Source organism: Arachis hypogaea, chromosome 13 (assembly GCF_003086295.3).
Source record: "Arachis hypogaea cultivar Tifrunner chromosome 13, arahy.Tifrunner.gnm2.J5K5, whole genome shotgun sequence".
Lineage (NCBI taxonomy): Eukaryota > Viridiplantae > Streptophyta > Magnoliopsida > Fabales > Fabaceae > Arachis > Arachis hypogaea.
In genome coordinates this window covers 54,870,583-54,942,671 of record NC_092048.1, presented here as the reverse complement: position 1 = coordinate 54,942,671, position 72,089 = coordinate 54,870,583, and the positions used below count along the sequence as shown (strand labels likewise).

General features: G+C 39.3%; 2 protein-coding genes and 1 non-coding gene across 8 annotated transcripts in view; 2 read left to right on the top strand and 1 right to left on the bottom strand.

Moving 5' to 3' along the window:
- LOC112738382 (uncharacterized) overlaps positions 1-234 on the bottom strand; it is a 3,789-nt gene extending 3,555 nt beyond the window's left edge. The window contains exon 1 of one of the 6 annotated variants that reach the window (XM_029291616.2): positions 1-234. This exon is cut by the window's left edge and continues 48 nt beyond it. The gene's annotated coding sequence lies outside the window, so the exon portion shown is untranslated. The other 5 variants (XM_025788816.3, XM_072211979.1, XM_025788815.3 and 2 more) reach the window with 5 other exon arrangements.
- A 27,595-nt stretch (positions 235-27,829) lies between these two features.
- On the top strand, positions 27,830-28,751 carry LOC140177610 (uncharacterized). Its single transcript, XM_072210743.1, has 3 exons — positions 27,830-28,028; positions 28,147-28,418; positions 28,617-28,751. The coding sequence occupies exons 1-3, from the start codon at positions 27,830-27,832 to the stop codon at positions 28,749-28,751; spliced, it is 606 nt and encodes a 201-aa protein (XP_072066844.1).
- Positions 28,752-60,337: 31,586 nt separating this feature from the next.
- On the top strand, positions 60,338-60,445 carry LOC112738801 (small nucleolar RNA R71). The gene has a single exon (XR_003169753.1). It is a non-coding gene; the product is annotated as a small nucleolar RNA R71 (small nucleolar RNA).
- The last annotated feature ends 11,644 nt before the right edge of the window (positions 60,446-72,089 follow it).

Genomic DNA, 72,089 nt, shown 5'->3' with positions numbered 1-72,089 from the left:
CCATGAAGCCTCAAAAGTGCGTGGTGCAGGGGAACCTAGCTTTCAAAACAAGATAGAGACGATATAATAAGTTACGAAGAAAATGACGGTTCTTTCGTCTATCTTGATCCTAAACCAAACACATAGAATTAGAGTTTGACGAACAACGTTTATGTTCGAACTTTACACGTTGATCAATTATCGCCAAAGAAATAAAAGAAGTTTATGTGTTTTTGTTATTTGCTTTTGTTTTTGGTAGAACTCCCTTAAACGTCGCTCTCGGAGAGTTTTTTCTTCTTTAATTTCCTTTCTTTTTGCTTTTGTTATCTTCCTTTAACAAACAAAAACAAAAGCTTTATAGATAAGTAGAGCCCTTTCATATTTTTATTTTTGGCTACATTATTTTTTTTATATGGAAGTAATTAAGTCAATAAAAAAAGAAACATTTTTTATCTATATTTTTATCCAATCATATATATTCTTTTAAATGATTATTTAAAAAAGAATGTAAAGGAAAACAATTACTTTTAATCAATTTATCATCAAAATAATGTAAAATATGAATTAGAACTCTCTGAGAAGTTGAGAACACGTGGACATGGTCCCCAAATGTTTTCTGACTCTATGTCATGTATGCGGATGCTTAACCCTATTTGTGGAATCAACTATCTCTCAAATAAAGAAGGTGCAAGATATCTAAACGAGAGTCATGTTGTGAATAGAGATAAAATTAATCGGTTTCACTATGTAGACAATAGAGATGGTGAACAATATGAATAATGGACTGAAATTTCGGCTCGTTAAAGGTAAAAAAAAAAAAAAATCACTTCACTCCCAATTATCCAAAAACACCATATTTTCACTTCAGAAATTTTACTCATCCACATTTAACTTTATTTACCGCCGTAGCAGGTCTCCTCCCAAACACTCTCAGCGTGGTCGCTTTTTCCTCACCAGTCACCCTCGATAGTGTCGCTGCCTCCCTCACCAGCCAGCCCCAACACCATCGCTGCGTCCATCACAAGCCAACCTCAGTGCCGTCGCTGCTTCCCTCAGCAGCCACCCTCACCGGCATCACTCACTCCCTCGCCAGACACTCTCACCAGCGCCGAATTTGTTCTCCTTCTTTTACACGCAAATTGATCTGAAAAGTATAAGAAACTTTGCAAAAATAATAGGAACAGTTTGCTACGTGAATGGAGCATTAACCATGGCTCTGGTGAAAGGACATAAGCTCTTAAACATAGACTACTTTTCTCATCATAATACTGCCAAACACATTCTCACTGTTGTTGATGACACGTGGCTTCTTGGCTGCCTATTACTCTTAGCAAGTAGTGTTTTCTGGTCTTCTTGGATTACTATGTAGGTAATTAAATCTCTAATAGTTATTAATTACTGTACATGAATGAAAATGGGATTTATTGTAGCTTGAAACCAACACAAACAAATAGGTACCAATTTCTTCAAGCTGTCCAGACCATTTGTTATCAACTTTTTGGATGTGTTTATTTGCGGCGGTTCAATTAGCCATATTTGCACTAGTCTATGAACATGATCTAAAACCATGGAGTTTGCATTCTGGCACAGAATTTTCATGCTGTCTATATGCAATAAGTCACACCCTAACATTCATAGACCTTACTAATATATGGAGGATGTTCATTTTGCCATGTATGCAGTTGTGATGACTGCGCATCATGTTATGTTCTTCTATACTTTTTCAAATAAAAAAATTAGTTTATAATGTCCAATTATTGAGTATTTGTTGTGCTTAAGTTGTATATTGCTTTGATCTTTTGATTTGATGAACTTTGTAGAAAATGATGGAAAAAGAAGTAAAAAGCACAAAACAAGCTCATAAGAAGAAAAGAGCTTAAAGGGTGAAGCAGAGAAGATAAGAAACAGGAGAGAGCGCCTTTGGCGCTACGCTCTGCCCAGAAGCGTTTTGCAGCACTAAGAGAATGCCTTTGGCGCTATGCTTTTCCCAAAAGCGTCCCTCACATTAGGAGAGCGCCTTTGGCGCTATGTTGTCCCCAAAAGCGCTACACAATAGTAAAAAGAGCGCCTTTGGTGCTACGGTTGTTCCAAGAGCGCCTGCGATAGTGAAGCTGGAAAATTCGCCAGTGACGCGTACTCGTGGGTGACGCGTACATGTGAAGGTGATAATTTTGAAAGACCACGCGTAAGCATGGACGAGGCGTACGCGTGGAAGAGCGCCTTTGACACTAACGCTACGCCTTTGACGCCAACGCTGAAGATGACGCGCACGCGTGGGTGACGCGTACGCGTGGGTGCACGAGCGCTACGCTTTCCTCAAAAACGCTACGCCAGCCTAGGAGCATCATTCTAGTTCAATTAATCTCATTCCAAGTCCACTCTAACTTCAGGCAACCAAGCCCACAGTCGTCAACCAATCAAGGCCACGAGAATCATCTAGAATAGTTAATTTTCATTTAATTGTAATTTGTTTTGAATTTCATTTCAGTTTGTAATTTAGCTAGCTTATAAATAGGTTTTAGTTTCATAGGAGAAGGAAGGACTCTTGGCTGGAAACACATTTTAGAGGGGTCTTCGGACCTTCTCTCCACATTTCTCTTCTCTTCCATTTTCTTTCTCACTTTGTAAATATTTTAGTTATGAATCACTAACTCTTTCCATTGGGAAAGAGAGCTCTATTGCTATTTGATGGATTAAATTGTTTTTATTCTTCTCATTCTCTTCATCTCTCTTTGATTTACTAGAAGGAATTTCGTTCTTCATGCTTAGCATTCAATTATCTTGGAAAAGAGATTGAATGTATTTGGGTTTTATGTGAACCTTGGAAGAGGAATCATAAAACCATGCTTGAAAATCCTTCTCACACTTGAGTCGATTTGGGTATGGATGGGATATTGTGACATTTAATCTATCTATTATTTGGGTCTAGGAAAGTGTGTGATATAATCAGGGACCAAGCTTCATCTCTCCTCATGAGCAATTAGATCAAGGAATTGGCTATTGATCAAGATTGGAGAGATTGAGTTACCAAATAATTGGGACTCAATCACTCATGATTGCCAAGAGGTCAATGAGTTGCATGATTGAAGATGAGATGAATCAATTAATCCGGAGAATGCAATATCTCTTTATCCTAATGTTTATTTTATCTTTTCTTTCTTGTTATTTATTTTATGGTTATTTACATTTTCTACACTTTACATTTCTAGCACTTTACTTTCTTGTACTTTATATTTATGCCATTTACTTTCTTGCACTTTATTGCTTTCTTTTACTTTCATGCAATTTATAATTATTGTTGTTCATCACTTCAATATGCTTGTCTAACTAGAATAATCAATTAGCTATTGTTGGCTTAATCTGTTAATCCTCGTGGGATCGACCTCACTCTTTGTGAGTTATTACTTGACGATAATTCGGTATACTTGCCGAAGGAATTTTTGTAGTGATACATCAATTCCATAATCAAGTTGGTTCTTTTATATGAGATGTGCCTGTTTATTTGATTTAGTACCATTGCTCTGTTACTTGAATTGCTGGCTTCGGCATGCACATGCTCCGCATGTTTATTTTGTTATGTGTTTTGGAATTGGTTTAGTTTAATGATGCTTGAATAGAAATTGAGTTTGATTTGAGTCATTTAAATCGGATGCACGGATAATATTTTTGTCAATGAGTTGGTTGTTACTAAAGCACTAAGGAGGATGTTCATTTTACCTTGTATGTGAATGTTCATTTTATCTTGTATGTGGATGTTTGTCTGGGTTATGTCATTGGTCTTTTTTCCTGAATTCCTATGTGGTTTGGGAGTTAATTAAACAATTATTTAAAATTTAGTTTAATTGTGTGAGAAATAAAGTCTATCCAAAGCAGAGAACAATGAAGAAAGAAGAAGAAAATGAATGTTAACTATTATTATCTCTCTTCTACAGTAAATTGAAGAGTCTTATTTATACATGAACTCTAGAAGCTACTAACTCTAGTTTCAAAAGTAACTAATGTGGTTAATTATTTTTCCTTTATATATGCTATTATCCCCCCCCCCCACAAACTCATGGTGGTTTGAATGCCAACCTGAGTTTGCTTTTAAACTTGTCAAAGCTGGCTAATGACAGAGGCTTTGTTAACACATCTGCCACTTCTAAGAGAGCTTATCATTGGAGTCATACTTGGTTTGGATTCATTCATGCCAGCACGTGTTAGAAGGTTATGTATATATTTAGTTTGGTTCAAAGAAATTAAGGAAGAGGAATGTGTTATAACTTCTATACCTAAGAAAAAGTTGAGCTCACCTAAATCTTTCAATAAAAAGGTAGAATGAAATTTGCTAAGAACAATTTTTATTTCATATTCGTTATCTCCAGTGACAAGCATATCATCAACATAAATAAGAACATAAATAGTAGAAATAGAAGTATATCTAGTAAACAGGGAAGGATAAGATTTTGTTACTGTAAAGCCAAAAGATTGAAGGGTGGAAGTAATTGTTTAGTACCAAGCCATTGGGGCTTGTTTATGGCCATAGATGGATTTATTTAATTTGCATACAAGTTTAGGATTAGAGTGACAGAAACCTGGAGGTTGGGATATAAACACAGTTTCATGAAGAGTTCCATTTAGAAATGCATTGTGAAAATCATATTGTTGAATTTTCCAAGCAATGGTTAAAATCATCCTAATTGTAACTAGTTTTATAACAGGTGAAAAATTTTGATCAAAATCAATTCTAGCAATTTGAAGAAAACCTTTTGCAACCAACCTAGCTTTATGTCTTATGATCTCACATTTTGCATTCTTTTTAACAGCAAATATCCACTTACAACCAACTACTTTTTCATTTTCAGGTAATTCAACTAAGGACCATGTATCATGATATAATAGTACTTTATATTCTGTGAGCATAGCATCTCTCCATAAGCGATTGTGGAGAGCACTTTGAATACTTTTAGGCAATAAATCAAAATTAGAAGAGACTGATAATTTTGCTACCTGAAGAGCTTTTGGAGTTCTATTACCTGTCTTGGACCTTGTCTGCATTGGATGGATATTTTCTGAAAGAGTGGTTGTAGATGGGGGTTTGAGGAAAAAGGCAAATCAATGTGAGTAGAAGTAATCGATATGAGATCTTGGGTAGAAGTTGCTGTCCCATTAGCCTGTGAAGCTGTTTGTATTGGATGTATTTGTTCATGTTCCTCACTATGATGTGTATCACCAGAATTGATGTTGGGCATTGAAGATGAAGGATCAACAGAAGAGGGATGAATGGATGCAATCTGAGGTAAAAAATCTAAAGCAGTAGCATTGCTAGTGCAAGTTTCATTAATAGTAGTAGAAAAAAAAGAGTGAGATGGAAATTGATGTTCATGAAACACTACATCTCTAAAGACAATTATTTTTCCACTTTTAGTGAGACACCTATATCCTTTTTTATTCAAAGCATAACCTAAAAATAAACAGGGTTCAGATCTGTATTCCAATTTATGAGCAGTGTATGGTCTCGTGTGAGGAAAACATAAACATCCAAAGATTTTCAAGAAAGTATAATCAGGTTTATGATGATATAATAGTTCAAAAGGTGATTTATAACCTGTAACAGATGAAGGCATGCGATTTATCAAATATACCGAGGTTGCAAAAGCCTCATTCCATAGAGTTAAAGGAAGTGTAGCAGTAGATAATAAAGCTAAAGCAGTTTCGACTATATGCCTATTTTTTCTTTCTGCTAATCCATTCTGTTGAGGGGTATGGGGACAAGTGAATCTATGAATAATTCCTTCTTGTTGTAAAAATTCAATAAATGTATGAGATAGATATTCCCTAGCATTATCAGTTTGAAGTGCTTTAATAGAGTATCCTAACTGTTTTTTCATCTGGGTTTTGTACGATTTAAAAACACTAAAGACTTGTGACTTGTTTGTTAAAAAATATATTGTAGTGTGTCTTGAATACACATCAATGAATGAAGCATAATATCTAACACCTGTATGAGCAGTGATTGGGGATGGCCCCCAAATATCAGAAACAATTAATGATAAAGGGCAATCATAAGTAGTATTAGATGGAGAGTAAGGTAACCTATGAGATTTTGCTAAGCAGCAATGTTCACATACACTAGAATCAGAAGCATTTTTATTATTCAGAGGTAACGAACAATTAGTTACAATAGACTTTACAAGTGGTAAGGCTAGATGACCAAATCTTTTGTGGTAAACATCCAATGTCAAGGTTTGAGCAACAAAAATTTGAGTATTAAATTGTCTAAAGTCTGATTTAGGAAGAGTCACTTTTTCAAAACGATACATTCCATTAATTGCTGTGCCTTGGAGAAGCACTTCTTTGGTAGCCTGAGATTTCACAAAACAAACATCAGGCCAAAACGAAAAATACACATTGTTATCTCTAGCAGATTTGGATACACTAACAAGGTTATGTGCAATTGAGGGAACATGCAGTAAATCATACAAATAATATCTTTTATCTGTTAGTTTATGATGCAAATATGAATTACCAATATGCTGAATTTTAATACCTGAACCATTACCAATATAAACTTGATCTTGTCCATGATATTCTTGTGCTTGTTGTAGGTTTGACGGATCAGGAGTACAGTGATGAGAAGCGCCAGAATCAGCATACCAAGATGGATCAGCAATTGTAGCAGGTGTAGCAAGCATTGCTTTGGGATTATGGAATGAGGGAGGTGGAGGGAGTGCATTGTGCATCGAAGAGGTGGGTGAATTTTGTTGTGCATGTTGAAATTGTTGGTCAAATCTAAAATAACAGTAACTAGCAATATGCCCCAACTTGCCACAAATTTGACATTGTGGCCGATTTGAGTTCCAAGAACCTCTTCCTCTACGATTTGTTCTTCCTCCACGCCATCTTCGACCATAAGTGCCTCTATTAGGTGTAGGCGGTGTGTTTCTTGCATAGGCAGAATCAAAATTAGTCTGAGTAGAAGGTTGGGATTGAGTAAAATTGACCTGTACCATTGAGGGTTCTGGTTTCTTGAACCTCTCCACAATATCTTCTTGAGCCATCAAGAGAGCTTCAAGGTCTGGAATGGAATAGGGTGGATCTTTGGCAGTGACATATGTCAAGAATGACTGATAATCTTCATTTAATCCATCTAAAATGACATTGGTGTATTCTGCATCAGTTAGAGGAGCTCCAACAGTGGCGAGTGCATCCACCACTTTTTTTATTTGAAGAAGATAATCTGATGCTGGACCAGTCTTCTTGATCGATTTCAATTGCAGTTGAAGTTGCCTAATATGAGCTTTTGTTTGTGATGCAAAGTGGGTGTGAAGTTGGCTCCAAATGTCATGTGCAAAAATACAACCAAGAACTCGATGTTTGAACGAGGGATCCAGGGATGAGTAAATCCAGGAAGAGACATTGTAGTCATCAAGCCTCCATTCTTTATATGTCTTTGTTTCATTTTGTGCCTTTTCATCAGCAGCTGATGCGTATCTTGTTGGAATCTTCTATTGGTCCAGATGATCTTGAAGTTCTTGACCTGAAATTGTAAGAATAGCTGAATGGCGCCAGGTGAGAAAATTATCATCGTTGAGTTTTTCTGGTAAAGGAACAGAAAGGGGCTTTAGAATTGACACAGAGGATGATGCTTGAGTAGTAGCAGCAGCAGATGATGGATTATTGTTGATAATTTCTGACTCCATGGATCTTGGGTACTATATGATACCATGTGAGAAATAAAGTCTATCCAAAGCAGAGAACAATGAAGAAAGAATAAGAAAATGAATGTTAACTATTACTATCTCTCTTCTACAGTAAATTGAAGAGTCTTATTTATACATGAACTCTAGAAGCTACTAACTCTAGTTTCAAAAGTAACTAATGTGGTTAATTATTTTTCCTTTATATATGCTATTAAATTGTGCTTGAATTTACCTAATTAAATTTGGTACAATAGTATGAATTCAGTATATTTTTCTAATTATAATGTGTGATTATTCTATTACTCATTGGATGTTTGATTTCAAATTATACTGTAAGTTTCGCTTGTACGAAACCTAACTCATTGTCGGTTCTTAATAGCACCAAGCACGAAGACCATGATTCAGCGAGCTGAAGGATTACCTACAAAAAAGACTAGCAAGGGAGAAAAACATCAGCAAAAGACAGATGCCTAGTACAATCCGAATGCATGTTTTATTTGTTGAATAATTGGAGTTTCTTTATATAGACATAGTGTGATGTTTTCCTGTCAGAAATGTATAGATGCTTTGTTTTTTTTAAAACTTTGATGTTTCTATTCAAGTAAAATCAAGCAAAATTAATGTTTACAGAAATCATTTTTTATCCCTAATTCCGAACACATAAAACAAAAGAAACATGCGAATCATGTGCATGCAGATTCTAGGAAATCAAGTAAAGGACAAATGGTATACCCAAAATAAATATTCACTTTAGAAAAAAAAGAACCATCCGCATACAGAGTAAAATGAACATCCGCATTAGTTGATAAGAAACAACTAGTGAGTTGACAAAAAAATAACACTCATGCACCATGTTTAAATTGCGTAACTAAATGATATACTCAAAATAACCATTCACTTTAGAATGAAAAGAACTATCCACAATCATAGTAAAATGAACATCCGCCTTATTTTAAATGCCTTAACTCAAATCCAACTTGAAAGCGAGCTAATTTACAATCAGTTTTGTTTTAAGCATTTTCATCTATTCCAATCTTTACAAGCTTTTTTCTTTTTAAAATAAAAGGTCATTTTCAATGTTAGAGCATGATTTGTTGCGTAACAAGGAGCCACAAACTCCAAATTATGGCCCATTTATTCATTGAAAAGTGAATAAGTCAGAACAATATTTCTTAATGACTTTCAACGTATTCAGATTATGTAAAAGAAATAAATTACTACAACATAAGTACAAACTACAACTCATAAGAAACCCATCCAAATACAACAGCTTTAGCTGATATTCCAATGACAGAATTCAAAGTAAACAGCACTCCAATTCTCAAAACTCTTGGACTCGAAGAAGAAACGGTAGCATTTTCAATGGTAGCTCTTGTCGTCCCCGCCACTTCTATTGGAATCCAGTAGTAGAAAATCAAGAGGAAAAACACCATCACCATGCTTCCATGCCTTATAAATAAGTGTACCTCTATTTTTGAGAGAACATATTATCAAACCAGCATCAAAACAAAGCACATGTCATGTGCCAATCAGTTTCAGGAGCAGAATAAAGAGGAACATTGATACCGATTTTATAAACTAATATCTACAAAACTGCTTGCAAGTGCACTGGATCGCATCAAGTAATACCATGATGAGTAGGTTATCGTTTCCACGAGAATTAATGGATCAAGAAACAATTATTTTAGTTAAACAAGTCAAATTTGGATGAGAATCAATCAAAGAACATAACATAAAACTAGATAACTTGGCATTAAGGTAAATAACTGCAAAATGAATGACTAAAAGTAAATGACAAGAATGTAAATAGCTAAAAGGTAAATAACTGGAACTAATAAATGACAACAAACTTGTAAATGAATTAAGAATAAAAGCAGTAAATAGATCTCACTTGCTGAAATTAAATGAAGTAGTAAATGAAAGCAATAAGGAAACAATTAAGAAGATAATATGAAATAGAACATTGAGGTTTAGAGATGTTAATTCTCCAAGAATGATAAATCTCAGCTTAATTTCAAACTTAATTTCAAAAAATTAAGGGGACAACTTTAATTAAAATAAGAATTAGATTTTTGAATATATATATTTTAAAGAGTAAAACAAAAATAAAAACAAATCAAAAACTAAAAAAATGCCTAATATAAGCAATCAAACAACTAATAGTTGTCAATCACAGTCAATCCCCGGCAACGACGCCAAAAACTTGGTGCGGATTTTTGGAATATCCAAAACTTAACCGGCAAGTGCACGGGTCGTCCAAGTAATACCTTAGGTGAGTGAGGGTCGATCCCACGAGGATTGATGGACTGAGCAACAATGGTTGAATGATTAGCTTAGTTAGGCAAACAAAAAAAGAGTTGTTGTTGTTGTAAATGCATAAAATAATATACAAGCAAATAAAGAAAGCAATAATAGGGTTGGTGTAAAAACAATATAAGAAAACAGTTAAGGTTTCGGAGATGTTTACTTTTTCCGGATTAAAAAGTCTTACCAACTATTTTAACAATGAATGATTCATTATATGCAAACCATAAGTGATTAAACCCTAATCTCTTAGTGATTTGATCTCCTCTAATCCTCATCAAATGCCACTCTCGTGGTCACTCAATTCCGATTAGAGGATTAAGTTTAGAAAACTAGTTTAACACCATAAAAACTCTAATTATCCATAGCTAACTGGATTTTATGTCACATATCCCAATTAGTTCATGTAATTAGAAATTTAGGAGGAATTTGTTTTCAAGCTATTGTTCAAGCGAGATAACTCTCTTGAGAATCACAAGAACTTAAGTAGCATCCAAAGAGGATTTTTACACTAAAATATAATAAAACTTAATAAAATCTAACTAAAAACAACTAGAAAATGAAGGGGAAAAGGGTATAAGATGCTCACGCATCAATGATGAGGATGGATTTGATATGGAAATATTTTGTGGGGATTGTGGTTATATACCGCCCACCAGTTTTTAAATGAATATGTTTTGTGGGGATCGTGGTTATTTACCGTCCACAGGTTATTCCTTTCCAATTGAAAACGTCTGTAGGAATTGAGGTGGTTTACCGCTCGCAAATGGTGGGGATCGTGGTGGTTTACTGCTCACCAGGTGAGGATCGTGGTACTGTACTGCTCACTAGTTTTCAAGAGGACGATGCCCGGGTTAGCTACCAGACATGTAGGGTTAGCTATATAACCGATAGATGAGACTCATCTGCCATAGGACAGGCATACATCATATGCATTTGCATGTTTTGATTGAGTGTGCTTGTTTTGGTGTGCCTATCTGATCATACTACTTATTTGCTAAATGTTCTATTTGTTGTACTTGTAATCTAGCTGTGTTTTACTTGTTTGCCTTGTTTTCGCATCCATCTGAGATATCTCTCATGCTAGTGGAGTTGACGATGAGGGTTGTTCTACGGTGTTTCGCATGGTTGGAATAGATAGAGGAAGTGAGGTGTTAGGGTTAGATTCAGTTAGAGCCTGAGTACCTTAGATAACTCACCTAAATTTTGGTTTAATTACGTCTTTAAGATTTAAATCTAAGTGTCAAAGTTCTAGGAATACCTCTGACTTTACCGGGACCTTGTATATTATGTATGTGGGCACCTTAACCATACTGAGAACCCCCAGTTCTCATTGCATACAATATTGCTGTTATTCAGATGCAGGATTGAAAGATAGCTCACTGAGTTTCTGAAGTTCCTGTGCAAGCAAAGTTGGAGTCATTGGGAACTCTATGTCTTATTTGATAGTTATGTATTTGTGTATATAGACTCTCCACACACACACACACACACACACACACACACACACATTTGTATTTCGCCTCTTAGAGTGGACTTTTGGAGAGATAAGTGTTCTGTTTATGTTTCTTGGATAATTTTGGGTTGTATATATATATATGTATATATATATATACTCTGGCCGACCTTTGTTTCACAAGTCGAGTTAAGACTTGATTATCTGTATTTTGGAATTCTGACCTATATATGTACATATAGCTTTCTTCTCGTTTCAATATTTGTACCTTGCATTTTTCATTTTGCGGTCTTTCGTAATACCTAGCCACTTATGTTTTACAACTTAAGCGTAAGACTCTGTATGGTAGGGTGTTATATTTAACTCCTAGAAAATGTAATGCTTATGTTTTTCTACTTTAACTTATGCAAAAATCTTTTCACACCAAATCATTTATAATTAAATTCCAATTCCTTGGCAATTCAATTTTTCTTAACTTAATTAATCGCCAATTCCTTGGTCAACTAATTAAGAGAAGAGGTTAAGCACGGTTTCGATTTAAAGCCACACAACTTTCAAAATACTATTCCTAGTCAAGTTAAAAATCATGAGAAAGAGTTTCAAGCTAATTTTGATATTAAATTTTTCAAAGTAATAACAGAACCCAAGACAAAATTAGAATATTTTTCAATACTTCTAACCATTAAAGATGAAGAACGACTCAATCTTAAAAAAAGTAGAAAAGCATGAAGTAAAATAAAGAAATTACATTACTAATCCATAAAATCAAACAAAGTTCCTAACCTTTAACGGAGGAGGTTTAGTTACTCATGATAGAAAGGAAAATAACTTAAAACTAATGAAGTGTTGGATGAATCCAGTTCTTGTTCCCTAATGATCAGGATCTGAGGATCCCTGGATGCCTCTCTGTGAACTTTGTTCACTTATTTATATTTTAGCTTTCTAACTATTTAAAATTCAAAAACTAATCTTATATCCGAAGAATAAGATAACAACTTATTCAAATTCAAAACAACAACTCAAATCTAATCTTATCTTTCTAAAAGAAGTTAATGATAACTAGTCATTTAAATCTTGAATCTTTGGTTGAATTTAGAATTTCCTTAAAATGGATTTGAACTTGGCGTTGGACTCCATAATTGGACACTGGGCTTCGAAGTTGGGAGCTGGGCTCCGAAGTTAGAAGCTGGATAATATGATCACTTTGGACTCCCTGGAGGTTCAAAAATGCATGGCGCTAGGCACCACCCTTGAGACATCATCAAAGGTGCCTAACTTGAATGTTGGGTGCCCAGCTTGGTATCCCGGAGCTGGGTTTGAATGTTTGGACACCCAACTTGATGTCTCAGAACTGGGCATAGATGTTTGGACGCCCAACTTGATGTTTCGGAGCTGGGCTTAGTGTTTTTTTTGTTGATTTTATCCTGATTTTTTAAAATAAATCTTGAAAACACAATTATTTTAAAACAACTTTAAACATACATATGATTAGTTATAAAAACTTCATTAAAAATATAAAAATTTTGATTTAAACCTAAAAAAATTTAAAAAAAAAACCTAAAACTAACTCAAGATGCCTATCCATCCATATTCAAATTGGACGAGCTCGTTTTGATCCAAACCAAAAGCAAATTTGCTTGTTTCTATGTTGAAGTGATTTTTAGAAGCAAGTAGTTCAGTCTTTCCAAGCTTTGGGACAGAATTTTCTAGTAAATATGAAGGCTTGTAGTTGATTTGTTTTGTTATAGGATCTTTTTCTCTGCAACTATTAGGAAGCTAAACTCCTTAGTGGACTATCTCTGACACAAATTTGATTTGTTTTGTTATAAAGATCTTTTTCTCTTCTTAAATTAAGATTATTGACTACTACTAAATCATATTACAATCATTATAAAAGTGTGTATGAGATACACTTATAATATTTGAGATCTTTGTTTCCAAATATCAACAAGTATAGAAATTACTAATCCGTCGCGGTACTGAGCTCCATTTAAGGGTTTGTCGCTGGCCAATGGGTTGCTGCATGCACGAGGCGGGATTCGAACTCCCGACACTTGTTTAAACGGACTAGTGAGCTAACCACTAGACTAACCCAACTTGGTTTACTAATTTAGTATATGATAATACAAAATTTAACCTACATGACAAACAACTTATACTAACTCTTACGGGTAAGAGTATAGAGAAATGAAGGAAATAAAAAAGCTCATGATAAACACTTTAGAAAACAAATGGGAAGCAATTTGTTTGAGTTCAAATTATTTAGTTCTTCTTAGGGTTCTTTAACTTATATTTATAACAATATCTTTGAGTTTATGAAAATTATTTCTGACACTGAATGAAATTCTTAGAAATATATTTGATTTGTCATCATAAAAAAGAGAGACAAGTTTTATAATCCAAATTAATTATTTTTTTTTTGATGGACAAAGACAAATATAATTTAAAAACTTCATTAATTCATGTCTCACGGTTTGTTTATTTTCTAAAGCACTAGAGATTTTGTTTTTCTAAGTCATCTATTGCAAACTGGTTTTTCTTTAGGAAATAAAATAAAAAAAATAATTATTTCTCTAAATTTATTATTTCAACTTTAATTTTCGAAATGAAATTTTTTTAGGATGAGTTCGCCTAACTCCGACAAACTTCTATAATTTTATAGAGTGTACACAACTCCAGTGAACTTCATCCAAATTCTCTATCTCTAAAAATTTGGTTGAGAACAAAATTTAAATTTCCAACCCATTGTCATGGTCTCCAACAGTGTATAGAAGTATACAAAATTATACAGACAACAAACATGATTTTTTCAATATCGTCCGTGACAATGGCAACCATTATTATCATCTTCAAAAATATACAGGTACACAGGTATTTAACAAGGATTTTTTTCTATTATAAATTAAAAAAAAATCGGTATTTCCCAAAAAAATACGATGTACTCTAGTGTACTTCTATGTACTTTGGAGACAATGACAATGGTTGCCATTGTTAACTTTCCAATTTTTTCTTCTCATCCAATCTAATATTTATGAAGATACGTAGTAAAATTTGCCAGAGTATATGGCAAACTCTATAAAAATATAGAAGTTCGTCGATGAGTACGGCAAACTTGACCTAAATACCAAAATAAAATTGTATTTAAAAAAATTTGAGTTTAGAAAAATTTTTTTTTTTTATTTTATTTAAAAAAAATCCATTGCGAACTAGAATGATATAAGACCCAAGCTAAGATGAGTACATTTAATGCGAAAACACCTTAGAACGTGATTTTGAATAGTTATCAACACACCTCAAAAAATACAAAGACTTCATTTCTATACCTCAGAAGTAAGGAATATATCCTTAATAGACCTCAAAAATGTGTTCAAACTAATAGATATATTTTGGCACCAAAAAGTGAGTACGTTGATCAAGCTAGACCATTTGAAAAGTTTTCTTATTCTATCGTTGTGCAATATGTTTTTTGTTAAAAACATTGTACCAACTTAAAGAATGTGTACTTGTTGCAAATTTAAGGAATAAGCACCTAGTGACAAAGAAAGGGTTTCCAATATCACTTTGATACTCTCTCATTGTACTTTGATTCTTTCTCAAAATCTAAAACAAGAACTTAAAAGCTTTTCAAATCTTTAGATTTGTACGTAGCAAAATGCACTAGGGTATAAGTTCGAAAACTTTATTAAAAGTTCTTTACAACAAATTTTAAGATATCTTAATTGAGGAGTCAGCAATTTTTATGATTTATAATTATTAATTAGTCATCAATAGTATTTTTAATAGTATGAAATTACATTTAATAGTGTGGAATTATTTATTTTTTTTAGTTAAGTACGGGCCAAATTTTAATAAAAATAGTGTTGGCTCCCTAAATTTTCTCTTTAATTTATTGAGGATCAATATTTAAAAAGAAATTTGGGTATATTTTTATGACATATATATCTAGAAAAAACTTTAAAGACATACTTGTTGAATTAAAAATAAATACATAAATTGTTTATATAAAAAGTCCATCACAAAGTAATGGTGTATTTTATATAAAAGACTTTACTATATTTTTATTATATAGATATGCTATACAAATAAATATCTTGTTAAGTTGGCTATTGCATAAGAGAAAAAAATAAATTGTCCCTTAAAAAATATTTTTACTAGAATAAATATGTCCAAACTCCCAATAAAGCAAATGGTACTTGCTCTATATTTTGTTTAGTTTTGGAAAACGTGTAATGTACTTTTTTTTTTTTAAATTAGCATCTAATTACTTGGAGTTCTTACTTATGACTTAAGTAGATTTACATTATTGTATACATATTAAAATTTTTAGATTAAGACAATGAAATTGACATGACCATGTAATTTGATTTCAATAGAGTTTTAAAAAAAGATAATGAAATTTTAGATAAACAACAAAGAAAAGATAGTATACATATTACATAAGGGCTTCAATCTAAATATAGAAACCATGATTTGGAGATAACTTATCATATTCTCTATGACGTGAAACATGTAGATTCATAACAGAATACTTTTGGTCAGGTCAATATGATGTTTGAAGGAAAATTTGATTTGCACAAAAAATTAGTAGTTGATGATATAATGGATTTCTTGATCTATAATTTTAAGACTTAGCTTGATTGCTTTAATTTTAATGGTTTATGTCATAGTATTAGATATTTGTCTATGATAAAATCTTAATTTAGATTTAGTAAGGTAAAATTTTGAAAAAATCTTAATTTAAGCTGAATTGAACTTTGTTTTAATTTTATGAATTCATCTTAGACGTTGACTTATTTTTTCTTTTAAATTTATGCCTAAAGGATCTAATGTTGGAATAAATTTCAATAACCCAGATCATCCACATTGAATCATCAAAAAATATATCATATCATAATGCGGAAGCGTACCTGAATTCACAAACATGAATCATATGATCGGAAGAGTTTGGATTTTGTGGTTCTTTCGATCTTCCTCAACCAAAGTCTTCTGTATTCCTAGGAGGCTGAACTGCAACTCTTTTGATGAGGAAAGAGTAACAAAGGCGGCTTTGGCATATTGGGGACCGAAACCCTGAATGTCTATTTATATTTGAGTATGGCACCCATTAAACCCTTAAACCCAAATAAAATAGTATCTAAAGACCAAAAGATAATATATCTAAAATCCAAAAAAAGATAATTATCTAGGGAACAAAAGATAATATCCGGTTTTATTCTCATTTAATTCCAAATCAAAAGTAATAATGACTTATTCAATTAGCATTTAAAACAATAAATGAGATCATCATTATATAAGTCATTTAATTTGAAATAGCATAATTTGTGATTATAATTAATATATGTATTGCCTACAAATAAGTTAGAAAATCAAATAATTTCCTAACAATCTCCCACTTGGGCTATACATATATTATTTCTTGACATAATCATATCTTTAAACTTTATGCGCGCATCTGAATGCTATTTCTCTCATTACTTTAACAATCTGGTCCGTCTCATACATTAGATATGGAACTACCGCAGCTTTTATCACATTAAATCCCGTGACTAAACCACGCCAATCATCATCCTAATATACTTAACGACATAGATCAAATTTGGATGAGTAATATGGAAATTACATGCCAAGTGATCTCATGCATGTCTATTTCCAGCTGGTCCAACTTTATTGAGATCAAACACAATATAAATATTGCAAAATGAACATTTCACATAACATGAAATAAACCATCAACTTAATTCTGCAGAAAAATAACTCAATATCTGTTATAGAACATATAGCATAAACTCCCACTAAACCAAGGCATCACAAATATTGACACCCATCCGAGCAGCGTGCTCATGAAAAACTTTAGGGGTCAATCCCTTGGTAATGAGTCTGCTAGCATATACTATGTTCCTATATGTTCTATGGAAATCTGTTTTCTTAACCTTTCTCCTTGACAACTAAGAGCTTGATGTCTATATGCTTCGATTCTGTCAAACTCTTATTGTTATTGGAGTACAGTACTGCTGACTTATTGTCACAAAATATCTTTAATGGCCTTTCAATATCATCTACTATATGAAGCTCAGTGACAAAGTTTCGCAACCATATGCCATGAAATCGAAATCAGAGTACCTAATGATCTCCAAAATTTTCTGATCTCCGATAAATAAGCATGTAATCGTTTGTTCTCTTTAGATAATGCATTACGCGTTAAACAGCTATCTAATGATTTATGCCTAGATTGCTCAAGTATTTACCCAACACTCCCACTATAAATGATATATCGGGACGTATGTAGACTTGAGCATACATTAAACTCCCTAGTGCTGATGCATAAGGTTTATCATGCATTGTTGTCCTCTCAAGATCATTTTTAGGACATTCTTTGAGACTGAATGATGCCAAGGCATCATAGGCTAGTTTCACTAGCATTTTTCTGTTAGTTTTAGTTGTTTTATGCATTTTCTTGAGCTTAAAGTAACCAAAAATGGTTAAATGAAGAACAAAGCAATGAACCATCCAAACAATATGATTTTGATGCAAATTCCATGAGTTTTAGTTATATTACTTAAATGCTATGAATGGAAGAATTCTCATGAAATTTTGCAAGACTTTGATGCAATTGTTTGGATGATTTCAGGGAAGAAGAGGCTAAGCAAGGAAGCAACAAAATCAATAAAGGAAGCTTGAATATCACATGTGGAGTTTAAGTTCCAGTTTAAGCCTAAACTGGAGCTTAAACACCAAAATCATGAAGGATAAGAAATGCTGGAATTGAAGTTTAACCTCCAGTTTGACCTTAAACTGGAGGTTAAACGCCAGAATGATAATGCCACTCAGGGGGGAGTTCCACGTTTAACCTCCAGTTTGACCTCAAACTGGAGGTTAAACGCCAGAAGTAGGAAGAGTACCAGGGAGCCATTCCACGTTTAAGCTCCAGTTTGACCTCAAACTGGAGCTTAAACGTGTTCGACAGCTTTTCCCCTCCAGGGTTGCTCTCTCCATTTCCACGTTTAACCTCCTGGAGGTTAAACGTGTTCGACACCTCCAGGGCTACCATTCTAAGCTTCCACGTTTAACCTCCAGTTTGACCTCAAACTGGAGGTTAAACGTGTTCGACCTCCAGTATGCCTCCACCCTTTTCCACGTTTAACCTCCAGTTTAACCTTAAACTGGAGGTTAAACGTGTTCGACCTCCAGGGCTGCCCTTCCCATTTCCACGTTTAAGCTTCAGTTTAACCTTAAACTGAAGCTTAAACGTGTTCGACTACATGACTCTCCAGGGCTACCTTCTTCCATTTCCACGTTTAAGCTTCAGTTTAACCTTAAACTGAAGCTTAAACGTGCTTCTACAAAAGGCCTCACTGGAAGTATCTGGCGTTTAAGCTGCAGTTTAAGCTTAAACTGCAACTTAAACGCCACTCTTGGAAAAAGGTTTCTGGGCCAATAATCTTGCGGTTTAAGTTACTCTTTGAGCACAAACAATAACTTAAACTTACTCTAGTATGAAACCCAATTGAATATCATGGTTTATGGGATTGGGCCTGAAGGATTGATGAGTTTGAAATCTCAATTTATTGAGTCATATGTCATTATTTGATTATCACTAAGTTGGCTCAATGAATGTTACAGAATTTGGATCAACAGCCTCATCAAGATTATGGATCATAAACCCAAGGCAAAAGGAAAGCAAGGAGAGGCCTCAAAGCCCAAGAAAGACAACTGAAGCTCAATATAGAAAGTGTATAAATAGGATAGAAGTTAAGTTAGCCAGGACTTTGACTTTCACTTTTAGCTAGTTTTCCTTTTCTTTGTAATTGAATTCAGAGCTATGATTCACTAAACCCCCTTTCATTGGGTTAGGGAGCTCTATTGTAATTCAATGAATCAATAATAGTTTATCTTCTTCTTCAATCTTTTCTCTTGAATTTTGTTAGAAAGCTTCTCGATCTAATTCCATTGAGTAGTTGTCTTGGGAAAGAAACTACCCATACTTGGAATCCTTCGGAACCTTGGGAAAGGAATGGAGGATTCATGCTAGAGAAGCTTTCTCACAGTGAATTGGATTGGGGTTTGGATGGATATTGTGACATGTAATCCTACCAAATTGTGGTTCATGAAACTGTGTGGTATAATCAGTGATCGAGCATCATCTCTTCTTATGAACATTTAAACCAAGGGATTGGGAATTTGTTCATTTTTAGAGAGAATTGGTGAGCCAAGGGATTGGGATCCAATCATATAAGATTGCCAAGCAAAATTCAATGAACGCATTGCTTGAGGAAGAGATAAACATGTTTTGATTCGGAGATCTCAATATCTCCTATAACCCAATGAATCCCCCAATTCTGATTACCACTTTCTCTTTACATTCTGCCACTCAATTCATGCAATCATCCCCATTCCCCTTTTAATTTCAGCAATTTAGTTTCTGCTCTTTAATTCATGCCATTTAAGATTCCGCCATTTTGATTTCTTGTCATTTACTTTTCCCGCCAATTTTACATTCCGCAATTCTCATCTAAATCTTGATTCCGCTCAACTAGAACACACTTCTAATCCGAATTGCTCACTCAACCAATCCTTGTGGGATTCGACCTCACTCTATTGTGAGTTTTTACTTGACGATAACCGGTGCACTTGCCGGAAGGAATTTTGCCGATCGTGCAATTTCCTAAATCGTAGCATAACTAGTTTATGTGCATCACTGAACTTGTCTCCTTTAGGTACGGGTGTGTCCATTGGTCTATAATTTTTCATGCCATATCTACTTAAAATCTTTTCGATATAGTTCTTTTGTGATAATCCAAGAATACCTTAAGAACGATCTCTTAGTATCTCGATTCCTAATACAAAAGAGGCATCACCAAGATCTTTCATTTCGAATTTGTTCGATAGAAATTTCTTAGTTTCATGCAACAAGCCTATATCGTTACTGGCAAGTAGAATGTCATCAACACATAAGACCAAAATATGTATTTACTCCCACTGAACTTGCGGTATACACATTCATCTATAATATTTACCTCAAAACCATATGAGGTAATGACTTGATTAAACTTGTGATACCATTGACGGGAAGCTTGTTTGAGACCATAGATGGATTTTCTCCTTTTTCTGTTGGATCTCCTTAATGACATTTCTTGAGGTTGTTGAGCTTGCTGTATGGGTTGGGATTGAGGAGGATTCTTATTATTTTCCTGTGCTGTAACAGTATCTTGAGAAACAACAATATTCTCATTGTTTTCTTGTACTGTAGCTGGATCTACAATAGGATTCTTATTGTGCTCTTGTACTATAACTGTATCTTGAACAATAATAGGCACAAAGACCTGATCATTGTCAGCTATAGAATCCTCATCAAAAGCTATATTCCTAATATTCCCTTCCCCCTCAAACTCAACTTCCTCAAGAGATCTCGCATTTCCCGTTTCAAAATAGACCTTGATGCAGGATTGTAAAACTTGTACCCCCGTGAACGCTCAGCGTAACCAATAAAGTAGCAACTAATTGTCCTTGAGTCCAATTTTCTTTCATGCGGCCTATAAGGTCGTGCCTCAGCTGGACATCCCCAAATATGCAAATGCTTTATACTGGGCCTTTTCCCAGTCCAAATTTTATATGGGGTTTTATTAACTCCTTTGCTTGGCACCCTATTAAGGATGTACACTGCGATCTTTAAGGCTTCTCCCCAGAGTGATTCAGGCAAGGAAGAATGATTAATCATACTTCTCACCATGTCTTTAAGAGTTCGATTCCTTCGCTCTGCAACACCATTCATGATAGGTTTGCCTGGCATGGTGTATTGCAGAACAATACCACACTCCTCTAGGAAAAGAGCAAAAGGCCTGGAACGTTGCTCACCTGAACCATCATATCTTCCGTAGTATTCACCACCACGATCAGATTTGACAGCTTTAATTTTCTTTCCAAGTTGAAGTTCAACTTCAGCTTTGAAAGACTTGAAAACATCCAAGGCTTGGGACTTTTCATGAATTAAATATAGATACCCGTAACGAGAGTAATTATCTATGAACGTAATAAAGTACCATTATCCATTCTAAGAGACAGTAGGGAATGGGCCACATATATCGGTATGTATCAGTTCTAAGACATCTTTAGCTCTCTCGGCACCTAATTTTCGTTCGTTTGTCCTTTTCCCCTTTATGCACTCAATACAGACTTCAAAGTCCGCCAAATTTAGGGGTCCAAAAATTCCATCCGACACAAGCCTCTGAATTCTCTATTTAGAGATGTGACCCAGGCGTTTGTGCCATAATGATGCCGAATTCTCATTTAGTTTTCGTTTTGTACCCGTTTGCAGTATTTCATTATTATAGGAATTTAAGTCAAGCCTATATAGATTATCCACCAAATGACCAGAGCAAATATTATTCGAATTATAGAAGAGACTGACTTTATTGTCTTCGAACGAACAAAAATAACCTGATTTGTCCAAACGAGAAACAGAAACCAAATTCCGTCTAAATGACGGTACATAAAATGTCTCTAATAAATCCAAGTAAAATCCACTTGAGGAACATAATCTAAAGGTTCCTATAGCTTCGACTGCAACTATATTATCGTCTGCCACATAGATGTATCTTTCAGTATCACTTGGCGGTCGGCTCCACAGGCAACCCTGCATAGTAACACTTACATGAGTAGTAGCAGCAGAATCTACCCACCAAGTATCAACAAGTGCATAACTTAAACTAGCCTCAGAACAAACGAAAGTAAGAATTATACCATTCTTTACACGCCATGTGGCATATTTGGTACAATCCTTCTTCATGTGTCCCACCTTCTTACAGAAGAAACAAGTTGAAACTTGATCTTGTTTCTTAGCCTTTTTTTGTTGAGAAGGCATATCCGCAGTAGTATCACGCTTTCTTTTATACTGAGAAGATGAAGCCATGTGAGCACTTTCAGTCTTATCTTGCTGCAGCCTCTCTTCTTCTTGCACACAGTGAGATATAAGCTCATTTAAGGACCAAGTGTCCTTCAGAGTGTTATAACTCACTTTGAAGAAGATGTTCTGGTGGCCAGGGATGAAAAAGGATTTAGCCACGATCGTGAATAAATGCCTGGTTTGTCAGAAGGTAAAAATCGAACATCAGAAACCATCAGAGGTATTGCAACCCCTTGGCATCCCGAAGTGGAAATGGGAAGACATATCGATGGATTTCGTCATAGGACTACCCCGTACTCAAGCAGGGCGTGACGCTATATGGGTCATCGTGGACCGGCTTACAAAGACTGCCCATTTTCTACCAGTTAAGGCAACCGACTCATTGGAAAGACTAGCCACGCTATATATCAGAGAGATCGTGAGGTTACATGGGGTACCAACGACCATAGTCTCGGATAGAGACCCAAGATTCACCTCGAGGTTTTGGAACGCATTACAGAAGGCATTCGGGACGAAATTGTGCCTAAGCACGTCATACCACCCGCAAACAGATGGACAAATGGAGAGGACCATCCAGACGTTGGAAGACATGTTACGAGCTTGTGTCCTAGACAGACCAGGAAAGTGGGAGAGTCACCTACCACTGATCGAGTTTGCTTATAACAACAGTTACCATGGTAGCATCGGGATGGCACCATATGAGGCACTGTACGGGCAAAGATGCCAATCTCCTTTATGCTGGTACGGACCAGAAGAGAAAGGCTAATTAAGACCGGAGTTAGTAAGACAGACCATGGAAGATATCAAGAGGATAAGAGAAAGAATGCGCACCACCCAAAGTCGACAAAAGAGTTATGCAGATCAACGAAGGAAACCCCTCGAATTTCAGAAAGGCGATCACGTATTCCTAAAAATCACCCCCACCACCGGGGTAGGGAGGGCTCTTAAGGTACAAAAACTAAGCCCCCGGTACCTGGGTCCATTTCAAATCCTCCGGCGTATAGGAAAGTTGGCATACCATCTTGCCCTACCACCAAATCTATCAAGACTACATGACGTGTTCCATGTGTCCCAACTCCGAAAATACCAGCACGATCCAAGCCATGTGTTGCAGCAAGAGGATGTAACACTCAAAGACGACCTGACTTTTGAACTACCAGCCATAGAGATTGTAGACAGAAGCACGAAGCAACTAAAGAGCAAGACGACACGACTGGTAAAGGTGGCATGGGATAGCGGCAATTCCAGAGACTACACATAAGAAAAAGAGGCAGACATGAGACAGAATCTCCCGGACTTATTTACAGGTAACAATCGTGGTAAGGATCTCCTTTTCTCCCCAACAGTAAGGAAATTTCAGTAGGACCCCTAAGTTATTTAAACGACCCTTATCGACCAAGTTCAGACATGGAATTTGGGGACAAATTCTTTTCTTATGGGGGTGATAATGTAACAACCGCCCCTTCTAGAAACAAAATTAAATTTGAAGTTTGAAAATCAGTTAGGAGATAAGTTTAGAATTTTGAAATTTTGGATAGGAACCTGGTAACCACCCTTAGTTTGAAATTTAAAATATCCCAACCACCCCATCCCCAAATGTATATAAATAGGGGAGCACCCATAGGTAGAAAATCACTTCTCTCAAACACTTATCCTCTCCCTTCTCTCTCTACAAAGAAATAACATTCTGTGGGCAAACATAAGAGGCAAGCTCAAAGAAGCGTTAGAAAAGAAGGTAGGGAATTATGCCTTTCTTACTTATGTTGGCATGTAGTATGCTTTATTTTGTTTTCTTCCATCCATGCATGACTATCATCTTTCATGTATTTTATGGCATGAATTATTCTTTGCTTATCTCTCACCTACATTGAGCATGATTATCTATTTTGTCAATTATACCCTCTTGAATCAATTAATATGTAACCCATATCTTTTCTATGTGCATTTACATGACCTTTTAATTACTATTCCTTTTATGTTGAGAGTACATGCCCCTTTATAACGTTTTATTAAATTATTTAACATTTCCTAATTTTACTATGTGCCTTTACATGACCTTTGATACCGTTACCTTATTATTATTCCTTTAATATTGAGAGTACATGCTCCTTTTTATATCTTGTTCAAGGAACCCTATTTTATTATATGCAACTAAATGACCCCTTATATCATTATGTTATTATTGCTCCTTTATTTTAAAGATCAAGGGTACATACTTCTTATAATATCTAATCCAAGTATTTCAAATACTCACTTTCTTACTATATACACTTAGATTATACTTTTTACATTATATCATTAATATCTTCTTAGGGTCAAGAGTACATGTTCCTCATAATTGTTTTATTCAGCTAATTAATATCCCTTATTTTATTATATGAAATTATATTGACTTTTATACCATTAGATTACTATTAATATTTCCTTGAGTTAAAAAGTACATGCTCTCTTATAACTATTTTATTCAACTATTTAAAATATCCTATTTTTTTTAGTATGTACATTTATATTATTAATGCCCCTCTAGGGACGAGAGTACCTACTTTCGTATAAAATCTTATTCAAACATGCTTATTTTATCATGATATATGCCTTTCCTCTCGCATGATTCATTCTTGTATATGCCTAAATAACCGTACTTGTTAAAGAACTGAGGGAATGATCCTTCGGTAAGGGAAGGTGACCCCCAAAGACAAGATAATCGAGATGATCCTTCGGTAAGGGAAGGTGATCGAAAAACGTTTGGGATAAGAACCTTCGGTAAGGGAAGGGGACTATCCCATCAATTTTATATAATAAGATATCTTTTTATATGACTCCATTCTTGTGTATGTCTAAATAACCTTGATTGTAAATTAAACTGAGGGAATGATCCTTCGGTAAGGGAAGGTGACCCCCAAAGACAAGATATCGAGATGATCCCTCGGTAAGGGAGGGTGATCGATCGAGATGATCCTTCGGTAAGGGAAGGTGATCGCCAAGACATTCGAGATAAGAACCTTCGGTAAGGGAAGGGAACTCTCATTTATACCGGTTTGAGCTCAATACCCTCCATATAAGTTATAAATTAAGAAAGAAAGAAGGCACAAATGAAAGCTTGAGTTCTATGTTTTCCTTAGATTTAATTATGATTATGTTGATGTTATCCTTCTATTTTCCTATATGTTTCCCCTTTCTTTTACACACATGTTTTACAAAAAAAGAAGATGCATATTACATGCCATGTTATACGCTTGTTTTTAAAATTCCGCACGTGGGCTGGAGATGGATATGGAGGTGTTACATAGCACTCCTACTGAGACGTTAGGTTCTCACTCCCTTTCTTTTCCCATACTATCTCCAGAGGAACATGGCACAGCGGATAGAGACGACGCAGTGCCCCCCTGAGGGTAACTTCTGAGTATGACCCCTCGAAGCACGCGTGGGTAGTTGCGACCACTACTACCGTGCTCCAAACTATCTACTTAGGTCGAGAACTCGTAGAAGAACCCCAGCTGCCCGTCATAACCTTCCTAGATAGGGACGCTTCAACATCTAGGAAGCGGTCATCCAAGGTGGTACACCTTGAGTCCGACCCCGAGACCGAGGAAGAGAAATCCGACAACCCTGGCCAGAAGGAAGACACCATGGAGGAGGACCCAGAGGATAAGTTGAACCCTGGTGGAAGCCCAAAGGTGGAATACGTGCCCTACTCCCCCATTTCGGTACCCCGTCGAGTTTTGGTTCATCCCACGCAACGGAACCGGGTCTTCACTGCGCGAAAGGGTGTTGGAGGGAGACCCCTGGTACCTTGATTCATAAATAACTGAAGAGTCCTGATCAAGGATGGGATAGGATGCAAGTATGGGAGCCTCTTCGACGAGATTAGTTTAGGACGTATTAGTTTCCTTTCTTGTTTTAGTTTACTATAAGTATTTCATACTCACGGTTAAGATGCTATTTCATTTTTATTAAAATTCCAACGTTTTAGTGCTACCCATTTTCCGTTCTACGCGCATTTACTCCTTCGTTGCGTAACGATTTAGTCATTTCTTTGCTTAATCGAGTGTGACACCTTATTTTAAAGACCCCCACGATAGTATAAAACTTAGGGTGTTACATTATTGGTATCAGAGCAAAGTCGATCCTAGGATATATGACTAATGAAGCCTCTTCCTATGGTTATCCATAAAAAGGGAATGTCCAGCAGTTCCCCCACCCTCTGCCGATGCACCCCAACGTCAAGGACGAGTCTTTGCCCTCAGCAGGTCTGTCAGAGGGTGTGCATCCTCATTTCAGGTAGATCATACCTTGCTAACCTAGTGTGCCTCCCTTTAGTAGGATTAGTCATCATCCTAGGAATGGACTGGCTCAACGAAAATCGAGTCTTGTTAGATTGTTTTGAGAGAAAAGCCATCTTCCCTTCTCAATCCATACGAGACACACGTGACCTTCCAAGATCCTCCGAAGACACCAGTACGAGGCAAGAATATGCCTTGCTAAATTCGGTAAAAGCAGACTCCCATCAGGAGTTCTGTGAGATACCAGTAGTACACGACTTTTCAGATGTCTTTCCCGAAGATATACCCTCGTTTCCCCCAACACGAGAGGTTGAGTTCTCCATAGAATTGATACCTGGGACAGGGCCAATCTCCAGAGCCCCTTACCGGATGGCTCCAGTGGAGCTCACTGAACTGAAGAACCAACTAGAGGAGCTGCTGTAAAAAGGATGCATCAGACCAAGCGTCTCTCCCTGGGGAGCTCCATTATTGTTTGTGAAGAAAAAGGACGGTAGCATGCGTCTTTGCATGGACTATAGGCAACTCAACAAAATCACGGTGAAGAACAAGTATCCCCTCCCAAGAATAGATGACTTAATGGACCAACTACAAGGTGCAACAGTGTTCTCAAAAATCGACCTGAGATCAGAGTATCATCAAATAAGGGTAAGAGAGGAAGACATTTCAAAGGCAGCATTTCGAATGAGATACGGACACTACGAGTTCACAGTAATGTCTTTTGGGTTGACCAATGCCCCCGCCGTCTTTATGGACTACATGAATAGAATTTTTCGACCTTACCTCGACAGTTTCGTGGTGGTATTCATAGATGATATTTTGATTTTCTCCAAGACAGAAGAAGAACACAGGGAGCACTTGCGTGTAATACTGGGAACCCTTCGAGAGAAAAAGTTGTACGCAAAACTATCCAAGTGTAAGTTTTGGATGAAGGAGGTACAATTTCTTGGACACATGGTTTCCGGCGACGGAATATTAGTGGATCCCAGTAAGATAGACTCGGTACTAAACTGGGAAAGGCCGACGTCAGTCACAGAAATAAGAAGTTCTTTTAGGATTGGCGGGCTACTATATAAGGTTCATAAGAGGGTTTTCTCAACTAGCCCTGCCATTAACCCGTTTAACTAGGAAGGATACCCCGTTTGCTTGGACGCCAGACTGCGAAAGAAGCTTCCAAGAGTTAAAGTGTCGCTTGACATCCGCCCCAGTACTAGCCTTACCTAACCCCGACATGGCCTTCGAAGTTTACTGCGACGCCTCAGGACAAGGATTGGGTTGCGTACTAATGCAATGCAAAAAGGTAGTGGCGTATGCGTCAAGACAACTGAAGACCCACGAAGCCAACTATCCAACTCACGACCTCGAACTAGCCGCGATAGTATTTGCGCTGAAGACATGGAGGCATCATTTGTACGGAGTTAGGGTTTCAAGTATTCTCCGATCATAAGAGCTTAAAGTACCTGTTCGACCAGAAGGAACTCAACATGCGACAAAGGAGGTGGATGGAGTTTCTTAAAGATTATGACTTTGTTCTAAATTACCACCCAGGAAAGGCTAACTTGGTGGCTGACGCTCTGAGTCGGAAGGTACTCAAGGCATCATGGCTGATGATAAAAGAGGCAGAGTTGATAAGGAATTTCAGAGACATGAACTTACAAGTCACCCTCGCTCCAAAAAGCATACGTCTGAACCACCTAACAGTGGCAAGTCAATTCAAAGAACAAATAACTAAGGCACAGAGTTCCGACCCCAACTTTCAAGAAACCCTACGCCTTGTCAAAGAAGAAAGATTGAAGGGCTTCACCGAAGGAGAGGACAAGGTATGGAAATACCAAGGTTGAATCTGTGTCCCAAGGGAAGGAGACCTTCAAAGCAAGATTGCGGAAGAAGCACACAGAGGAGATTTTACCATTCATCCTGGCATGACGAAGATGTACCATGATTTGAAGAAGATGTTCTGGTGGCCAGGGATGAAAAAGGATTTAGCCACGATCGTGAATAAATGCCTGGTTTGTCAGAAGGTAAAAATCGAACATCAGAAACCATCAGGGGTATTGCAACCCCTTGGCATCCCGAAGTGGAAATGGGAAGACATATCGATGGATTTCGTCATAGGACTACCCCGTACTCAAGCAGGGCGTGACGCTATATAAGTCATCATGGACCGGCTTACAAAGACTACCCATTTTCTACCAGTTAAGGCGACCGACTCATTGGAAAGAGTAGCCACGCTATATATCAGAGAGATCGTGAGGTTACATGGGGTACCAACGACCATAGTCTCGGATAGAGACCCAAGATTCACCTCGAGGTTTTGGAACGCATTACAGAAGGCATTCGGGACGAAATTGTGCCTAAGCACGTCATACCACCCGCAAACAGATGGACAAATGGAGAGGACCATCCAGACGTTGGAAGACATGTTACGAGCTTGTGTCCTAGACAGACCAGGAAAGTGGGAGAGTCACCTACCACTGATCGAGTTTGCTTATAACAACAGTTACCATGGTAGCATCGGGATGGCACCATATGAGGCACTGTACGGGCAAAGATGCCAATCTCCTTTATGCTGGTACGGACCAGAAGAGAAAGGCTAATTAAGACCGGAGTTAGTAAGACAGACTACGGAAGATATCAAGAGGATAAGAGAAAGAATGCGCACCACCCAAAGTCGACAAAAGAGTTATGCAGATCAACGAAGGAAACCCCTCGAATTTCAGGAAGGCGATCACGTATTCCTAAAAATCACCCCCACCACCGGGGTAGGGAGGGCTCTTAAGGTACAAAAACTAAGCCCCCGGTACCTGGGTCCATTTCAAATCCTCCGGCGTATAGGAAAGTCGGCATACCATCTTGCCCTACCACCAAATCTATCAAGACTACATGACGTGTTCCATGTGTCCCAACTCCGAAAATACCAGCACGATCCAAGCCATGTGTTGCAGCAAGAGGATGTAACACTCAAAGACGACCTGACTTTTGAACTACCAGCCATAGAGATTGTAGACAGAAGCACGAAGCAACTAAAGAGCAAGACGACACGACTGGTAAAGGTGGCATGGGATAGCGGCAATTCCAGAGACTACACATAAGAAAAAGAGGCAGACATGAGACAGAATCTCCCGGACTTATTTACAGGTAACAATCGTGGTGAGGATCTCCTTTTCTCCCCAACAGTAAGGAAATTTCAGTAGGACCCCTAAGTTATTTAAACGACCCTTATCGACCAAGTTCAGACATGGAATTTGGGGACAAATTCTTTTCTTATGGGGGTGATAATGTAACAACCGCCCCTTCTAGAAACAAAATTAAATTTGAAGTTTGAAAATCAGTTAGGAGATAAGTTTAGAATTTTGAAATTTTGGATAGGAACTTGGTAACCACCCTTAGTTTGAAATTTAAAATATCCCAACCACCCCATCTCCAAATGTATATAAATAGGGGAGCACCCATAGGTAGAAAATCACTTCTCTCAAACACTTATCCTCTCCCTTCTCTCTCTACAAAGAAATAACATTCTGTGGGCAAACATAAGAGGCAAGCTCAAAGAAGCGTTAGAAAAGAAGGTAGGGAATTATGCCTTTCTTACTTATGTTGGCATGTAGTATGCTTTATTTTGTTTTCTTCCATCCATGCATGACTATCATCTTTCATGTATTTTATGGCATGAATTATTCTTTGCTTATCTCTCACCTACATTGAGCATGATTATCTATTTTGTCAATTATACCCTCTTGAATCAATTAATATGTAACCCATATCTTTTCTATGTACATTTACATGACCTTTTAATTACTATTCCTTTTATGTTGAGAGTACATGCCCCTTTATAACGTTTTATTAAATTATTTAACATTCCCTAATTTTACTATGTGCCTTTACATGACCTTTGATACCGTTACCTTATTATTATTCCTTTAATATTGAGAGTACATGCTCCTTTTTATATCTTGTTCAAGGAATCCTATTTTATTATATGCAACTAAATGACCCCTTATATCATTATGTTATTATTGCTCCTTTATTTTAAAGATCAAGGGTACATACTTCTTATAATATCTAATCCAAGTATTTCAAATACTCACTTTCTTACTATATACACTTAGATTATACTTTTTACATTATATCATTAATATCTTCTTAGGGTCAAGAGTACATGTTCCTCATAATTATTTTATTCAGCTAATTAATATCCCTTATTTTATTATATGAAATTATATTGACTTTTATACCATTAGATTACTATTAATATTTCCTTGAGTTAAAAAGTACATGCTCTCTTATAACTATTTTATTCAACTATTTAAAATATCCTATTTTTTTTAGTATGTACATTTATATTATTAATACCCCTCTAGGGACGAGAGTACCTACTTTCGTATAAAATCTTATTCAAACATGCTTATTTTATCATGATATATGCCTTTCCTCTCGCATGATTCATTCTTGTATATGCCTAAATAACCGTACTTGTTAAAGAACTGAGGGAATGATCCTTCGGTAAGGGAAGGTGACCCCCAAAGACAAGATAATCGAGATGATCCTTCGGTAAGGGAAGGTGATCGAAAAACATTTGGGATAAGAACCTTCGGTAAGGGAAGGGGACTATCCCATCAATTTTATATAATAAGATATCTTTTTATATGACTCCATTCTTGTGTATGTCTAAATAACCTTGATTGTAAATTAAACTGAGGGAATGATCCTTCGGTAAGGGAAGGTGACCCCCAAAGACAAGATATCGAGATGATCCCTCGGTAAGGGAGGGTGATCGATCGAGATGATCCTTCGGTAAGGGAAGGTGATCGCCAAGACATTCGAGATAAGAACCTTCGGTAAGGGAAGGGGACTCTCATTTATACCGGTTTGAGCTCAATACCCTCCATATAAGTTATAAATTAAGAAAGAAAGAAGGCACGAATGAAAGCTTGAGTTCTATGTTTTCCTTAGATTTAATTATGATTATGTTGATGTTATCCTTCTATTTTCCTATATGTTTCCCCTTTCTTTTACACACATGTTTTACAAAAAAAGAAGATGCATATTACATGCCATGTTATACGCTTGTTTTTAAAATCCCGCACGTGGGCTGGAGATGGATATGGAGGTGTTACATAGCACTCCTACTGAGACGTTAGGTTCTCACTCCCTTTCTTTTCCCATACTATCTCCAGAGGAACATGGCACATCGGATAGAGACGACGCAGTGACCCCCCTGCGGGTAACTTCTGAGTATGACCCCTCGAAGCACGCGTGGGTAGTTGCGACCACTACTACCGTACTCCAAACTATCTACTTAGGTCGAGAACTCGTAGAAGAACCCCAGCTGCCCGTCATAACCTTCCTAGATAGGGACGCTTCAACATCTAGGAAGCGGTCATCCAAGGTGGTACACCTTGAGTCCGACCCCGAGACCGAGGAAGAGAAATCCGACAACCCTGGCCAGAAGGAAGACACCATGGAGGAGGACCCAGAGGAGAAGTTGAACCCTGGTGGAAGCCCAAAGGTGGAATACGTGCTCTACTCCCCCATTTCGGCACCCCGTCGAGTTTTGGTTCATCCCACGCAACGGAACCGGGTCTTCACTGCGCGAAAGGGTGTTGGAGGGAGACCCCTGGTACCTCGATTCATAAATAACTGAAGAGTCCTGATCAAGGATGGGATAGGATGCAAGTATGGGAGCCTCTTCGACGAGATTAGTTTAGGACGTATTAGTTTCCTTTCTTGTTTTAGTTTACTATAAGTATTTCATACTCACGGTTAAGATGCTATTTCATTTTTATTAAAATTCCAACGTTTTAGTGCTACCCATTTTCCGCTCTACGCGCATTTACTCCTTCGTTGCGTAACGATTTAGTCATTTCTTTGCTTAATCGAGTGTGACACCTTATTTTAAAGACCCCCACGATAGTATAAAACTTAGGGTGTTACATTATGATAAAGACATTGGTAGCTAAAGCCATAGTTTCTGGGTTAGAACAAAAAGAACATGCAGTAAATATTAGTTAATTAATGGGTAAAAATCCATATTGAGATATCTAGCACAACATTAATTTTCAATCTTTGGATAGAAAAATTAACTGTAAGTGATACTCTCATTGCAGTAATCAAATATTGTCAAAATTTCATTCATACATTAAGCCTTTCTTTGGACCGACTTAATGCGCACATGGAAACTTTAACTTCGCAACCTATTTATTACCGCATATATTTTCTATTAATTGGCCAAACAATAACCTTCCTTTGGGCCGATTATTGGCCGCATAATTAATAGAAAATAAACAAAAGTGTGCAATGCTTATTATTTGGCCAAACAACAAACTTCCTTTGGGCCGATTATTGTTCGCATAAATAATAAGCATTACTTTATTCTTAATTAGTTACCCAAATATTTATTTACCATTAATATGTGTATGTAATTTGGTCAAATATAGGCCTTCCTTTGGGCCGACCAATATTCGCATGAATTACATGTCACCATATTCCTAATGTTAATAATAAATCAATTTTCACAAAAGATGCTACTTTGGCAGCATAATGTTCAATTAATTTATTCCAAAACTAAACTTTTATAAAATAGATGGGTATACTAATCCAAATTGTTACTAGTTTCTTTATGTAACAATTAAATAATATTTTTTATTATTCAAATATTATTAATATGTATACATAACTTGGCCAAATATAGATCTTCCTTTAAGTAGATCAATATTCGCATAAGTTACATATACATAATAATCCTTATATCTCATACGGATAATTAATTTAGTAATTAATTTTAATGTATATATAATATTTTTTATATTCCTTCATTTTCGTTTTTTTAAATGGTAATTAATACTATATGAAACAGTAATATATATTGTAGCTTGAGTCTTCAAACTTTTAAAGTTTTATACATGTTCTTACTTTTTGTTGTTGAACTGACCAAAATGAATAATGAATTTTTTAAAGTATGTTATCAAATCAAATTAGTCACTATGTGTTACGGATCCGGCCCAACATCCCGGATCCAAAACCGAACCCGACACCGGTTCCCCGGGTCCGACCCGTTCCTCACTTCTAGAAGGCCCGAAAACGGCATTCTCAGACTCCTAACCGACTTTCGAATTCAAACGCCCCCCTTATCTTAACCAAATAAGATAAGATAAGATATCTTCCACCACCTATAAATAGAGGGCTCAGGCCCCTCCAGGTATGGATTCATTCCACACACTTTCGACCTCTTAGATCCATTCTGACTTGAGCGTCGGAGTGTCTTTGCAGGTACCCCCCCCATTGCTCCAGTCAAGCGACCCGGCTCCAGCACTATCCGCGGGTTCCCGATCCACCTTTCAAACCGTACCAGAGACATTTCGTACATTGGCGCCGTCTGTGGGAAACCTGCATAAGCTGGGCACAATGGGGGACGCCCTAGTGGAAAACCCCTCAAGCCAGGATGATTCTCAACCGATCAATCCAACCCCCGAACACCGTGAAGTCCCGAACCAAGCGAGAATAGCAAGCGCTATCCAAAACACGAACGATCGCGACATCACGAACCGACGACACCCTGAGAAAACCAGCGACAAAGCAGCACAGATCATCCAAGATCTCTGCCTCCGAGTTCAGGAACTCGAAGGCAAGATAACCAATAAAGGAAAACACAACGACGAGCACGGAAGCCATGCAACCTCCAGATCAAGATCTCACCGCGGTAGGCCGCCAACCCGACGACACGACGGAAGAAACGGTCGCAGCTCATCACGCGATCACAGACACGAAAAATCGCCAGAACGGCGATATAATAAGAAACATAACCGCAGCGCTTCTCAAGATCTAAGTTATCAACATCACTCGGACGAAGATCGGAGAGACCGAAACACCAAACGCACGAGAAACGACCATACAATAATGGGAGCTACACCCTTCACAGAAAGAATCCTAAGGGCAAAACTCCCCAAAGGCTTCGACAAACCTACCGACATGAAATACGATGGAACCAAAGATCCCCAAGAACATCTAACGGCCTTTGAGGCCAGAATGAACCTAGAAGGAGCGGCCGACGCGGTCCGATGCAGAGCCTTCCCGGTAACCCTCGCCGGGCCAGCGATCAAATGGTTCAACGCCCTCCCGAACGGATCCATAGCCAGCTTCCACGATATTACACGAAAGTTCATGGCCCAGTTCACCACCAGGATCACCAAAGCCAAACACCCCATCAGCTTACTAGGGGTCACGCAAAAACAAGAAGAATCCACAAGAAAATACCTCGACCGCTTCAACGACGAATGCCTAACGATCGACGGACTCACGGATTCCGTCGCAAGCCTTTGCCTGACCAATGGGCTGATGAACGAAGATTTTCGCAAACACCTCACCACCAGACCAGTATGGACCATGCATGACATCCAGAACGTCGCCAAAGACTACATCAACGACGAAGAGGTCAGCCAAGTCGTCGCGGCCAACAAGCGGCAGCACGGCAACAACCAACGCGGCAACTCGGCTTCTCACCATAACGCAACACCCAAAGAGAATCAACGAGACCACCCGAGACCGACCAACCGGACACCGAGAATAGGTAAATTCTCCAATTACACACCCCTAACCGCACCAATTACCGAGATATACCACCAAATAGCGGACCGAGGCATCATTCCAAAAGCCCGCCAACTCAAGGAAAGGACAGGAGGCAACAAAACCCTTTACTGCGAATACCACCGAGGCTACGGTCACAAAACGCAGGATTGTTTCGACCTTAAAGACGCCCTTGAACAAGCCATACGAGACGGCAAACTCCCAGAATTTACCAAAATCATCAGAGAACCGAGACGCGCGGAGAGAGACAGGTCATCGGAGAGAGAAGGACGTCACCCGAGAACCCAAAAGCGACCCCCAAGAGAAAGTCCAGAAGAAGACCCGACCATCATAGTAAACGTCATCACGGGAAAGGATGCACCATGCAAGTCAAAATCCAAGATAAAAAAGGACCTCCAGGTAATGGCCGTCACAAACCAAGCCCCAACTCCCATGTCCGACAAAGCAATAACCTTCCTACCCGAGGACTGCCAGCACGGCACCGCAGCCGAAGACGCACCCTTCGTGATCTCGGCGAAGATCGGAACCGGGCTAGTCCGAAGAATACTAGTAGACACCGGCGCCGATTCCAACATCCTCTTTCGAGGGGCCTTCGACAAGCTTGGGCTCCGCGACGAAAATCTCCAAACGCACCGCAACGGCATCACGGGACTCGGAGACAACTTCCTCAAACCGGAAGGCTCCATCACACTCCCCCTCACCATAGGAACCGGTAACAGGAGGAGGACGCTCATAGCTGAATTCGTGGTCCTAAAAGACTCCACTGCCTACAACGTCATCCTCGGAAGAAAGACGATCAACGACTTTTCGGCCGTCATCTTTACCAAATACCTCCTTATGAAGTTCGTAGCGGAGGACGACTCCATCGGGACTATCCACGGAGATCGGGAGATCGCGGCAGAATGCGACAACACCAGCCTGGCTTTACGGAAAAAATACCGCGACGCAGCCGGGATATTCCTGGCCGACCTAGATGCCCGACAAGATGGCCAACCTAGACCCGAACCAGAAGGCGACATGGAAAAACTACAAATAGGACAGACCAAGGACGAATACACCTTCATCAACAGGAACCTCCCCTACGACCTGAAAGAAGACCTTTCCCAATTTTTAAAACAAAACAGAGACCTGTTCGCCTTCACTCCAGCCGACATGCCGGGGATAGATCCCGACTTCATGTCCCACCGACTAGCGGTGAACCCCAAAGCCAAACCCGTAGCACAAAGAAGAAGAAAAATGTCAGCAGACCGAGCGGCCGAAGTCAAAAGACAAGTACAAGCCTTGCTCAAAGCAAACTTCATCCGAGAACTTCCCTACTCAACCTGGTTAGCGAACGTCGTACTTGTAAAGAAATCCAACGGAAAATGGCGGATGTGCGTCGACTATACGGACCTCAACAAAGCCTGCCCCAAAGACGCCTTCCCCCTACCAAACATCGACGGACTAGTGGACTCCGCATCCGGACATCGATACCTCAGCTTTATGGACGCGTACTCCGGCTACAATCAGATACCCATGCACCGTCCCGACGAAGAAAAAACGGCGTTCATTACCCCCGACGGCACGTACTGCTACACAGTCATGCCCTTCGGTTTGAAAAACGCCGGAGCAACATATCAACGGCTCGTCAACAAAATATTCCAGAGCCTATCCGGAACCAAACTAGAAGTCTACATAGACGACATGCTCGCCAAAACTGACTCCGACGAACAACTCATCAGCAACCTCAAGGCCGTAACGGACACCCTAAGGAGATACCAAATGCGACTCAACCCAACAAAGTGCGCCTTCGGAATGGAAGCAGGAAAGTTCCTCGGCTTCATGATCACACAACGCGGAGTTGAAGCCAACCCGGAGAAATGTCGCGCTGTTCTCGAAATGACGAGCCCAAAAAACCTACGCGACGTTCAGAAGCTCACCGGCCGACTGACAGCCCTATCTCGCTTTCTCGGAGCATCAGCCCAAAAGGCAATCCCCTTCTTCAAACTAATGAAGAAAGGAGCCCCCTTCGTATGGAAAGAAGAGTGCGAAGCGGCATTCCAACACTTCAAGAAAACCCTGGCGGAACCACCAATCCTCGCCAAACCCCAAACAGGGGAAACCCTATACTTATACCTCTCCATAACGGAAGAAACGCTCGCGGCAGCACTCATCCGAGAAAACAAGAAAAAGGAGCAAAAACCTATATACTTCACAAGCAAAGTCCTGCAAAACGCAGAAACCCGCTACTCGCGCCTAGAAAAACTAGCCTTTGCCCTCCTCACGGCGTCCCGACGCCTGCGGCAATATTTTCAAGCCCACCCCGTAACGGTCCGAACCGACCAAGCAGTCAAACAGGTACTACAGAAGCCCGACCTAGCGGGTAGAATGCTAGCATGGTCTGTCGAACTATCCCAATTCGACATCAAGTTCGAACCCCGATACGCAATCAAAGCGCAGGCCATGGCCGACTTCATCGCAGAAATGACCCCGGGAAACACCCCTCCCGAGGCATGGAAACTACACGTCGACGGCTCATCGAATGTCACTTCCGGAGGCGCCGGAGTCATTCTAGAAAGCCAAAACGGTGTCGTGATCGAACAATCAGTCAGATACGACTTCCCGGTCTCAAACAACCAAGCAGAATACGAGGCCCTCCTGGCAGGCCTAACCCTAGCCAGCGAAGTCGGGGCAAAAATTCTGGAGATCAACACGGATTCGCAAGTAGTCAGTTCCCAAATCAACGGAGACTACCAAACGCGAGATCCCCTACTACAACAATACCTCGCCAAGGTCAACAAACTAAAAGAAGAATTCGACCAGGTAATCATACAGCACGTCCCAAGGGAAAGAAACGCCAGAGCCGACCTCCTCTCCAAACTTGCTAGCACCAAACCAGGACACGGCAACAAATCGCTAATTCAGGAAGTCGTCAAAACGCCGTCCGTATCTCTAACAGCCGATGCCCACCTAACACACTCCCACTACAAGTCATGGACCCATCCCATCCTACAATACCTCCTCAACAGGGAACTGCCCGAAGACCCTAAAGAGGGAAAACGAATAAAGAGGGAGGCCGCCGGTTATACGGTCGTCGCAGGACAACTATACAAACGCGGATTCTCGCAACCCCTGCTCAAATGCGTCGAGACCGGGAGCACGGAATACATACTACGCGAAATCCACGAAGGCTGTTGCGGCCACCACGTCGGAGGTAAAACCCTTGCCCAAAAAGTCATCCGCGCCGGCTACTTCTGGCCCACGATCATCCGGGACTCCATGCAACTAGTGAAAAACTGCGATAAATGTCAACGACACGCTAACATCCACCAAGCCGCCCCACATCAGCTCAGCATCATATCGGCAGAACGGCCATTCGGCACCTGGGGGATCGACCTTGTCGGACCTTTTCCCACGGCACCAGGCCAACTCCGATATCTCATCGTCGCCATAGACTATTTCACCAAATGGATCGAGGCCGAGCCGCTAGCCTCTATCACGGCGACCCAATGTCGAAAATTCCTTTGGCGACAAATCATCACCCGATTCGGGATCCCCGAGATCATCATCTCGGACAACGGAACCCAGTTCGCCGACACCAAATTCAAGGAATTCCTAAACGGGCTACGCATATCCCACCGCTTTAGCTCGGTAGAACACCCCCAAACAAACGGACAAGTGGAATCAGCAAACAAGATAATAGTCAAAGGCCTCAAGAAACGACTCGACGAAGCCAAAGGACTATGGGCAGACGAACTCGGATCGGTCTTATGGTCGTACCGCACGACCCCACAGACAGCTACCGGGGAAACCCCCTTCCGATTAACCTACGGCACGGAAGCTATCATCCCAGTCGAAATCGGTGACCCAAGCCCGCGAAGAACAATCGGAGGCAACGACGAAGAAGCAGAACGAGACCTCACTGGCAAAATAAGAAGCATAGCCCACCTCAGGGAGCTAGCCCTAAAACAAAGAATCAGCCTAAGATACAACCATGGAGTCATTCGGCGAGAGTTCACAACCAACGACCTCGTCCTACGACGAAACGACATTGGTCCCCCAACCCCGGGAGAAGGAAAACTCGCCCCCAACTGGGAGGGGCCATATAGAATCAAAGCTGCAATCGGGAAAGGAGCCTACAAGCTCGAACGGCTTAACGGTAACGAAGTCCCGAGAACGTGGAACGCCAGAAACTTACGGCGATACTACTCCTAAAACCAACCCAGGTCTCCATTTCCCCCTCCCCCATTTCCTTTTACGCTTTCGTTTCACTTATTTGCAAATTACATTTACTTTTCACAAACTACGCCTATGTATCAAACTCGGGTACTCTTTCCCGCCAACAACGGAGGGTTTTAACGAGGCCCACCCATCAATAAAATCGCATTACAAAGCTATCCCTAAATTCTTTATTTTTACTCACACAAATGTCCCAAATACGGAACTAAAACACGGCCACGACTGGAGGACCGATCACCCTCCAGGCCCAACCCGCGGATATCCATATAAACCCGACCACACGACGGTCCATTCATCCCAAACACGGGAAAAAGACAAATTAAACGGAATAGCTTTTTACGAAAAGAGCCCGAACGGCTCGAAAAATCGTTAAAAACGAAAAACCAAAGTTACGGAGTCACGGTTACACGGCCCACGGCCAAACCAAATATATCCAAAAAACAAAGTCTAAAAAAGCGGGAGAACAAAAGATTACAAGATAAAGCTACTCGAGGTCGACTATCCGGCCATCACGAACGGTCTTGAATGCGCCCATCACGGACGCATCCACTCCCGGAGCAAGCACCAAGGCCTGCGCCTTCATCGTCTCCTCAGTAGCAGCAATGGCATCCTTAGCATCGGCCAACAGTTCAGTTTTCTCCCTCTTCAATGTAGCAACCTCGGCAGTCAGAGCCTCCATCTCACCAAGAAGTACGGCAGCCCGGGAACCCGCATCAGAAGCCTTACGCCGCTCCTCGCCCAGCTGAGAAAGAAGTGAAGTCTCAACCTCGGAAAGACGGAGAATCTCCGCCCCAGCTTCCTCAGAAGACTTCACCGCCTTCCCCCTCGCAATCTCGGCAGCATCGAGCTCCTCTTTCAACTTAGCCACCTCGGCCTGAGATTGGCGAAGCTTCTTATCCAACAAACCGACCTGAGCCATCACAGGCTCAGCCTTCCGAACAACAACAGCAGAGCGAAGGAGAGCACGGTACACCGACTTGGCCTGGAACGAGACATCACAGCCATCAAAATAAGGCTCCGTACCAGGCATCAAATGCTGATCAATAAACCCCGGAGCGTCAAAACGACGATCCATCACACTCGGCACCAAACCCTCCTCAAAAGTCTCGCTGCTCGGGTCCTCGGGCCTCTTTCTCTTCCGAGAAGCCTCAGCAGCCGACACTACCACAACCTCAGGAGAATTCACATGGCCAGGGGAAACTGGAACCTCTGCCCGAGCAGCCGAAGAAATCACCTCCTGGGAAACCGGTTGAGATTCCACGGCAGGATTGGAGACAGGGGTCGAAGGAGACGAGGATCCCTCCTCCCGACCCATCGCCGCCTTCAACCTAGCCAGAGAAGTCAGCCCACCAGCCATCTCAACTGAAAGAAATAAAAAATAAAAAGATTACAAAAAGCAAGAATATAACATGCGAAATCGGAAAAAGAAGGCAAAGCACACACCGATATACGCCCGACAAGCCTCGGGATCCCCCATAACGTCCCGAGGATTCAACGGACGCTCACCAAATAAATGCCACAAAATATTGGCAACGTCCTTATCCTCCTGGGACAAGCCATTATACGTGAACTTAGTTAAAATCGACGGACCAGCCTGGAAATTCCAGTATGTCGGAAACCGACGAACACCCTCCGGTGACAGCCAGAATGGATGGTGCCCCTGGACGGGACGCACCTTAAAATACTCCCATTTAAAGCCATGAAAAGAATCCTCAAATAAGCCAAAAATACGGCGATGAGGCTGAGCCCGGAAGGACATATACCCCTTCTTATGCTTCCCCTCCTTAGTCGGAAGAGTGCATAAGAAAAGAAAAAGAAAAACAGGAACAGAAGCCGGAAGGTCGAGATACCGGCACACCAACTCAAACGACCGCACAGCAGCCCAGCTGTTCGGGTGAAGTTGAGACGGCGCCACGGAACACCGACTCAACAGATCCTGAACAAACGGCGAGAAGGGAAGTCGCACGCCAAGCCGAGTGAACATCGACTCGTAAACCCACATCCAATCCGGAACGGTGGGAGAATGCAGATTCAAGTAGCAAACGCGCTCGTCGGCATCCGGGAGGACGAGCTCATACCGCCCCTCCTCATCGCCGCCACCGCAGACGGCCCCCTGATCACGGAGCCGTTGAAGGTCGCCCTCCGTCATCCGCGACGGAACGCCCCATACATCACTAGTCACCCAACCATAACGATTGGGAACCCCCCTGGAAGGGGCTACTGGAGCCCTCACACCCTCATTCCTCCGCCGTTGCATACCTAAAACAGGGAGGAGCACCACCATCAGCCTGCTAACCCTAGACAGAAGCAAGACAGAAACCTACACACCACTACCAAACCAATGCGGCGGCACACCGCCATCACCGAACGAATACGGCGGTGATCAACCCCTCCAAAAACTCAAACAAACCCCCCCAACCAAAAGAGGCTAGTTCAACGCAAAACTAAAAACAGGCAGAACAAATGCATGGCAAAAAACAGAGCAGCATTCACAAAATAACAAGAAAAAAATAGACGAAACGCGCTAACCTGGAAATGCAGGAAGAACACTTGAGGAAGCTTGAAAAGCAGGAGCAGCAAGCAAAAACCAAAAACTAAAGAGAGAGATTCTTCAGAAGAGAATGGAAAAAGGAAAAGAAAAGGGAAGTGAGCGAGGGAACTGAAATAAAAATCCAAAACGGTTTCAAAGGAAGAGCTAAAACTGACACAATTACCCCTAGGCACAGTTAAAACTAGTAGGGGCAGAAAAGGGAAAACGTCCCCTCACATTTAATGACCCCCCTCGAAAAAAGAAACTGATAAAGCATCGAAGAACGCAACAGACACGGTAGAAGCGGAGGAGTCTCGTCAAACCAAAGAACGGTCAGACGAGCCCCCCAGCAAAACCGGAACCAAGGCACCGACCTCCCCCTAGAAAAATAGACGAACTCCCGAGACGAACCGAAGCTCACGGACAGACATCACGCCTCTCAAGCGACGGACCGACCTTGTTCGCTCCCCCGCTGCGGGGGCAACTGTTACGGATCCGGCCCAACATCCCGGATCCAAAACCGAACCCGACACCGGTTCCCCGGGTCCGACCCGTTCCTCACTTCTAGAAGGCCCGAAAACGGCATTCTCAGACTCCTAACCGACTTTCGAATTCAAACGCCCCCCTTATCTTAACCAAATAAGATAAGATAAGATATCCTCCACCACCTATAAATAGAGGGCTCAGGCCCCTCCAGGTATGGATTCATTCCACACACTTTCGACCTCTTAGATCCATTCTGACTTGAGCGTCGGAGTGTCTTTGCAGGTACCCCCCATTGCTCCAGTCAAGCGACCCGGCTCCAGCACTATCCGCGGGTTCCCGATCCACCTTTCAAACCGTACCAGAGACATTTCGTACACTATGTAATATGAAAAAATTAAAAACTATTATTCATACATTAAAATTAATCATTAAAATTAGTTATTAAATAATGTGTATAAATATATGTGTAATTTATTTTATTTTTAATATGTATTTATATTTTAATAGTTGATATTAATGTACTTAATAAAAGAATAAAAAATTATATAGTCAAAATGTTGTTGGAATTTAGGAGAAAACTAAAACGATCGACAACACAATGAAACACTGTCAAATTCTAACTCAACCGTAATAGGTAGCCTGTAAAAATCTACCCCAACTTGGAGAATGTGTCAAGCTCCTCTCGTCAATACTAGTCTTCTTAGTTCTTACAACAATTATTATTATTATTTTTATATATTTTTCCACGGAAGATATATAGCCGATTTTCAAATTGGGACAGGCATAGATGCAGTTAGTTTTTAGATTATCTACTCATAGAATCTCAGTAATCGCAATAAACTATGGCAAAAAACAATTAATGACATTATTATTCCAATGGAGTTGGAACTTGGAAGGCGCGCTACTGGGGCTCGTCAATTATTGTTGGTATAAAATTTCACATTTCTTAAAAAAAATCTTATAGCTTTTTATAATAAGTTTAAATAACTTATTTTTAAACTCATTTTTTTAGACTCATTAATATAATATCATAGCAAAGTTAAAATCGTTATTCGTCAAGTTTCATGCTCTAACTTTTTATCCAATTTTAAATATAAGTGTGTATAAAATTTCACGTTCTCTAAAAACAATAATATTAAAAGAGACAAAAAAAAGTTAGAATTTAACTTATTTAATATTTATTAATTATTGCAACAATTAATCTAATACTATCTAATATTACTCTTCTAATCGATAATTTTAAGTTAGTGAAATTTCACGCTGTCAATGCTCTCAGCTATATATAGAGGTATCGTTTATGTTCATCATCATTCACATGGCATGCAATGATTCATACATGCATAAACATTAGTTGATTGGTTCATTGACTTCATTCCATAGTTTTATACCTTCTGATTTTATGCTTAGTTATGTTTAGAATTTTTCCTAGAAGATACTTCAACAAATTCTTTTTTTCTGACAATTTTTTCCTTCATTTTTCCTGTTCTTTTAATTTTGACTGACTAGAAATCACAAAAAATTCTGAAATTCAATTTATTTGAAATTCGAATTTTTATATATCCAATTCTTCAACTCTCTCAATCTTGCTTTCCTCTATTACGAGCTTGGTATTGAAAAAGAAAGAAGGTGTACAGAACAGAATCCATGTACGCACAAGATTGTTGATGCCGCCGTACCTGATGGCTCCAACGTTTAGTGGAATCGTGATGATTAAGGAGACGGCAACGGTGGTGTTAGGGGTTGCGGCGGTGGATGAGATAGCGACAGATTTCGTAGAAAAAACACCTTTATTAGTGGAATCCATGTACGCACAAGATTGTATGACCTGTATAACGGATTTCGTAGAAAAAACACCTTTATTGTCAAACTTCCACATCACATTGTCCTCTCGCCTAGCTGACAGCTTCACTGGCCTTAACCTCTCATGGAGCTGATGGAGAAGTTCTAGCTCCTATTGAAACAACTCTCTCCTCCATTGAAAATTCCATATCCACTCTAACCCATTCCAAAACCCGCAGTCCCCAATGCAAAATCCTTGTTGGCTTGAAATAGAGAAGAGTCTTGAAAAACTCACTTTCAGAGCACCATCTAGAACCCAGTTATCCTCCCAAAACCGGGTTTTTCTCCCATTGCCAGGCCACTAACCACTTTATCACGAATCCGTGGTTCCTTGATATTCAGCTGACAAATGTCTTTCCAAGGCCTTCCAATTCCTGGTAAAGACTGAGTTGGCAGCATTACATCCGGGTTCAACTTGATGCAAGAACACACAATCCTTTTCCACAGTGGGCACTCCTCCTTGGAAAACTGCCACCACCACTTAAACAGGAGCGCTATATTCCTCAGCACTGCATCACCAACCCCCAATATCCCAGCTTTCTTTGGGGCCTGAACCAACTCCCACTTGACCAAAGATATACCAGAGTGACCGTCCTCCTTGCACCACATAAAATTCCTTTGTAATGCAATAATCTTATCTGCCACTGCCTTCGGCATCTTTTACAGACTCAGGTAATATATGGGGAGGCTATTCAAGACCGATTTGATAAGTACAAGCTTACCCGCTTTATTTAAAACCTTCGCTTTCCTTAAGCTAAGCTTCTGTTCCACCTTATCAATGATTGGTTTCCAAGTCTTCACTAGTCGCGGATTCGCTCCCAGAGAAATCCCCAAGTATCTACTGGTAACGCGGCTTGCTGGCAGCCCAGTAGTCGACACGCATTATTGATCCATCCCTGCTCACAGTTTACCGAAATCAGATTCGATTTATCAAAATTGATGCTCAGCCCGGACATCAGCTTGAAGCACCGCAACAGCCTCTTATAGTTTATAATTGTTTTAGTCTTCGGTGGGCAAAACAAAATGGTGTCATCCGCAAATTGTAAGTGCGACAGTTCAACATGATCTCCCCCTACCAGCAGTGGTGCAATGCGCCCATTCCTCACAGCATCCCCTACCATTCTATGCAAAACGTCGACTACTAGTACAAACAAGAGTGGAGAAAGTGGGTCTCCTTGCCTTAGAGCTCTCTCCATCTTGAATGGTTTAGATGGTGACCCGTTTACCAGGACTTCCAGAGTAGCCGTAGTAACACACTCCTTTACCCAATTCTTCCATCTTTGGCCAAAGCCTATTTTCTGAAGCACAACATCCACAAAACTCCATCTTACTCTGTCATAAGATTTTTAAAAATCCAGTTTGATAATAGCTGCTGTCTTTTTCCGAGTCTTCAGCCAATGAACTGTCTCGCAGGCTATGAGTGCGCCATCATGAATTTTCCTACCCTTTATAAACGTCGTCTGCGTCTCCCCTACCAACCCTGGCATGATAGCTCGCATCCTTCCCACCAACACTTTCGAAATAACTTTATACACACACCCCACCATGCTAATCGGACGAAAGTCCTTCACCTCCTTTGCACCTTCAAACTTTGGGACTAAGACCACCCATGTTACATTCACATCCGTTGGTAGCTTAGCACTTCGAAAGAACCCCATCACCGATGTTATGAACTCCGGCCCAATATCCTCCTAACATTTCTTGATAAAGTTCATATTGTACCCATCACTCCCTGGGGCCTTGGAAGATTCGCAGTCCCACACTGCCTCCCTTATTTCCTCTTCCGACGGCAGCACTTCCAGTGCTTCAGCCTCCTCTAGCTGGATATTCTTTACCAAACCATCCCTGAATCCAATTCTCGGAACATATTCCTGGCGATATAAGTCCTTGTAGAACTTTCTAATTTCACCTTTTATTCTCACCTGATTACGCACAAGTCTTCCATGTATCATCAGGGAATCTATCCTGTTATTCCGTCTTCTGGCTGAGGCAATGTTATGGAAGTATCTGGTATTCTTATCCATGTTGGCAGCATGCTTGGACCGAGACATCTGTTTCCAGTGAAGTTCCTTCCTCACATACCATTTTTTACAAAATCTCACGAGTGCCTTCCATCTGGCCTCTGTTGTACCATCATATATCCCATCACTAACCAACTTGGCGATCTCCTCCTCAAACTGCTGGAGTTTCTTATCCATGTCCCTGAAGTTATCCTTGTGCCATTTCCGCAGTGGTACTGTTAAAGCCCTCAGTTTACATGTGAACTGGGCCTCTCCCAAGCTTCTCCATTCATTTTTTACCATTCTCAGAAATCCCTCATGTGTAAACCAGGAGTCCAGACTTCTGAAAGGTCTTGGGCCCCCTCTTAATCTTGTACCTTTTAAAATCAGCGGGCAGTGATCCGACAACCCCCTTGGGCCCCCTTTTAGCCGAATATCCGGAAACCTCTCAGTCCATTCAACATTGACCAGCACTCTATCAATCTGACTACATGATCGTCTCCTAAACCATGTATACTTTCTATCAGTAAGAGGCAAATCCATCAACTGGTCATGCACCCAACTCTTAAACTCTTCCGCTGTTGCCGGCAAGCTAGCCCCCCCCCCCCCCTTTTTGATCCTCTCCATGCAAGATTTCATTAAAGTTCCCTAAAAAGAAGAATGGAACCTGGCACAAACCTGCCACATAGCTTAGTTCTTCCCACACCTCCTTCTTCGCCTCCCTCCCATGCGCCCTGTACACCAAACAAAAAGCACAGAGAAAGTTGGTCCTGGTTAACACTCTTTCAACGCACAGCCACCGCTCACCTTTATAACTTTTATGTACTTTAAACACTCCATCATCCCACATTAATAACAGCCCCCTAGCCGCCCCTACAGACTCCAACAATTTCCACCCGGCAGTACTAATTCCCCAAAGCCGTGCAACATCATATTTAGTAAGTACTTCCTTTTTTGTTTCAATCTGTCCTAACATGTTCAAGTTATATTTATTCTTCAAGGATTTCACCATACTCAATCTTCCGTTCCCCCTCAACCCCCTAATGTTCCAACAGCTCACAATCATTTAAACAAATTTTTACTCACCTTGTTCTTATTCTTTGGTCGACTCCTTCTTGCCTTTTCTTTTTGCTTCGCCAATCTTTGCTTCGCCGCTATTTCTTCATTTTGTGCTTGCAAAATCCCTATAATGTCTACGTCTTCATCATATAAGATCGCTGATGGTGTTTTTGCGAAAAACGAATTTTCCAAACACACGAAACTAACCAGCAAGTGCACCGGGTCGCATCAAGTAATAAAACTCACGGGAGTGAGGTCGATCCCACAGGGATTGATGGATCAAGCAACTTTAGTGGGTGATTAGTTTAGTCAAGCTATCATTTAAGTGAGATTGGGTGAAATTGTATCCAACAGAAAGTAAATGATAATGAATTTAAAGTTGCAGAGTGTAAATTGGCGAGTAACTTAAAGAGCAAGAAATGTAAATTGTAAGAATCTTAAATTGCAAGAAAAGTAAAATTGCATTAAATGTAAAGGGGAGTGGGTGCTGGAAATTAAAAGAAAGCAATAGATCAAGTAACTGGAAAGTTAAATTGCAAGAAGAATAAAAGGAATTAGGATTTGGGATGCACAATTAAACAAGGAAATATGCAGAGCAATAAATCCGAGGAAGTAGTAAAATGCAATAGATCTCAACAGAGAAGGAAAATTGCTTAAAGAAGCAAAACAGAAATATAACTCAATTGCAAAATTTAAATGAGAGGTTGAAGATCTCAGGGGTTGGAAGAGACTAGAAAACAAGTCTAGATCTCAAATCCTTCCTTGATCCAAATTCAGAATTCAATTGCAAGAAAAGTAAAGATCAAGCAGTAGAAGAAAGGAATTCAAATATTGATTTCTCAAAAAGTGCAGTAAATAAAACAGAGAGATCTCAGGGTGAGATTGAAACAGAATTTCTTCAATTCTCAACCCAAGATTCAAAACAAAAATGAAAACTAAGAGAGGAAACTCTCAAATCCTAATGCTCCCTAGTGCTCTCTGATGGAGCTCCTCTTCTAAAATGAAAATGATGCCTTTTTATAGGCTTTTACAAACATGACAAATGAAAATGAAATTGAAAAGCAAATTACAAAGAAAATGAAATTCCTAATCAAATTGTTTCTTGTGCCTTTGAGTGATGTCAATTGGGCTTTTGGCCTTGATGGAATTGGGTTGAAAATAGCCTCTGTTGATTGCTCTTGACCTTGGGAAATATTTAAGCTTTGAACCGGACCATGAACCAAAAAAAGTTTGAGTCAAAGTTTGAGGCAAACTTTGACTCAAGCTTTTTGTAGCAGCTTGCTCTTTTTGCTGTCATCCACGTTTGGCTTAAAGTTTGAGGTCAAACTTTAGCTCAAACGTGGATCCTCCCTTGCATGTCTTGTGGCGCTATTTTGTCCTCTTGTCAACGTTGCCAATTTTATGCCAACTATAGACTATTATATATGGTTGGAAAGCTCTGAATGTCAGCTTTCTAACCCAATTAGAATCACTTCAATTGGACATCTATAACTCAAGTTATGCTCATTTGAAGAGGGCAGGGTCGCTGGCTTTGGTGTGCAACGTTTGAGGTAAAGTTTGCCTCAAACGTGGTCGAAAACTCCAGATTTTGGAGGCTCAAACGCATTGTCCACCCCATAATATTATACATTTTTGGAAAGCCCTGAATGTCTACTTTCCAATGCCGTTGGAAGCGCATCATTTGGAGCTCTACAGCTCGAGTTATACTCCGTCGAAGGTGCAGAGGTCAGTTGGCCTCACTGCAGGTTGCCATCATGTTCGTTTATGTACATTGCGGGGCAGTTTTCTCCCTCAATTTTAGTGTCCACCATACAGTGCCATATATGCTTGGAAAGCTCTCGATTCTTACTTTCCATTGCTTTTTGAATCACCTCATTTGGAGCTCTGTAGCTCAAGTTATTCTTGTTGGAAGTATACCCCTTTAGGCTGTGAGGCGCCAACGTTTGCCAAAAAGCTTGAGGCAAACGTTGGCACAAGCTTTTCTCCTCCAGGGTATTGTTGTGTGGTGCCAACGTTTGCCAAAAAGCTTGAGGCAAATGTTGGCGCAAGCTTTTGCTCCATCCAGGGTGTTTTCAACTCTTCCAAAAGTTTGAACTAAAGTTTGAGGCAAACTTTGGCTCAAGCTTTTTGTCCTCTCTTGCTCTTTATTTTGAGCCACGCTTTTCTTCCTTTGGGCCACGTTTCTCTTCCTTTGGGCCACGCTTCTCTTCCTTGATTTGGTCATGGGCCACGCTTTTAGAAGCATGGCCTAAGCCTCCAAAGTGTGCTCCAACTTCAAAGTGTGCCTCTTTTCTTCTTTTTAGCTTATTTTGTGCTCTTTTTGCTTCTTTTTCTTCTTATTTCCTACAAAGTTTATCAAATCAAAAGATCAAAGAAATATACCATTTAAGCCCCAAAGAGTGCAATATTTAAGCACTAATCATAAATTTCTTGTATGAAAAAGCATAGAAAAACATGACATGGTGACATGTCATCACAACACCAAACTTAGACCTTGCTTATCCCCAAGCAAGAAAAGAATCATGCATTTAAAGATTGACAATCCAAGGTAAGAAGAGTAGCAACTCAATTTTCATGGTAAGCTAGTTTTCTAAGCATGCTACAATCGCAAAAGAGATGTAAATGATTGATGTTTCTATCTAGCTCAATTTATGAAATCTTTCTCTTATATTTCTTCCTTGAAACAAGCTTTTGATTTTTCTTATTAGCTTCTCCTTTTGGGTGCTTTGCCCCATTAGTTGATAACAAAGCTACGACTTCTAAATGCTTTGTTTTCAAGTATTACCACTTGATACATAAGCACCACAAGCATTTGATTAGAGGACTTCATTAAGCTCATTTTTCTTTTCTTTTCTTGACTCTCTAATCATTGATGCTCAGAGCCTTGAGCTTTGAGGGAGTGCTTTTGCACTTGAGCCTAGCCTTGACTTCTAAGTGTTTTGTTTTCAAGCATTTGGCTTGATACATAAACACCACAAGTACTTAACAAATAAATTGCCATTGGTACTCAGAGCCTTCAGCTTTCTCATTCTTTCCCTTTTTCTTTTCTTGCTTTAATTGTATTTACCTCTTCAAGGTTTTCATGATTTTCAAAAGATTTCACAAAATGTCCTAGATGAAAACTTCAATTAAATAAAATCCAATGCAATTAGGCAACAATCAAACATACTAGCTTTCCAATACTTTTATGCACATGCTAAATTCTTCTTTAATTCCTTGTTTGTTTATGATCATGATACTTTATTGCTTTTGAATTCACAAAACTCAAGTTGGTAATCATAATGACACAGCACCATGTTGCAATTTAGAAATCAAACTATGCCTTTTCATACACACATGCATACAGAGAAGGTAAAGACAATCATGCAGTTTATAGTGCTTGAAACAAATGAGAGGAAAAGGAACTTTACAACCTTGTAGTTCATCTTCTCTATTGTTGTCATTTTCCTCCCATTCTTCCCTTTCCCTTGCCAAACTCAGAATGCTTGCTCATCCTCAAGCAACAATTAGAACAATGGCTATGGGGCTAAGATGGATCATGAATGTCTTATACAATGAATTATTAGTAGCACATTTGTTTTAAGCAAGCAAAATTAAAGATAATAATCAAGGCACAAGAAACAGAGACATTGTGATTGCAAACTTAAGAAGGTGAGCACAATACATTGCATAAAAGATAAGTGGCACACCAAACTTAGTGTGACACTTTCACTTGGAATCAATGCAAGTATCCAGTAAAGATTTGAAGCAATTTGTGTTGCATAGCAACACCAATCTTAGAATGCAATCCTATGTCCATTTATTTGAATTAAAACTAAGCAAGTGAAACTGTTATTTGTTAAGTACAATCACCAAGCTAAGAATATATCATGAATAAAACTCTCTCGGTAATGTATTAACAAACACAGTGAATAAGTAAACTAAAATGAAAGCATTAAAAACAAAGAATTAACTAAAGTAAACAGAATAACAAAATATCAAACCAAAAGAAAATTAACACTGCAAAGACATTATGGTTATGCAGACAATTGGTGTTGCTGAATGATTTGCATAGAAAAATAGGTGGCACACCAAACTTAGAATCTTGGTGTGTCACTTTCATTTTTGATTTGATGCAATCATCCAAAAAGATTGAAAACAATTTGTTGCAAGGCAACACCAAAGTTAGAATGTAACCATATGCCAATTTATTGAATTTGAACAAAGCAAGGAGAAAAAAAATGTACCTACTGTCTACCTGTTCTTTACTTTCTTCCTCTACTTCCAATTTGTTAAGAGAAATGACTTCAAAGGAGGAGAAGTTTCAGCTACTGTCCCTTGCCTTGGCCTTTCCTCAGCAAGCTTCCTTTTGCAAATGGCTTGATTGATCTTGCTTGCTGGATCAGGGACAGGATTGGTGCTCTTGTTAGTTGCCTTCACTTCTTTGAATCCAAGTCTTGGTTGCTGTGTGATTATTGGAGTTTTGTATTCATCCAGAGCCTTTTGAACTGGTGGTTCCATGAACTCCTCCTTCATGTACTTCTCTGCCTCACTTGAGTTTGGAATGACTTCCTCACTTTCTTGCTCCTCCACTTCCTCTTTTACACTCAACATTTGTTTTAATAGCTCTTTCATGGAGGAGGTTTGTTGATCTTCCCAACATTTCTTCATCTCCTCTTCATATCTTTTAATCTCAGATTCAATTGTTGAGACTTTTTGGTCCAGGTGGGTTTGAGGAGGTTGTGAGTGTTCAGGTTCTTTTGTCACCTCAAGTGTAGTTTCATTTTCAACTATTTCCACCATCTCTTCCTTTTTCACTAAAAATTCACTTGACTCAGTAGCATCTTCCTCTTGTTTTTCCTCCTTTTTCATTGCACTCACCAACTGAGCTAGCTGCACTTCCATGTTTTTGAGGGACGTTTCTTGTTCTTCCCAGTACTTCTTTGTCTCCTCCGTAAATCTTTTGAGCATGGACTCAAGTTTTGAGAGTCTTTGGCTATTGGAAGTTTGTTTTGGTTGTGAGTCTTTGGCTATTGGACAATCTCTCATGTGACTTGACTGCTCAGAATTTGCAGTTTCTTGGTAATACTCCCAGCCACCATTAGAATCATGACTTGCATCATTTTGTGGTGGTGGGAAGTATCCCATATGATTCTCTTGCTCATCTTGTGTCTCTGAAGCAAATCTCCATGAATTGGAGTGCTCAGAATGTGTATTCTCTTAGTGATATTCCCAGCCACCATTAGAGATTGGTGATGGTGGGTAATATCCCATAAAACATGTTTGATCATAAGATGAGTTGAACTCCATTTGAGTTTTGTAAAACACAACACCAAGGAAAATTGAAATTCATATCTCAGAGATGAATTTCTTAGTGAGGCAATAACTCAAACACCTTGGTTTCAACTTAGAACAGAGAACAAAAATAAAGAAAATGCTTGATCTAGACTTCTCACCCACTTAATCATTGTTGATCTAAATCAATCCCCGGCAACGGCGCCAAAAACTTGATGGTGTTTTTGCGGAAAACGAATTTTCCAAACACACGAAACTAACTGGCAAGTGCACCGGGTCTCATCAAGTAATAAAACTCACGGGAGTGAGGTCGATCCCACAGGGATTGATGGATCAAGCAACTTTAGTGGGTGATTAGTTTAGTCAAGCTATCATTTAAGTGAGATTGGGTGAAATTGTATCCAACAGAAAGTAAATGACAATGAATTTAAAGTTGCAGAGTGTAAATTGGCGAGTAACTTAAAGAGCAAGAAATGTAAATTGCAAGAATCTTAAATTGCAAGAAAAGTAAAATTGCATTAAATGTAAAGGGGAGTGGGTGCTGGAAATTAAAAGAAAGCAGTAGATCAAGTAACTGGAAAGTTAAATTGCAAGAAGAATAAAAGGAATTAGGATTTGGGATGCACAATTAAACAAGGAAATATGCAGAGCAATAAATCCGAGGAAGTAGTAAAATGCAATAGATCTCAACAGAGAAGGAAAATTGCTTAAAGAAGCAAAACAGAAATATAACTCAATTGCAAAATCTAAATGAGAGGTTGAATATCTCAGGGGTTGGAAGAGACTAGAAAACAAGTCTAGATCTCAAATCCTTCTTTGATCCAAATTCAGAATTCAATTGCAAGAAAAGTAAAGATCAAGCAGTAGAAGAAAGGAATTCAAATATTGATTTCTCAAAAAGTGCAGTAAATAAAACAGAGAGATCTCAGGGTGAGATTGAAACATAATTTCTTCAATTCTCAACCCAAGATTCAAAACAAAAATGAAAACTAAGAGAGGGAACTCTCAAATTCTAATGCTCCCTAGTGCTCTCTGATGGAGCTCCTCTTCTAAAATAAAAATGATGCCTTTTTATAGGCTTTTACAAACATGACAAATGAAAATAAAATTGAAAAGCAAATTACAAAGAAAATGAAATTCCTAATCAAATTGTTTCTTGTGCCTTTGAGTGATGTCAATTGGGCTTTTGGCCTTGATGGAATTGGGTTGAAAATAGCCTCTGTTGATTGCTCTTGACCTTGGGAAATATTTAAGCTTTGAACCGGACCATGAACCAAAAAAATTTTGAGTCAAGCTTTTTGTAGCAGCTTGCTCTTTTTGCTGTCATCCACGTTTGGCTTAAAGTTTGAGGTCAAACTTTAGCTCAAACGTGGATCCTCCCTTGCATGTCTTGTGGCGCTACTTTGTCCTCTTGTCAATGTTGCCAATTTTATGCCAACTATAGACTATTATATATGGTTGGAAAGCTCTGAATGTCAGCTTTCTAACCCAATTGGAATCACTTCAATTGGACATCTACAACTCAAGTTATGATCATTTGAAGAGGGCAGAGTCGCTGGCTTTGGTGTGCAGCGTTTGAGGTAAAGTTTGCCTCAAACGTGATCGAAAACGCCAGATTTTGGAGGCTCAAACGCATTGTCCACCCAATACTATTATACATTGTTGGAAAGCCCTGAATGTCTACTTTCCAATGCCGTTGGAAGCGCATCATTTGGAGCTCTACAGCTCGAGTTATACTCCGTCGAAGGTGCAGAGGTCAGTTGGCCTCACTGCAGGTTGCCACCATGTTCGTTTATGTACATTGTGGGGCAGTTTTCTCTCTCAATTTTATTGTCCATCATGCAGTTCCATATATGCTTGGAAAGCTCTCGATTCCTACTTTCCATTGCTTTTTGAATCACCTCATTTGGAGCTCTGTAGCTCAAGTTATTCTTGTTGGAAGTATACCCCTTTAGGCTGTGAGGCGCCAACGTTTGCCAAAAAGCTTGAGGCAAACGTTGGCACAAGCTTTTCTCCTCCAGGGTATTGTTGTGTGGCGCCAACATTTGCCAAAAAGCTTGAGGCAAACGTTGGCGCAAGCTTTTGCTCCATCCAGGGTGTTTTCAACTCTTCCAAAAGTTTGAGCTAAAGTTTGAGGTAAACTTTGGCTCAAGCTTTTTGTCCTCTCTTGCTCTTTGTTTTGAGCCACGCTTTTCTTCTTTTGGGCCATTGGTGCACGAAATTGTGATCTCCAGGCTCAAACAAATCCTGATAATGGCTCCAAAGCTTGGTGCTCTGATCTTAATTCATAATTGTCACAACTTCGATACAACTAACCAGCAAGTGCACTGGGTCGTCCAAGTAATACCTTACGTGAGTAAGGGTCGAATCCCACGGAGATTGTTGGTATGAAGCAAGCTATGGTCACCTTGTAAATCTCAGTCAGGCAGATATAAAGTGATAATGGTGTTTTCGAATATTATATAATAAAATAGGGATAGAAATACTTATGTAATTCATTGGTAGGAATTTCAGATAAGCGAATGGAGATGCTTTTCGTTCCTCTGAACCTCTGCTTTCCTGCTATCTTCATCCAATCAGTCTTACTCCTTTCCATGGCTGGCTTTATGCAAGGGCATCACCGTTGTCAGTGGCTACATCCCCTCCTCTCAGTGAATAATATGCTCACGCACCCTGTCACGGCACGGCTATTCATCTGTCGGTTCTCGATCATGCTGGAATAGGATTCACCCTCCTTTTGCGTCTGTCACTAACGCCCAGCACTCGCGAGTTTGAAGCTCGTCACAGTCATTCAATCATTGAATCCTACTCAGAATACCACAGACAAGGTTTAGACCTTCCGGATTCTCTTGAATGCCGCCATCATTCTAGCTTACGCCACGAAGATTCCGGTTAAGAGATCTAAGAGATATTCATTCTAGCTTATTTCATGTAGAACGGAAGTGTTTGTCAGGCACGTGTTCATAGGGGAGATGGTGATGAGCGTCACACATAATCATCACCTTCATCACGTTCTTGGGTGCGAATGGATATCTTAGAAGCGAAATAAGATGAATTGAATAGAAAACAGTAGTACTTGCATTAATCTTTGAGGAACAGCAGAGCTCCATACCTTAATCTATGGAGTGTAGAAACTCTACCGTTAAAAATACATAAGTGAAGGTCCAGGCATGGCCGAGATGGCCAGCCCCCTAAAACATGATCAAAGGATCATAAGGTAATCCAAAGATCCAAAGATGCCTAATACAATAGTAAGAGGTCCTATTTATAATAAACTAGCTACTAGGGTTTACATGAGTAAGTATTTGATGTATAAATCCACTTCCGGGGCCCACTTGGTGTGTGTTTGGGCTGAGCCTAAGTGTTGCACGTGCAGAGGCCATTTGTGGAGTTGAACGCCAGTATTTGTGCCAGTTTGGGCGTTCAACTCTGGTTTTGGATCCTTTTCTGGCGCTGGACGCCAGATTTGGGCAGAAGGCTGGCGTTGAACGCCAGTTTATGTCATCAATTCTTGGCCAAAGTATGAACTATTATATATTGCTGGAAAGCCCTGGATGTCTACTTTCCAACGCAATTGGAAGCGCGCCATTTCGAGTTCTGCAGCTCCAGAAAATCCACTTTGAGTGCAGGGAGGTCAGAATCCAACAACATCAGCAGTCCTTTTTCAACCTCTGAATCTGATTTCTGCTCAAGTCCCTCAATTTCAGCCAGAAAATACCTAAAATCACAGAAAAACACACAAACTCATAGTAAAGTCCAGAAATGTGAATTTAACATAAAAACTTATGAAAACATCCCTAAAAGTAACTAGATCCTACTAAAAACATACTAAAAACAATGTCAAAAAGCGTATAAATTATCCGCTCATCACAACACCAAACTTAAATTGTTGCTTGTCCCCAAGCAACTGAAAATCAAATAGGATAAAAAGAAGAGGATATACTATAAATTCCAAACCATCAATGAAATAGAGCTTCAATCATATGAGCGGGACTTATAGCTTTTTGCCTCTTGAATAGTTTTGGCATCTCACTTTATCCATTGAGGTTCAGAATGATTGGCATCTATAAGAACTTCAGATTTCGAATAGTGTTATTGACTCTCCTAGTTCAGTATGATGATTCTTGAACACAGCTTCTTTATGAGTCTTGGCCGTGGCCCTAAGCACTTTGTTTTCCAGTGTTACCGCCGGATACATAAATGCCACAGACACATAATTGGGTGAACCTTTTCAGATTGTGACTCAGCTTTGCTAAAGTCCCCAATTAGAGTTGTCCAGGGTTCTTAAGCACACTCTTTGTTTTTGCTTTGGACCTTGACTTTAACCGCTCAGTCTCAAGTTTTCACTTGACACCTACACGCCACAAGCACATGGTTAGGGACAGCTTGGTTTAGCCGCTTAGACCAGGATTTTATTCCTTTAGGCCCTCCTATCCACTAATGCTCAAAGCCTTGGGATCCTTTTTATTTGCCCTTGCCTTTTGGTTTTAAGGGTTATTGGATTTTTCTGCTTGCTTTTTCTTTTTCTTTCTATTTTTTTTTCTATTTTTTCGCCCCCCTTTTTTTTTTCTGCAAGCTTTGTTCTTTGCTGCTTTTTCTTGCTTCAAGAATCATTTTTATGATTTTTCAGATTATCAAATAACATGTCTCCTAGTCATCATTCTTTCAAGAGCCAACATATTTAACATTCTTAAACAACAACTTCAAAAGACATATGCACTGTTCAAGCATACATTCAGAAAACAAGAAGCATTGTCACCACATCAATATAATTAAGCTAAGTTCAAGGATAAATTCGAAACTCATGTACTTCTTGTTCTTTTGAATTAAAACATTTTTCTTTTAAGAGAGGTGATGGATTCATAGGACATTCATATCTTTAAGACAAAGTTACTATCTACTAATGATCATGTAATAAAGACACAAACATTGATAAGCACATAATATAGAAAACGAAAAACAGAGAAAACAAGAACAAGGAATGACTCCACCTTAGTGATGGTGGCGTTTCCTTCTTGAGGAACCAATGATGTCCTTGAGCTCTTCTATGTCTCTTCCTTGTCTTTGTTGCTCCTCCTTCATTGCTTTTAGATATTCTCTGATTTCATGAAGGATGATGGAGTGCTCTTGATGTTCCACCCTTAGTTGCTTCCAATAATTGTGTGGAAGAAAATGTATCCCCTGAGGTATCTCAGGGATCTCTTGATTTGCAGTCAAATGTTCTACCACTGAGCTATAGACCCTTGATGGAAGCTTTTGTCTTCCCTTTCCTCTTTCTAGAGGCTTCTCTGGCCTTAGGTGCCATCAATGGTTATGGAAAAAAAACAAAAAAGCTATGCTTTTTACCACACCAAACTTAGAATGTTGCTCGCCCTCGAGCAAAAGAAGAAAGAATAGAAGAATAAGAAGAAGATATGGAGGAGATGGATGGGAGTGTGTATTCGGCCATATGGGTGGGATTGGGTGGGAGAAAGATGTTGATGAATTTTGAAGGTAGTGGGTGTATGGTTGTGAGTGGTAAATGGAAAACAGAAGGGATGATCATGAATGGAAAGAGAGATGATGAGGTAGGTGGGGATCCTGTGGGGTCCACAGATCCTGAGATGATCCTGTGGGGTCCACAGATCCTGAGGTGTCAAGGCATTTACATCCCTGCACCAATTTAGGCATGTAAAATGCCCTTGCACACAACTCTGGGCGTTCAGCGCCAGGTTGGTGCCCATTTTGGGCGTTCAACGCCCCTTTGCTGCCATTTCTGGCGTTGAACGCCAGAACTATGCTTGTTCTGGGCGTTCAACGCCAGGATGCTCCCATTCTGGGCGTTCAGCGCCAGAACTATGCTCTATTCTGGCGTTTGAACGCCAGACAGATGCTCCTCCAGGGTGTGATTTTTTTCTGCTGTTTTTGATTCCGTTTTCAATTTTTCTATTTATTTTGTGACTCCACATGATCATGAACCTAAGAAAACATGAAAAACAATAAAAATAAGAATTAGATAAACATTGGGTTGCCTCCCAACAAGCGCTTCTTTAATGTCAATAGCTTGACAGTGGGCTCTCATGGAACCTCACAGATGTGCAGAGCTTTGTTGAGACTCTCCAACACCAAACTTAGAGTTTGGATATGGGAGTTCAACACCAAACTTAGAGTTTGGTTGTGGCCTCCCAACACCAAACTTAGAGTTTGACTGTGGGGGCTCTGGTTGACTCTGCTTGGAGAGAAGCTTTTGCTGCTTCCTCTCCATGGTTGCAGAGGGAGATCCTTGAGTTTTGAATACAAGGGAGTTCTCATTCCATTGAAGGAATATTTCACCTCTGTCAACATCAATCACAGCTCTTGCTGTGTCCAGGAAAGGTCTTCCTAGGATGATGGATTCATCCTCTTCCTTTCCAGTATCCAGGACTATGAAATCAGTAGGTATGTAAAGGCCCTCAACCTTTACTAATACATCTTTTACTTGTCCATAAGCCTGTTTTCTTGAGCTGTCTGCCATCTCTAGTGAGATTTTAGCAGCTTGCATCCCATAGATTCCCAGTTTCTCTATTACAGAGAGGGGCATGAGGTTTATCCCTGAACCAAGGTCACACAGAGCCTTAAAGATCATGGTGCCTATGGTGCAGGGTATTATGAACTTTCCAGGAACCTGTCTCTTCTGAGGCAATGTCAGTTGATCCAGATCACTTAGTTCATTGATAAACAAGGGAGGTTCAACTTCCCAAGTATCAATGCCAAATAATTTGGCATTTAGCTTCATGATTGCACCAAGAAACTTGGCAGCTTGCTCTTCAGTAACATCCTCATTCTCTTCAGAAGAGGAATACTCATCAGAGCTCATGAAGGGCATAAGGAGGTTCAATGGAATCTCTATGGTCTCTAGATGAGCCTCAGAGTCCTTTGATTCCCCAGAGGGAAGCTCCTTATTGATCACTGGACGTCCCAGGAGGTCTTCCTCCTTGGGATTCACGTCCTCTCCTCTCCTCACAGGTTCGGCCATGGCGCTTATGTCAATGGCCTTGCACTCTCCTTTTGGGTTCACTTCTGTATTGCTTGGGAGAGTACTAGGAGGGATTTCAGTGATCCTTTTACTCAGCTGGCCCACTTGTGCTTCCAGATTTCTAATGGAAGACCTTGTTTCATTCATAAAACTTACAGTGGCCTTAGATAGATCAGAGACTAGATTTGCTAAATTAGAAGCATTTTGTTCAGAGTTCTCTGTCTGTTGCTGAGTTGATGATGGAAAAGGCTTGCTATTGCTAAACCTGTTTCTTCCACCATTATTAAAGCCTTGTTGGGGCTTTTGATCCTTCCATGAGAAATTTGGATGATTTCTCCATGTTGAGTTATAGGTGTTTCCATAAGGTTCACCTAAGTAATTTACCTCTGCTATTGCAGGGTTCTCAGGATCATAGGCTTCTTCTTCAGAAGATGCCTCTTGAGTACTGTTGGATGCAGCTTGCATTCCATGCAGACTCTGAGAGATCATATTGACTTGCTGAGTCAATATTTTATTCTGAGCCAATATGGCATTCAGAGTATCAACTTCAAGAACTCCCTTCTTCATAGGCGTCCCATTACTCACAGGATTCCTTTCAAAAGTGTACATGAACTGGTTATTAGCAACCATGTCAATGAGTTCTTGAGCTTCTGCAGGCGTTTTCTTTAGGTGAATGGATCCACCTGCAGAAGTGTCCAGTGACATCTTTGATAGCTCAGATAAACCATCATAGAATATATCCAGGATGGTCCATTCTGAAAGCATGTCAGAAGGACACTTTTTGGTCAACTGTTTGTATCTTTCCCAAGCTTCATAGAGGGATTCACCTTCTTTCTGTCTGAAGGTTTGAACATCAGCTCTAAGCTTGCTCAGCTTTTGAGGAGGAAATTACTTGGCTAAGAAAGCCGTGACCAGCTTATCCCAAGAGTTCAGGCTGTCTTTGGGTTGAGAATCCAACCATAATTTAGCTCTGTCTCTTACAGCAAAGGGGAAAAGCATGAGCCTGTAGACTTCAGGATCTACTCCATTAGTCTTAACAGTATCACATATCTGCAAGAATTCAGTTAAGAACTGAAAAGGATCTTCAGATGGAAGTCCATGAAACTTGCAGTTCTACTGCATCAGAGAAACTAATTGAGGTTTCAGCTCAAAGTTGTTTGCTCCAATGGCAGGAATGGAGATGCTTCTTCCATGTAAATTGGAATTAGGTGCAGTAAAGTCACCAAGCATCTTCCTTACATTATTATTATTTTCGGCTGCCATCTCCTCTGCCTGTTCGAAAATTTCTGTAAGGTTATCTCTGGATTGTTGTATTTTAGCTTCTCTTAATTTTTTTCTTCAGAGTCCTTTCAGGTTCTGGATCTGCTTTCACAAGAATGTTCTTATCCTTGCTCCTGCTCATATGACAAAGAAGAAGGCACAGAAAAATAATAGTAATAATAGAGATTCTCTTTACCACAGTATAGAGGTTCCCTTATGTGAGTGGAAGAAAAGAATGTAATATAATGGAAGAAACACAACTGTGAGGATGGAAGAGAGGTGAGATGAGATGTTAGGATATGAATGAATAAATAGAATGAGATGGGGGAGAGATAATTTTCGAAAATTATTTTGAAAAAGAGTTAGTGATTTTTGAAAAATAGTTTTTTTGAAAAATGTTAGTAATTTTCGAAAATTTTTGAAATCAAGAATAAAAAATAAAAATAATTAGTTAATTAAAAAGAAATTTTGAAAAAAAGGGGAAGATATTTTTGAAAATTAGAGAGAGAGAGTTAGTTAGGTGGTTTTGAAAAAGTTGAGAAACAAACAAAGAGTTAGTTAGTTAGTTGAAACAAATTTTGAAAAGATAAGAAGTTAGGAGGTTAGAGCAGATATTTTGAAAAGATATTTTTGAAGAAGATAAGATAAGAAGATATTTTTGAAAAGATATGATAGAAATTAGTTTTTGAAAAAGATTTGAATTTTTAAAATCACAATTAATGACTTGATTCACAAGAAATCACAAGATATGATTCTAGAACTTAAAGTTTGAATCTTTCTTTAACAAGCAAGTAACAAACTTCAAATTTTTGAATCAAAACATTAATTGATTATGTTATTTTTGAAAATTTGGTATAAAAATAAGAAAAAGATTTTTGAAAAATATTTTTGGAATTTTCGAAAATGACTAAGAATTTTGAAAAAGATTTGATTTTTGAAAAAGATTTTGAAAAAGATAAGATTTTCAAATTGAAAATTTGATTTGACTCATAAGAAACAACTTGATTTAAAAAATTTTTGAAAAAGTCAACTCAAATTTTCGAATTTGATGAGAGAAAAAGGGAAAGATATTTTTTTGATTTTTTTTGAATTTTTTTTTTTGAAAACATGAAAATTATGCAATGCATGAAATTTTTAGATCAAAACAATGAATGCATGCAAGAATGCTATGAATGTCAAGATGAACACCAAGAACACTATGAAGATCATGATGAACATCAAGAACATATTTTTGAAAAATTTTTAATGCAAAGAAAACATGCAAGACACCAAACTTAGAATTCTTTAATGCTTACGCACTAAGGATTCAAGAATGCATATGATAAACATGAAAAGACACAAAACAAAAAATCATCAAGATCAAACAAGAAGACTTACCAAGAACAACTTGAAGATCATGAAGAACACTATGAATGCATGATATTTTCGAAAAAATGCAAGATGCATATGCAAGTGACACCAAACTTATGATATGACTCAAGACTCAAACAAGAAACACAAAAATATTTTTGATTTTTATGATTTTCTAATTTTTTTTTGGTATTTTCTTTTAATTTTTTCGAAAATTATTGTGAAAAGTAAGAATAAGGATTTCAAAATCTTCAATATGAATTCCAGGAATCTTGTCATGTTAGTCTTAAAGCTCCAATCAAAGGGTCAGGCATGGCTTAATAGCCAGCCAAGCTTTAATAAAAATATGAGTGTAATTCAGACATGACAAGCCTGACATACCCTATCCAGAAGGATTGGGCATGACTCCACTGAAGTGATTAGCCAATCCCAAAGCAGTTTGGGTATGGCTTTACAGCCAGATAGGCTTCAACATGCTTCATGAAACACTAGAATTCATTCTTAAAAATTTTGAAGCCATAGAATAATTTATTTTTGAAAACATTATTTTTAGTAAATTTTTTTTTTTCGAAAACAAGTGAGGAATTTTTGAAAGATTTTTGAAAACAAAACAAAAAGAAAATTACCTAATCTGAGCAACAAGATGAACCGTCAGTTGTCCATACTCGAACAATCCCCGGCAACGGCGCCAAAAACTTGGTGCACGAAATTGTGATCTCCAGGCTCAAACAAATCCTGATAATGGCTCCAAAGCTTGGTGCTCTGATCTTAATTCATAATTGTCACAACTTCGATACAACTAACCAGCAAGTGCACTGGGTCGTCCAAGTAATACCTTACGTGAGTAAGGGTCGAATCCCACGGAGATTGTTGGTATGAAGCAAGCTATGGTCACCTTGTAAATCTCAGTCAGGCAGATATAAAGTGATAATGGTGTTTTCGAATATTATATAATAAAATAGGGATAGAGATACTTATGTAATTCATTGGTAGGAATTTCAGATAAGCGAATGGAGATGCTTTTCGTTCCTCTGAACCTCTGCTTTCCTGCTATCTTCATCCAATCAGTCTTACTCCTTTCCATGGCTGGCTTTATGCAAGGGCATCACCGTTGTCAGTGGCTACATCCCCTCCTCTCAGTGAATAATATGCTCACGCACCCTGTCACGGCACGGCTATTCATCTGTCGGTTCTCGATCATGCTGGAATAGGATTCACCCTCCTTTTGCGTCTGTCACTAACGCCCAGCACTCGCGAGTTTGAAGCTCGTCACAGTCATTCAATCATTGAATCCTACTCAGAATACCACAGACAAGGTTTAGACCTTCCGGATTCTCTTGAATGCCGCCATCATTCTAGCTTACGCCACGAAGATTCCGGTTAAGAGATCTAAGAGATATTCATTCTAGCTTATTTCATGTAGAACGGAAGTGTTTGTCAGGCACGTGTTCATAGGGGAGATGGTGATGAGCGTCACACATAATCATCACCTTCATCACGTTCTTGGGTGCGAATGGATATCTTAGAAGCGAAATAAGATGAATTGAATAGAAAACAGTAGTACTTGCATTAATCTTTGAGGAACAGCAGAGCTCCACACCTTAATCTATGGAGTGTAGAAACTCTACCGTTAAAAATACATAAGTGAAGGTCCAGGCATGGCCGAGATAGCCAGCCCCCTAAAACGTGATCAAAGGATCATAAGGTAATCCAAAGATCCAAAGATGCCTAATACAATAGTAAGAGGTCCTATTTATAATAAACTAGCTACTAGGGTTTACATGAGTAAGTATTTGATGTATAAATCCACTTCCGGGGCCCACTTGGTGTGTGTTTGGGCTGAGCCTAAGTGTTGCACGTGCAGAGGCCATTTGTGGAGTTGAACGCCAGTATTTGTGCCAGTTTGGGCGTTCAACTCTGGTTTTGGATCCTTTTCTGGCGCTGGACGCCAGATTTGGGCAGAAGGCTGGCGTTGAACGCCAGTTTACGTCATCAATTCTTGGCCAAAGTATGAACTATTATATATTGCTGGAAAGCCCTGGATGGCTACTTTCCAACTCAATTGGAAGCGCGCCATTTCGAGTTTTGTAGCTCCAGAAAATCTACTTTGAGTGCAGGGAGGTCAGAATCCAACAGCATCAGCAGTCCTTTTTCAACCTCTGAATCTGATTTCTGCTCAAGTCCCTCAATTTCAGCCAGAAAATACCTGAAATCATAGAAAAACACACAAACTCATAGTAAAGTCCAGAAATGTGAATTTAACATAAAAACTTATGAAAACATCCCTAAAAGTAACTAGATCCTACTAAAAACATACTAAAAACAATGTCAAAAAGCGTATAAATTATCCGCTCATCAGCCACGCTTCTCTTCCTTTATTTGGTCATGGGCCACGCTTTTAGAAGCGTGGCCTAAGCCTTCAAAGTGTGCTCCAACTTCAAAGTGTGCCCAAAATTCCTCTTTTCTTCTTTTTAGCTTATTTTGTGCTCTTTTTGCGTCTTTTTCTTCTTATTTCCTACAAAGTTTATCAAATCAAAAGATCAAAGAAATATACCATTTAAGCACCAAAGAGTGCAATATTTAAGCACTAATCATAAATTTCTTATATGAAAAAGCATAGAAAAACATGACATGGTGACATGTCATCAATCGCACCCGATTCCACTGCCAGTGCCCAAGTTGCCTGATTTTCTTGCACCTGCTCTTCCCGTGTCTCCTTGCACTCATCCCCCTCTACCTGACCCCATGTTTTCATTTCCTCCCCTGCTCCTACCCACCCGGGATCAACACCGTCAGCCACAGCCTGAATGCCGCCCTCTGTGTTGCCTTGCACTTCTAAAGTCCCCCTTCCCGGTTTGTTGTTTCAGGCGCACTGTGGCACGCTGCTTATCATTGATCATGCCTGGAGGATCCACTTCCTGGGCTTCCTATTCCATCCCCCTTCTTGCCCCTCCGGCATTCCTCCCCCTGCGGCCCACTCACCTGGACGCACTGAACAGCCTCCCCCGCGTGTGGTTTGACTCGCACCACCTCCTCCTCCAATTTGTGGATCTCATCCGCCACCGAAGGCCAATCACTGGGAAGCATTCCTCCCAGCTCGGCAGCACGCTCCTCAAGGTACCCTGGCCAGTCTCGCCCACCATGCAGGGGCGCCGCTTTACTCAACACACGAGATGCCTGGCTGAGTGTCGGATCCCCAGACCCGCCTGTGTCGCTAAGGGGAGCCGGTCCAAGAGCCCTTGTAACCCGACGCCAACTCAGGCCCAGCTCAGCCTCTATCCTAATAATCTCCAGCCCAACCTCTTCCCCACTCACCCCACGCTCCCTATACTCTTCCCGCAGCCCAATCCCACCCTGCATAGTTATTGGGCCAGATGAAGGCAAGCCCAATATACGCCCCACACACCTCCCCACCTGGCAGCCCACTGGACTCTCATGGTACACCCCCATATGGTCTAGCACACGCTATAGGAACCCCCCTTTCCCAGTTCCACAATCCTGCGTGACCGTTCTTTCTGACTCTCCCTCATTAATCTCCTCAAATCTTTTAACAACCGCATCCCCATTGTCCTTGGTACCACTAACTGAATCTGGTACCTGAAAATCCTGTTTGAAATTCAAATAATCAACGTTCACGTCATTCAAAATCACCTCTCTAATTACCATTCTGTCCTCCTTCTGTGCATTCACCGTCGCACCCCTGCCGATCAGTGTTGCCGCCGGATCCCACTGCGCCGCTGCCTTTTCCTGGACCTTGCCAGGGGCTTCTAAAATTATATTCTTAACACTGGCCTTGAGCTCTCCCTCCTCATTGTCCTCACCACCCCCCTGGGCGCCCACCTCCTTCACAAAAACCCCAAAGACATTATTCCCAACAGCAATTTGTATCCATTCTCGAATTTCATCAAACTCCTCCATCTCAACTTGAATCCTTCCAGCTGTAAACGATGCACCCTTACCTGTTGTTGCATCACACTGGAGCACATCTCCCCACTGCCCTCCTATTCTGTTAAACGTGTCTGGCGACCATGCATGTAGAGGGATTCCAGAGTACTCCAACCACACTCTACGAGTGAAACAACGTTCCGATTTCTCCCAACGCCCGATCCTATTGAAGTAGTGCAACAAGGTATCCATTTTGAACGTAAAAGCTTTGCCAGCATGCTCCACTGTATCAAAGGTTAATAGTACTTTCGATGCGCTGATCTCCTTGATCTCCACAATTTGAGGCATATGTTTACACACCCTCTCCTTCACCGATCTCAGGTTCACCGGTTTTAGAGTTTTACCCACTAAACTCCTCACCAACCAATCCATATTAGAGTCAACTATGGGGACCTCAATCCTTTTCATATCTCAGCCCCCCATTACAGGTGCCTTCTGGTCTTGCATCGGCTGTTCCACAACAACGCGGTCAGTAGCACCCCCCTTCCCATGATGGGAATCCCCTGGCTCTCCATCATGCTGGCTTGAGAGGATCATCTGCCTCGGTTCTACCCTCTTCTGAGATAGTCTTCTAAACTTAGCTTCTCCCACGTTAATTACCTTACCCCGTAGTCTCCAATGGTTCATCTCTGCAATATCCTTCATAGCCCCGTCTTTTGTTGTGTACCGAACAAAGGCAAAAAGATAAACCATTCCACTCTTCCATTTGCGGCAAAGGTATATGTCGTTAATTCTTCCCGTTCAGCAAAACAAGTGATACAATTCTCTCCTTGAAATATCCTCCGGTAGATTATCCACGAACATAAAGAACGAATCATGTTCCAATCGTTGATATTCCTCACGATTCCATACCCTAGGATCCTTTTCCTGCAAGTGAATGCCCCTGGTTCTGCCCGCCTGAAGTTTTCCTCTTTCTATTACTGTATTATACATGATATATCATCTTTTTAATAAACCATTGTTGGTCTAACAAATAATGCGAACACTATTTGTTGTTACATTTGCTCTATCCAGAATCAAATCTAAGAGAAGACTGCTTAGAGAGTAATATTATACTTTGTTATTTTCACGAAGGTTTTTAATAATGTTTTATATATGATTCCATGTTCTTTATATTTTAATGGTGAATGTAATTTTTGCACTATGTGATTCAGTGATTGTTACGCCATGGAATGCAATTTTTTTGTTTAAAGCTAGATCATTTATATTCATCAATTAGCTTTGCATAGAGGATAATTGTATGTGGTTATTTTGTTCATGTCTGTGTATAGCACAGGTCCTTACTCTAGTAAATACTAAATAAGGTAAGTTATGATTGTTTTTAGCTAATTTTCTTTAGTTACCAAACATTTTCGGTCTAAAAATACAAGGCCGAATATCACTATAAATAATACTCATTCCATTTTTTTTATTTTTTTATTTTTTTGTATACATCACTTGTTTGAATACATAATTTATAGAATAATTCACATCAATAAATGAAATGGCATCCAATGTTACATCTATTTTATTAATGTATTTATATAAATCAAAGCCTGTAACAATTTTTATTTTAGGATATTAGTATAAAATTAAATGTCATTTCATTTATTGATATGAATGATCCTAATTTTAAAGTAACTTGAAATTAAGAATAATTTAAATATAATTTTATTACTAAAAATCTTTAATTAACAAATAGAGTTACAATAAATATTTTTTAATGATAATATAGATTAAGAATATAATGAATAAGAAAAAAAAAAGAATAAAAATGAGAGTAACAAATATTGTGGAGAAAAAAAAAAGAAAATGAGAGGTAAACAAGAATAGATCAAATAAATACATCGATTTTAACCGTTCAAATCATAATTATTAGAACCGAACCGGTAATTAATTTAGACATTGTAACACTTTAACTACCAAAGCTCACGCTTCCGGCTGCGCAACTTTGATAGTTCGGACATTACGACGACTTTTATACCATTCAATACTAAAATATGAGCCTTTTAAAATTTTAAATTGCAATATCGCTCCAAAGTACTTTTATTATGTAACGTACATCCATACATACAATACAACTTACAAAAACTCTCAAAGAGTACATACATATTTATATATATTAAATAACTTTACAAGCATTAACCAATACAATTCCTATCCCTCTTACATAAGGTATAAAGATAAAAGCGAGGGAACAATATATAATAACTAAAGTAATACAGAACATCTCAACAATAACTAAATAAGCTCTTCGTGACTTCTGCGTCCAAACCTAAAATGGGAAATTTGTAGGGGGTGAGAACATCATCCTCGAAAGGGTTCACACTGTAGGGTTGTAGAATTACTATAATAGGATACGTGAAGGTAAACCGTACCAGTAATTAATAACCGATTTATGCCTTTTTTCAAAAACAACAGTTTACAATAAAAGTAAAGTTTGAAAAATCCTTTCTGAAAGAGGAACTATTCAATCCTTAAAAACTCAAAAGCCTTTCAAAATGGTTTATCTATGCTGAACCAATTAGCCTTTCATACTTTTCCAAACTAGAAACACAAAACCGAAACCAACATGGCCTTTGGCCCAAATCATGATCAACCACGCCCCCAGGCCCAAACAGTCCAACCAACAACCAATCACCACGGTCCAACAGAATCCTAGTCACAAACACAAGTAGAAAAGTTCAAGCACAAACAAACAGTTACTGCAAGTAGAGCAATTAGCAGATAATCACAAATAATCACAAAGGCAAACCAAGTACAATATGCACACCTAAACAATGTCACATAGATGCATATGATGCATGCCTGTCCTAGTGACTGATGATATCATCTGTCGGTTATAAAGCCAGCCCGACAAGTCCTGGTAGCTAACCATTGGACTGTCCCTCTGTCGTGCATTCCCAACTCGAGTTATTTCTCGATCATCATCATGATCATAATCATAATCCATATCCAACACCCTCACTGGTGTATATTCACGGGGGCGAGCTCATCCGGGACTTTCACAGTGCCCGGCCACACTTACGACATAGGGTCAGCAGAGTATCAAGTCTCAACCTGGAGCACGTGGTGGCTAGCCACTGCTACTACCCAGGAAAACTCGTATCTCAGATAGTGGAAGTGAAAAAATCACAATTATCAATATTTCAGCATATATGCATTCATTCTCAGCCATGAATCAATATTCATCTCATCCATCTGGCTTAAATTCATAATTCATAGTCAGCCATCTGGCTCATAACATATTTCGCAATCATCCATGATTCATTATCATACACGGCCATTCCGTCTCATAACAAAATAGCACTTCCACCATTCAACATCATCAAATTCATAAAATCGGCATTTTGAGCCATAAATCACTTTTTCTCAATTCATTTCATTTTGAAATCAAATTTCAGCTCTTTTCGGCCTTGGCTTTAAAGATCTCATTTCTCAAATCATCTCAGGCTCATAAGCCACTTTTACTCAAAGTAAGTTCTCTTTTTAAAACAAAGCCACTCTCGGCATCCTCTTTCCAAAACTTCCAAAACCATGGAAAGTTAAAGATTCATTTTGAAATATTCAAAATCACCCATTCAACAACGGGATTTTATAACAAAATGTTCCTCGGCAGAGTCTCAAGTCTTTAGGGAAGGACAATCTATATCAATTCCTTAAAATTCATTGAAACTCTTAAACTCATAGATTCTCGGTTCAAGTAAATAAAACTGAATTTATTATGAAACCGAATCATGCAAAATCACAAGTTCCAACCCGGTCCAAAAATCAATTCACTTGAAATGGGACCGGTTCATTTGAATCAAACCACTTTCAGATTTCTTCTTGAAACCCATTTTTCTAACCTCTTCCAAAATGCCTCAAACTTAATTATTCAATTGACAGTCTAGTTTCCTTTAAAATCACTAAAATCCCCTTTTATATTAAATTCAATATTAGAGCATCATTCTTTCCTTCAGTGATTCAAATGGTAAAATAGTTCATTTCTAATTAAGTCAAATTCAAGGCATAAAGTTCACTTAAATGAATTATGCTCGAAAACATAAATATTCTCTTAATAAATCAAATAGTACAATTTCTCAAATCCAAACCTTTTTAAATAACTTTTCAAACAAGGTCTACGATTTTTATAGAAATTTCGGCAGCACCTCTCCTAAAACTTGGACTTTGCCACCCGGTTTGGGTCCCAACTAAACCGTTCCACAATCTTTTTCAACAGCCCAAAATCCAAAATCAGTTCAAAGGCAAGCTAAATCCAACAGTCACCTCATTTTCATATTTCAAAGAAACCGTTTCAAAATCAAATTATTATCAGCTGATTAAACTCATTTCTAAAGCTTTAAAGAAACAGTTCAGCAATAATCATTTATCAAAACTAAATCATTTAAAACAAACCAGGCTAAATCCAAAAGTACATTCTATTTTTTCACATTATCAAGGAAAATCAACTCAACTCAAATTAATTCCCAACGGATTAAACTCGATCTCAAAGCTTTAAAAGAATCAACCTCAAAAGCATTCCGTTTCACAAACCCACACAACAATCCAGTTAAACTAACGTTCATAACCATTCAAGACAACCAAACAGTACATAAGACTGATACAATCACCAATATGCATTGTCTCACATCAGTATCCATATGTAATAATTCCAATATATAAAATATAGTTTTCAGAAAAAGCCCCTACCTCAAAGTCGCAAAACCATAATCCAAGCGTGTCAACTGAACTCTTTTCGCTCAGCGCCAAATCCGCGACAACCGAAGCCCCCGCTTGCTTTCCAAATAGCAGAAACAGCCTCACTCGGTACATGTAAGCTTGGTTACTAATTCCTAACATATTAATACTGCAAGGACCTTAATATACATAACAAGACATTAACGCGGAGGTTTTCGAAACGTAAAATACTCAATGTAATATGAAAACGAAACAGCAATGGCCTCTGAACCAGTTTGGCGGTAGCCCTGGCAGCCATCTCCAGTGGCTGCGGTGACCCGACTCCGGCGACGGTGACTGAAACCAACATGCCGCAACAATAAAACTCCCATAATCTCACAAGAAATGAAAACCAAGTTCGAAACCCTTACCGGCATACGTTTCCGGCGACGGCAGCAGGGTCTTGATGAGCGGATAATTTATACCCCTTTTGGCATTATTTTTACATAGTTTTTAGTATGTTTTAGTCACTTTTTATTATATTTTTATTAGTTTTTATTCAAAAATCACATTTCTGGAATTTACTATGAGTTTGTGTGTTTTTTTGTGATTTCAGGTATTTTCTGGCTGAAATTGAGGGACCTGAGCAAAAATCTGATTCAGAGGCTGAAAAAGGACTGCAGATGCTGTTGGATTCTGACCTCCCTGCACTCGAAGTAGATTTTCTGGAGCTACAAAAGCCCAATTGGCGCGCTCTCAAATGCGTTTGAAAGTAGACATCCTGGGCTTTCAGCAATATATAATAGTTCATACTTTGCTCGAGATTTGATGGCCCAAACCGGCATTCAAAGTCAGCCTGAAATTTCTGGCGTAAAACGCCCAAATTGGCACCAGAATTGGAGTTAAACGCTCAAACTGGCACCAAAGCTGGCGTTTAACTCCAGGAACAGCCTAAGCACAAAAAAGATTCAATGCTCAGCCCAAGCACACACCAAGTGGGCCCCGGAAGTGGATTTCTGCACCATCTGCACTCAGTTACTCATTTTCTGTAAACCTAAGTTACTAGTCTAGTATAAAAACTACTTTTAGAGATTTATTTGGTACCTTATGACATTTTTACACTTCATATTGTATTTCTGACGGCATGAGTCTCTATACCCATGGGTGGGGGTGAAGAGCTCTGCTGTTTTTCAATGGATTAATGCAATTACTACTGTTTTCTATTCAATCACGCTTAATTCTATTCTAAGATACTCATTCGTACTTCAATCTGGAGAAGATGATGATCCGTGACACTCATCATTATTCTCAATGCTAT

Coding starts and splice junctions, on each gene's coding strand:
- LOC140177610 (XM_072210743.1), top strand. CDS start 27,830: ATGGCCTTCGAAGTTTACTGCGACGCCTCAGGACAAGGATTGGGTTGC. Junction 28,029..28,146: donor GTACGGAGTTAGGGTTTCAA/GTATTCTCCGAT, acceptor ATTACCACCCAG/GAAAGGCTAACTTGGTGGCT. Junction 28,419..28,616: donor TCACCGAAGGAGAGGACAAG/GTATGGAAATAC, acceptor CTGGTTTGTCAG/AAGGTAAAAATCGAACATCA.